Raw genomic sequence first — 72,089 nt, 5'->3', positions numbered from 1 at the left:
GTAGTAGCAGAACATGTGAAAAATCATAATCTAATCAAACAGAATCAGCATGAAAGGGAAATTGTATTTGATTGATTTTTTAGAGTTTTTCAAGGAAGTCTTAACCAGAGTAGTTAGAGAGGAATCAGTACATATGTTGTATTTGGAGTTTCAGAAGGCATCGACAAGGTACTGTACAAATGGTCATAAAATTAAAACACACAATGTTGAAGGTAATACAGTAGCATAGATAGAGAATGGGTTCATAGACAGGAAACAGGAGTGGGGATAATGGGATCTTTTTCAGGTTGGCTACCTGTGAAAATTGGGGTATACCGGGATCAGTGCTGGGTCTGCAACTTTTATAATATATATTAATGACTTGGAGGAAGGAAGTGAAGAAACTGTGGCCAAATTTGTGGAGAAAACAAAAACAGGTAAAAAGGCAGGCTCTGAGAGGAATGCAAACAGTTTACAAAGAGAAGTTGATAGTTTAAGTAAGTGGACAAAAGTTGCCAATGTTGGAAAGTGCAAAGGTGTTCATTTTGGAAAGGAAACAAAAGAATGGAATATTATTTAAATTAACAAAAACTGCAGAAATCTGCAACGTGAAGGGAGTAGGGGGTACTTGTGCCCAAAGCAAAGAAAATTAGCACACATTGGGAAGGTTAATAAAATATTGGCCTTATTTCAAAGGCTTAGAGTACAAGAGTAGGGAAAGCTTACTGTAACTGAACAAGGTGAGACCTCATCTGGAGTAATGTGAGACGTTTTGGTCCCCTACCTACGGGAATCTTCCAAACTGCTGCACATGATGTATGTATCAAATTCAGCTTCTCAACCTGAGAGAATACCCAAAGATAGGCAGGGCCATTTCCTTAAAAATATTTCTGCTTGGTCCCAAAGCTTCTCCAGCTTGGTACCTGATGAGGCGTAGAGTCATAGAGTCATAGAGATGTACAGCATGGGAACAGACCCATCGGTCTAACCCATCCATAGGGACCAGATATCCCAACCCAATTGAGTCCTACCTGCCAGCACCCGGCCCATATCCCTCCAAACCCTTCCTATTCATATACCCATTCAAATGCCTCTTAAATGTTGCAATTGTACCAGCCTCTATCACTTCCTCTGGCAGCTCATTCCATACACGTACCACCCTCTGTGTGAAAAAATTGCTCCTTAGGTCTCTTTTATATCTTTTCCCTCTCACCCTAAACCTACGCCCTCTAGTTCTGGACTATCCAACCCCAGAGAAAAGACTGTGCCTATTTACCCTATCCATGCCCCTCATAATTTTGTAAACATCTCTAAGGTCGCCACTCAGCCTCCAACACTCAAGGGAAAATAGCCCCAGCCTGTTCAGCCTCTCCCTATAGATCAAACCCTCCAACCCTGGCAACATCCTTGTACATCTTTTCTGAACCATTTCAAGTTTCACAACATCTTTCCAATAGGAAGGAGACCAGAATTGCATGCAATATTCCAACAGTGGCCGAACCAATGTCCTGTACAGCTGCAACATGACCTCCCAACTCCTGTACTCAATACTCTGACCAATAAAGGAAAGCATACCAAACGCTTTCTTCACTATCCTATCTAACTGTGATTTCACTTTCAAATAGCTATGAACCTGCACTCCAAAGTATCTTTGTTCAGCAACACTCCCTAGGACCTTACCATTATGTATGTAAGTCTTGCTAAGATTTGCTTTCCCAAAATGCAGCACCTTGCATTTATCTGAATTAAACTCCATCTGCCACTTCTCAGCCCATTGGCCCATCTGGTCAAGATCCTGTTGTAATCTGAGATAACCCTCTTTGCTGTCCACTACACCTCCAATTTTGGTGTCATCTGCAAACTTACTAACTGTACCTCTTTTGCTCGCACCCAAATCATTTCTGTAAATGACAAAAAGTAGAGGACCCAGCACCAATCCTTGTGGCACTCCACTGGTCACAGGCCTCCAGTCTGAAAAACAACCCTCCACCAGCACCCTCTGTCTTCTATCTTTGAGCCAGTTCTGTATCCAAATGGCTAGTTCTCCCTGTACTCCATGAGATCTAACCTTGCTAATCGGTCTCCCATGGGGAACCTTGTTGAACGCCTTACTGGAGTCCATATAGATCATGTCCATCACACTGCCCTCATTAATTCTCTTTGTTACTTCCTCAAAAAACTCAGTCAAGTTTATGAGACATGATTTCTCACGCATAAAACCATGTTGACTATCCCTAATCAGTCCTTGCCTTTCCAAATACATGTACATCCTGTCCCTCAGGATTCTCTCCAACAACTTGCCCATGACCGACGTCAGGCTCACTGGTCTATAGTTCCCTGGTTTGTTATTACCATCCTTCTTAAACAGTGGCACCACGTTAGCCAACCTCCAATCTTCCGGCACCTCACTTGTGACTATCGACGATACAAAATCTCAGCAAGAGGCCCAACAATCACTTCTCTAGCTTCCCACAGAGTTCTCGGGTACATCTGATCAGGTCCTGGGGATTTATCCACCTTTACCCATTTCAAGACATCCAGCACTTTCTACTCTGTAATTTGGATGTTTTGCAAGATGTCACCATCTATTTCCCTACAGTCTATATCTTCCATATCCTTTTCCACAGTAAATACTGTTGCAAAATACTCATTTAGTATCTCTTCCAGTTTCTGCGGCTCCACACCAATGCCGCCTTGCTGATCTTTGAGGGGCCCTCTTCTCTCCCTAGTTACCCTTTTGTCCTTAATGTATTTGTAAAAACTCTTTGGATTCTTCTTAAATCTATTTGTCAAAGCTATCTCATGTCCCCTTTTTGCCCTCCTGATTTCCCTCTTAAGTATATTCCTACTTCCTTTATACTCTTCTAAGGATTCACTCGATCTATCTTGTCTATGCCTTACATATGCTTCCTTCTTTTTCTTAACCAAACCTTCAATTTCTTTAGACATCCAGCATTCCCTATACCTAGCAGCCTTCCCTTTCACCCTGACAGGAATATGCTTTCTCTGGATTCTTGTTACCTCATTTCTGAAGGCTTCCCATTTTCCAGCCGTCCCTTTACCTGCGAATATCTGCTCCCAATGAGCTTTCAAAAGTTCTCTCCTAATACCGTCAAAATTGGCCTTTCTCCAATTTAGAACTTCAACTTTTAGATCTGGTCTATCCTTGTCTATCACTATTTAAAATCTATTAGAATTATGTTTGCTGGCCCCAAAGTGCTCCCCCACTGACACCTCAGTCACCTGCCCTGCCTTATTTCCCAAGAGTAAGTAAAGTTTTGCACCTTCTCTTGTAGGTACATCCACGTACTGAATCGGAAAATTTTCTTGTACACACTTAACAAATTCATCCATCTAAACCCTTCACACTATGGCAGTCCCAGTCTATGTTTGGAAAGTTAAAATCCCCTCCTGTAACCACCCTATTATTCTTACAGATAATTTGTTGTGATTTTGTATGATAGCTTGCTGGTAATGCTACTGGGACATCACTGAAACTTTATATTCTCAGAACAACTCGAGGACAGCAGAAACATAACAATAAAAGAACATTTTCAGGTGATCCAGGTCTCTGAATCTGGTTTGGAAATGCTAGGGAATCCTTAGTCACTGGGTAAATTCTGGGATTGAGTTTGCTGAAAGCGAAGCAAATGAAATTCACAGATATTCCAACAAGGACAGCAAATCCACCAGCCCTGCTACTTTTTAAAACACATTCTTCAATGAAGTACAGTGAATTTCTGTTTATTCAAGGACTCTTGGAAATATACGTGAAGACCTTCAGAACAATTTGTCATTTTGAGTGAAAACCATTAAGTTAATGAAGAGGAAAATCAGGCAAGTATATATAATATGTATCTGATTTATAACCACCCATTTTCCAATGTCACGATGATGAAATCTCAAATATTTCCAGGTCCATCTGATTTACTGTTTTAACCATGTGTTTTTAACCCACTATATTCCCACATCGCATTCATGATTTTGGGTTTGCTCATCTATTTGTACACCTTGTACACTTTCCACTTGATGAAGGAGCAGTGCTCTGAAAGCTTGTGATTTCAAGTAAACCAGTTGGATTATCATCTGGTGTCATGTGACTTCTAACCTTGTCCTCCCCAATCCAACACTGGCACCCCCACATCACTACACCTTGGGTGAGTCCTAAACGAATACTTTCTGTCGGTCTTCACTGAAGAGCAGGAACAGGTGGAGGATGATCTCAGGGAAGGGCGTCTTGAGTTTCTAAGACATATTGCTACTAAAAAGGAAGAGATGTTTTCTTAAAAAGAGTATTAAGGTAGATAAGTCTTTGGGTCCTAATGGCTTCAATCCCAGCATATTGAGGGAGGCAGGAGAACAAATTGCTGGAGCATTGACAGACATCTTTGTATCATCTTTGGCCATAGGTGAGGTCCCAGAGGACTAGAGGATAGCCAATATTGTCCCATTGTTTAAGCTGAGTCACAAGGATAATCCTGGAAATTACAGGCCTGTGAGCCTCATGTCGGCGATAGGGAAATTATTGGAAAAGATTCTCAGGTACAAACTTTATATGCATTTAAAAGGAATAGGACTTAACAGTAATAGACAGCCTGATTTTGTACGGGGAAGGTCATGCCTCAATAACTTGATTAAGTTTTTTGAAGAGGTGACGAAGATGATTGATGAGGGAAAAGTGGGTGATACTGTCTACATGGACTTCAGTAAAGCCTTTGACAGGGTCCTTCATGGCAGACTGGTACAAAAGATGAATTTACATGGTATCAGGATTGAGCTGGCAAGATGGATACAGATCTGGTCTAGTCATGAGAAACAGAGGGTATTAGTGGAAGGATGCTTTTCAGAATGGAGGACTCTGACTTGTGGTATTCTACAGGGATCAGTGCGGTGACCTCTACTGTTTGTGATCTACATAAATGGTTTGGAAGAAAATGTGGCTGGTCTAATATGTATCTTTGCAATGATACAAAGTTTGGTGGAGTTATGGATAGTGAGAAAATTGTTAGAAGATACAGCAGAATATAGATCAGTTGGAGGCATGGACAGAAAAGTGGCAGATGGTGATTAATCCTGATAACTGTGAGATGATACATTTTGAAAGGTCAAGTAGGGGTGGCAATTATACAGTGAATGGCAAAAACCTTAGGTGTATTGATATGTGGAGAGATCTTGGTGTCCAGGACCACAGATTACTGATGGTGGCAACGCAGGTAGATAAAGTGGTTAAAATTCCTGATGGCATGCTTGGCTTCATTGGAAGGGGCATTGAGTATAAGCATGTTATGCTGCAGCTTTACAGAAGTTTAGTTAGGCCACACTTTGAATATTGCATACAGTCTTGTCACTACTCTACCAGAATGATGTGGATGCTTTGGAAAGGGAACAGATAAGGCTTACCAGGATGTTGCCTGCTATGGGGGATTTTAGCTATGAAGAAAGTTTGGATGGACTGCGTTTGTTTTCACTGGAATACAGGAGGTTGAGGGGTGACCTGATAGAAGTATATAAGATTGTAAATGGTATGTATTAAGTGGAAAGTATGAGGAACTAACCCAGGGTGGAGTTACTAGGGCCACAGGTCAAGGTGGGGGGGTTGGGGGGGGGAGATGTTTAAAAGAGATACATGAGGTGAGTTTCATACAAAGATTGGTGAATGCCTGGAATGCATTGCCAGAAGAGGTGGTGGACGTAGACACGACATCAGCATTCAAGAAGCAACTGGACAAATACATGAAAAGAGAAGGAAGAGAGGGATATGGATCTGTAAGTGAGGTGAGTTTTAGTATGGAAGGGCAAAATGTGTTGGCACAGGCTTGGAGGGCTGAAGGGCCTGTTCCTGTGCTGTTCTTTGTGTTCAGGAACCAGCTTAATATTTTAACTTGTTATTTGGTGAAGATAAGATCAAGTACCCTTTTTCTCTCTAAAGTGAATTGAAAGTGTGCCCTGGCACTACTGAATGATGAGAAGTCAATTGTTTTACCCCTTGTCACGATAATAAGAAAACCAGTTATGATTATTCAATCAGGTCATTATCACAATTGCTGTTTGTGGGAGTTTCTCTCTGTGAATTGGCTGTTGTATCGCATTGTATCTTATACATTTCAAATATCGTTAATTGGCTGTAAAGTGCTTTTTGATATCTTCCAGACATAAACAATACATAAACGTAAATGCATATTTTCTTTATTTATTCTTTTGGTGTATGCATGCTCAAAATCTCTGTATATTGGTCTACAATTGTCATATAATAACAGCATAAAGAACTATAGAATTTTTAAAAAAAGATAAAATGGCAGTTTTGGTTAATCATGTCTGACAGAGATTTTAACAAAATCAATTATGAAGGAGTACAGGTTTATTACATTGGGGATCTCATCAAAGACTCAGTATGGTGTTTATAACACTAAATTTGAGCAATGTGTTTACATAAATTGTGAATTAATATTGCACTCTGGAACAGTTATTTATCTATTAGACGGAATGATATTTTTCAGGAATTTTTAACAACTACCCAGGGAGCACCTCTGTTACTATGACATATGTGTTTAAGAATACAAGCATAAGTTAAAAGGTTATACACTTCAGAATATAGTTTGAATAAGTTTGTAGTAAAACCAAAAGAATTGTGGACACTGGAAATCAGAAACGAAAACTCAGCAGGTCCAACAGCATCTGTGGAGAGAAATCAGAGTTAATGTTTCAGGTTGAGTGGCCCATTCTTTAGAACTAATGGTAGCTAGAAAAATGTTGGTTTTAATGCAGAGGGTAAGGTGGGGGAGGGGATAAGAAGTAAATAACAGGTGGAAATGGAGCCCAAAGAGAGAGAAAAACAGTTGGACAGGCAGAGGAGTGGATAACGGTCAACCTCGGAGAATGAATAGCTGCTCTGCTCTAGAACAGTGGGATCAAATAAAGTCAGTCATCCATGACTCCTGTGCTTAGACCATTGAGTTTGAAAATCATTGTCACCAGACTGATTTGATGAAAACCATTTGGAATATGTGATCTGCAATAAATGTCATTGGTTGCGAATCTTATCAGATCGAATGAATCATTTGGAGTGACAGTTAGAGGCAATCAGGAATTTACAAGGGCAGGGGGTGTGTTGGATGGCAGTTATAGGAAGGGAGAAAAGTCACAGATACAGTCACACAGATGGGTTATCTCCAGGAAAGGTAGGAGGGGAGACAGGGGGCATAGGAGTCTTCTGTGGCTATCCCCATTTCAAATATGTCTGCTTTTTTGGAAAATGTAAGGGGTGATGGACTCTCAGGGGAACGTAGCACGAACTGCCAAGTTTCTGATATCAAGACAGGCTTTAATGTAATGAGGGGTACGTTGGGTTCCAAGTGATCAATTGTGTTAAGGGACTTCCTAGTCAGAGGCACAGACAGATGTTTCTGTGGCCAGCAGCGAAAAAACAGAATGGTGTGTTGCCTCCCTGGTGCCAGGATCAAGGATGTCTCAGAGAGGGTGCAGAATGTTCTCAAAGGGGAGAGGGACCAGCAGGAGGTTATTGTACACATTGGAACCAATGACATAGGAAGGGGGAAGGATGAGATTCTAAAGGAAGAATAAAGAAAATTAGGCAGGATTACTCCTGGTGCTAAGAGCTAGTGAGGGTAGGAATTGGAGGATAGAGCAGATGAATGCGTGGCTGAGGAGCTGGTATATGGGAGAAGGATTCACATTTTTGGATCATTGGAATCTCTTTTGGGATAGACGTGACCTGTACAAGAAAGATGGATTGCACCTGAATTGGAAGGGGACTAACAGATTGGCAGGGTGATTTGCTAGAGCTGCTCAGGAGGATTTAAACTAGTAAGGTGGGACCCAGGGAGAAAGTGAGGAAAAGAGATCAATCTGAAAATAATTGATTCAAACAGTCAGAGCAGGTAGGGCTGCATAAACTGCATTTATTTCAATGCAAGAAGTCTAACAGGGAAGGCAGATGAAGTCAGGACATGGTTAGGAACATGGGACTTGGATATCATAGCAATTACAGAAACATGGCTCAGGGATGGGCAGCTTAATGTTCAAGGATACAAATGCTGCAGGAAGGATAGAAAGGGAGGCAAGAGAGGAGGGGGAGTGGCATTTTTGATAAAGGATAGCGTTACAGCTGTACTGAGGAAGGCTATTCCTGGAAATACATCCCGGGATGTTATTTGGGTGGAACTGAGAAATAAGAAAGGCATGATCACCTTATTGAGATTGTATTATAGACCTCCTGATAGTCAGTGGGAAATTGAGAAACAAATTTTTCGGGAGATTTACAATGCAATTTCTTGGTGAGCTCCAAAGCGCAATATTGAAGGGTTGAAATGCATTGTTAGTTATTCTGAAATGTGCCATGATAATATGTGAGATTGGTGCTTTGCTGATGCCAACCTCTGAATTTGCAGGGTGCATGTGGTTGCTGCCCATGGAGCATATCCTGAGATATTAGAGAACCAAGATAAATATGGGGAGAGTTTTCCAGCGAGCTGCTGTCACCAGGTTACAGTGTTGATTTTTAGGTCAGGTGTTGGCACTATCAACTTATCACTGGTAATTGGGAAAATAGCAAACTGCATATAAATGAGGTTAGACTAAGTAATAATGAGACAATAATGCATAGAAATAGATCACTCATTATTCACTAGCAAGAATTTTATCTAGCCATTGAACATCAAAAAGAAAATCAGACTTCTTATTTTCAAAGTTGAGAATCTCATTTTCTTTCATTTCCTCCATTTTTTTCTCCAACTGTCTCGACATTGTCCATTTCACCCAGAGGATGAGGATGTTCTGTTCATTGTTAAAGTGGTTATTCACCTCATCAATGATCAACTGTCTTTTGGTGTCAGTATTAACTATTACCGGAATGGAAGATTCTTTAATCTTATTCACATCCATGCCAAAACGTAACTGACTATCACGTTTGGTAATGACTGCAGTGCTCACCTACTCCAGATTTACAAGCTAATTTCCTGCAGACATTCAACTTTTCCTGTGCTTGAATGCTGCCAAAACAAAGTGTATATTTTCCCCAACCTTTTGGTCAGCTAAATATTCCACCTTCCATATACATTGAATGACAGTTTCTGGAATACACTGTACTCTTATTATACCTTGAAAGCAAGTTACAACAAATGTCCACCATTGATGAAGAGAACCAATACTGGCTCAGCTATGCTAGCTCAGCCTTCTACAATAGCATCAAATGTTTTACAACAGACTTCCACAAGTCAATTAAAGTCATTATGTGTAAGCACACTTCTGCAGTGCAGTGAAACCTGAACCCATCAGTGACACATCGGGATGGAAGAGAAAAATTTCATCAGCAACGTTTTCACCACTTCCTGTGGGTCAAATTGGAGCACTATTGAGCAAGCACTCATGGCATCCTTCACGAGCATTCTGACAAACTCCTGCACTGTCAATGTCACTGAACTCTAATGTATTGTTTTCTCGACCCTCAAATGACCGTGTTCCAGGAAAAGGAAAATGCTTCAAATTTCCTCTGAATTTTTCCTTGAAGTGCAACAGCATTGGCACTTGTGCCTGCCAGGATCTTGCTACCAATTGTCCAAAATATGACAACTTATTCATCAAACTCCATTATGCCTTCACTCCAAATGCCTTAATGCTGAGGCAGATCAGGAAAAGAAAGAGCAGGAAGCAAATCCTACTCTTTGTATCCCACCCCCTTGTTTGCCATGCTTCTCTGTGGGCCCAAAGATCTCTGAGTTGGGAATAGGTCTGTTCAGCCCCGTAAAGACCCCAATGACAGAAAAGTAAAACACTGAATAGACATTGTCATTAAATTGAGGGACAGCTGATGAAGCAAGTCAAATGAGAGTGAAAGGAAAGACAAGAAAGAGGAACTTGGAACATTTTAAATTAAAGAGAATTGATATCAAGGCAGACATTTGAAGGTAACTACTTCTAGAGGATGGGGAAGAAGCAAGACAAGAAGCAGATCAGATTGAGTTCAAGCAAAGATGATGGCGCATGGAAAGATTTGAAATGATAAGCAGTACATTAAAATTGATTCTCATGGATAGCCAGTGGAGAGTGATAAAGGACAAGGGTGACAACACTGGAGATTTAGACAAGTTGGGTCATAGGCTGTGTCAACTTGTGACATGATTAAGGCATAAAACATATTACAACATGTGTATAAATGTAACTAAATATTCTTAAGCAGTAACATGTCATTTTTGAGAAATCTATTCTGTTTGGAAACTTGTGAATGCACAAAAACTTGAACATTGAGTTCATGCAAGTTTGAAGATGCATCTCTGTCAGCTGGAGAAGTAAAGCAGGACGCATAAGCCATAGCCATTAGCATGCATCAGTGTCTAAAGTGTTTCGAGTTTACTTTATGATATTTCACAGCACTTGCTGTGAGTACACCATTCCTCTCCAACTGAAGCTTAACAAAGAATGGAAATGCCAAAGAAAACCATTAGCATCTGTGTTGTTCCTTGTAAAGTAACTGGAGTCTGATTTTTCCTTTAGACCATTGAACAAATTAAGAATAAATTCTTCAATTTAAGATGAAATAAAAGTGTAAGAAACATTTGCTGATCTCCTGCAATGACAACCAGTTAGTATTGTAAAAACAAAGGTGAACATAGGTACAAATGATGAGAATGCTGAATAATTGGGTAATGTACAATTGAGCTTGATATTTTGTAATGCATTCTAAATTGGTTTGGCAGCTGCATTATGTTTATAAGCAGATATCAAAGATAACATTATTCATGTATTAGAATTTCTGAAAAAAAAACTCTATAGTTCTGTTAATCGGGTTTGGAAGGAGGCTCTGAATAAAAGCTGTACAAGACGTTGGTAAGGCCACATTTGGAGTACTATGTACAGTTCTGGTCATCCTGCCATAGGAATGATGCTACTAAACTGAAAAGAGTACAAAAAAGATTTATAAGGATGTTACAGAGACTGGAAGCTTTGAGTTCTAAAGAAAGGTTGCAATGGGCTGGGACCTTTTACCCCCTGGAGCAATGGAGGATAAGGTGACCTTTTTGAGGTTTATTAAATCATGAGGAGTGTAGATAAGGTGAATAGCTGAGTTTTTTTCCATATAGTAGAGGAATCCAAAACCAGAGGCCATATATTTAAGATGAGAGAGGAAAGATTTAAAAGAGACCTGAGGGTCAATATTTTCACACAGAAGATGGTGCATCTATGGAATAAACTGCCAGAGAAGTAGAGACAGGTACCATTACAAAATTTAAAAGACATTTGGACAAGTACATGGATAAGAAACGTTTAGAAGGAAATAGGCCAAATGCAGGCAAACAGGACTAGTTCAGCTTAGGAAACCTGGTCAGCATGAACAAGTTGGCCTGAAGAGTTTTCCATGCTGTATGACTCAATAACTCTATAAAAAGTCATACATTTGTGCTATTTCATTAATATGAAGATGAGAATATTAACACAGATTGAAGGGCTCTGTTTCAGTGAAAATGGTGGTGGTAGCCTGAATCCAATGTCTTGCTCCCAGATTTGGCTCTTCCATTTTTGCAAAGTGTCAATGGTGGTGAGTTCTAGCTTGCACATTTGTAGCTCAGAGAAGCAAGAGCACATGTTAATGTTCAAATATTTTTGGCTGACCTGTGATTTAGAAGTAGGATATTCAAAACATGAATATGCACTTTGGAAAAAAGAATACAAGCATGGACTACTTTCTAAACGGTGAGAAATTCATAAAGCCAAAGTACAGAGGGATCTGGGAGTGCTAGTCGAGGATTCTCTAAAGGTAAAATCGACGTTTCGAGCAAAAGCCCTTCATCAGGAATCCTACAGTATCTAAAGTTGTAGGTTGAGAAACCTCTGAAGGGGAAAAGTACACTTTTGAGAAAGGTCCTGGGACATCTTTTGGGAGGCCAGGTGCCTTTTGTGAAAGGTAAGATGCCCTTTGGACTTGTTAAAGGACACATAATTGTGCATAAAAATGTATAGACTCTTGGGAACTATTAAAAAGAGCTGTCAACAGGAACTGTAAAATGCTACTGTCAAAAGACGTTGTCATAAGTCTCATGGTCACACATCATAACCCTAGATTACCTTATAACATATTGAACTTTTAATTGCAACCTGTATTTGTATTTTTTAAGAAAAATATATAGTCAAAATATGTCTGTGGATGTAATATTATTGGCCGTTTGGGGAGAAATCGTGGAATAACACATCTGAAGGTGCCAGGCTTGATTCAAAGGGAAAAATGCACAATTAATTGAACTGTAATTTCCTGCAATTACCTCAGACTGTGCTCATGCCAGAAGAATTGTCTGGGTGAGATACATATTTGCATTTTCCCCTTTCACAAATAAACAGGGATACAGGTTAAAAGTAAGTTTCAGCCCTCGACAGTCTGTGGTACTTGTGTGCAGCCAAATCTTGATCACTAATGCACTGTGGAAATCACAGTCTAGGAATCACTCATAGGTCCCTCCTACATTGCAGCTAAAGGATTTTCTTGTTCAAAATGCTGTAGCCTAGCCAGCAATCTCGTCCAAAAGGAAACAGGACTAAAGAATTACAGTTAATCTGCAAAACCAAGAATCTCAAAATCTACTACTCAATTATTAATGTTCCACAGTCCACCCTTCACAAATGATCCAGAGATTATCTGTATATATTCTAACGTTATCATTTCTCATTTATTTTTCATTTCTATCCTGTATGTCTACCTTTTATGTTATTATTTTTTTCTAGCACTTAGTAACGAATAATATACTCTTTGTTAGCTCAAGAAGAAGAAATTAAAACCTAATTTCTGGGAAAAATATATCCATAGAGACAGAGATTCATTTTTATTAACCTTGTTATGATCAAACAAGGGCCATGTGAATAAAGAAGTGAAAAGGTTTACTTCTCCTCACCTGGGAACTTATGTAAATTGAGGAGTCTCCCTGGGGATAAACGTAAAAATCGAATTGTCAGGTTGAGGGGGCATTTCAGACTCCTTCACTTTAAATATTTGAAAAAAATCTCTGTGGTGTTAAAAAACATTCTTACTATATCACTGTCTGTTGACATAAGGCTGAATATTCTCAATCAAGAATTACTGCTGCATGACTGATTTTGTGTCCCTTCATTATCATAATGTAATATTTCTTAGTTTGCAGTTTGATTGACTGATTCAAATGCATATAAACTCTTAAGTGGGATTAAAAATTCAAATGTATGTTTTTCTAAGAGATTAAAGGAACTTGAATATATGGAATATGTTTTTACCCATTAGTATTTTCTTTCCAAATAAAAAGTTCATCAGTAGACACCTAAGAATATTATTTAAATTTAAAGTCTTGACAGTGGTACAGTAACACAACGTTTAACACTGCTGCCTCACAGCGCCAAGAACAGGCATTTGATTCCACCCTTTGGTGACTGTCTGTGTGGAGTTTGCACATTGTCCCTGTGTCTGCATGGGTTTCCACCAAAATGTTGGAAAGTGTTATCCACAGTGCTATCAAATAGCAATAATACTGTAATGATCTGCTCCCTCATATTCAGTTAATATTTCGTCAGCCAATGGAGCTCCTGATTTAGTTATAGCTTTGGTGCAAACATGGGCAAAAGAACTGAACTTCAGATGTGAGGTAAGAGTGAGTGCCGTTAGCATCAAGGTAGCTTTCAACCAAGTACAGCATCAAGGAGCATCTCAAACACTGAAGTCAATAGGAATCAGGAGAAACCTCTCTAATGTCCAACGATGTGCAGGTTAAGTGGATTGGCTATGCTAAATTGCCCATAAGGATGTGTAGGTTAGTTAGATTAACCTTGGGGAATGCAGTGTTACAGGGATAGGTTGGAGTGGGGGAGGGGAAGATCTGGGTGGGATGCTCTTCGGAGGGTCAGTGTGGACTCGATGGGCTGAATGGCTTGCTTCCACACTGTAGGGATTCTATGATTTTATGTTTGGAGTAATACCCAGCATAATGTTACAGGTAAAACATCTCAATTCATGGGGCGGCACGGTGGCTCAGTGGTTAGCACTGCCACCTCATAGCGCCAGGGACCCGGGTTCAATTCCCACCTCGGGCAACTGTCTGTGTGGAGTTTGTACATTCTCCCCGTGAATGCATGCGTTTCCTCCAGGTGCTCCGGTTTCCTCCCACAGTCCAAAGATATGCAGGTCAGGTGAATTAGCCATGCTAAATTTAACATGGTGTTAGGTGCAGGGGTAAATATAGGGGAATGGGTCTGGGTGGGTTGCCCTTTGGAGGGTCGGTGTGGACTTGTTGGGCCGAAGGGCCTGTTTCCACACTGTAGGTAATCTAATCTAAAACTAACTGCAACAGCTCCTCTGACTGAAGACCAACCATCTTCAGTTGCTACATCAATGGTTTTTCCTCATCTGAGTGATTGAGATGTTCACTGATGATTGCCCCTCTCAACTCTGCAGATACTGAAGTAGTTCATGTCCATATACATCAAGAATTGAATAACATTCATGGAGTGACAAGTAACAAATAATATTTGCTAAGCAATAACCATCTCCAGAATCTAACCATCATCCCTTGAGATTCAATGATATTACAATTGCTGAATCCCTTCTGTCAACACTGTAGAGGTTACTATTGACATTTCTTCCATCATCTTCAACTTCCACTTTCTACATCACTGACACATAGAGTGCTAGCAACTACTTCAACAGCATCTTTCAAACCCATAGCCTCTACCATTTAAAAAGATAAGAGCAAAAGATGAATGAGAACAACTGCAAGTTTGTCTACAAGCTACAGTGCATCCAGCCTTAGATCATATTGCCAATCCTTCATTGTCATTGCGTCAAAATAACAGAACCTCCTCTTTAACCAGATTACCTTCATAAGGGCAATTAGAGATTGTCAACAAAAATGTCCACACCCCACTCATAAACTTGTTTTCTTTAACCAAATGAGGCAATTGATATGCAATTCAATATTGAAAAATCATTATACTTGTATAATTATAAAAGTCAGTGATAAAGTAAAACAGAATATCATTCACTCTGAGGCTGTTTCACATTATAAACCTGCTCTGTGATCTTATTACATGCTTCTGGAGTCAGTGGGATTTGAACCCAAACATCCTGATTCAGAGTTAGTGACACTACCACTGCACCACAAGTGCTACCCCTGAGGATATTGCACATTACTGCTATGCATAAGTCTCACTTGCCATGAGTTTTCTGGTCATAAAACAACCACACCTACATATTGTATCGTAAAGGAATAGAGATGAGATTACAATGTTTTGCAAAATCATGGGTTGTACTAAATCATTTACACTCCAGACCATGAGCTTTTAGGGTTATCCTGGACAGCAAATTGGTGAAATAAAATGTGTTAAGTGGATATCAGAATATTCTCCATTGCAATTGAAAGAAGTTGAAATTTAAGTTCTAAAGAAGGGTCACCCGATCTGAAATCTTAACTCTGCTTTCTCTCCACAGATGCTGGCAGACCTGATGAATTTCTAAATCAATTTCTGTTTTTGTTCCAGATTTCCAGCATCTGCAGCTTTTTAAAATTTAAGTTGATCTGTATTGCTTCCTCACAATGGCATTGATCTAGAATCTTTCTTTTTAAATTTGAAGAACAGAATACTGCAGAAAATTGCTGAAATCTAATGCAAAATAATTTGTTGCTCAAAACACCTGATAAACCCTTGGTCCAATTTCTAAATTAATCTAGTTGCCATTTAAGAGGTGATAATGGCCTCAAAATGAGACCAATAGGCTGGCCATTCCATTAATACCTGACTCTCCAAATGCAAGAAATTTTAAAAGGCCTTTACTACTAAGCAGTCAAATAAACCACCCCTTTCAGATGGTAATGCATTTCATGTTTTGGCTGGATTTTTGTTCTGTGGGGAACAAAAGCCTACGAGCTTAGTGAGCTTTACTGGTGGTGTGGTTGAACAACAGCCCCAAAGTATTTTTTAACTTTGTGGAACAAAAATGGGATTTTCTCCACTCCCACTGAATTGTCACACACCCAGTAGCATATCCCATTCCCAAAATGTGACTGCCACCTCCCACCTCCCCCATGACCCCAGGATTTACCTTGATGCCAGCTGGATATTTGCTGGGCCTAACTATAATTCTTTGACACGGATCAGTTTAGCTACATTAACATCTTTCCTTGGACAGCAAGTTCAGGGCCTTGAAATGACCCCTGACCTCTCTTTGCTGAGCATGGTCTGTCAGTCAGTCACCTAATAGTTAAAACTTACTTTGTCAAAATATCTGTCGTAAAAGGAAATAATCTTGTGTTGAACTAACTGATATGTCTTAAATCATAAAGGCAACAGATAAGGCTATAGTCCTGACTTCTGTCATCAATCTTTTCCAGAGTCCATAAGCCCCATGCAGTCTTACTGCTTTTGTAATGCAATATAGCAATGGGAATAGACAATATTCACAAATTAAAGAGACTATTTGCATTAATGTAGCTATAACATTATTAAAATATCTTTTTTTAAGCATTTGCAGTTGCTGTTGTGCTTCCTCATGCACCCCCCAAAGCAGAAATCATGAGATATTTTCCCCAGCATGTCATACTAAAACAAGACATTGACATTGTCTCTATGATTCTGAATGTGTATCTAATTCTATGGTAGAATATTCAGCATTTGAAAATTGCACGTTGCGATTTTTACAGCTGTTACGCACCATAGGATAGATGGAGAAGGTGGAAATGATTTCCTGTATGCAAAATGGTTACTATCAAATTTCATTTTGGAGAAAAAGAGTCTGATTTCTTTTTAATGTAAATGACTGGAATCTGGACTTTATTTTTATCTTTTCATAATGCAATTCCCAATTTTCAGCATTTTCTTTTTCTTTTACTGGCAAGGAACATCAATTCATTGAATAATTGCACTAATCCAACCAAATGTATTATTTAGGATTTTTTTTAAAAGAAGAAGCCAGTTCAGAACACCTGTTTCCCATCAATTTTTCATATTAACTGTGGTAATAGCTGATTTTTTTCTGGCTCAGAAAGAAGATGTTGGTCAAAAAAAAGTCTCCCTCCCCCAAAAGAAATTGCAGACATTTATTGATGCTGCACACAGCCTTTTTGAAACAGTTAGATTAAAGTGACAGTCCCACACTAGTAACATAGCTCACTAGTGCATTAAGAAATTCACATTCTGTCATCAGAAAAGCCCTGACTAAAGCTGAATTTGTGTGAAAGAGGACACAACCCCAGTGACCCCAAGCTAGCAGAGAGGTCTCCAGTGATCACTGAAGGAAAAGCAGTGAAATAGTAAAGCACACAAGCTGCCAATGTGTGCAAGAAGCCATCTCAAGAGGGTGCCATTCATTTCTCTCATGTTCCTCAATGGCTGTCAATTGTTGCACCATTCTGAACTTGAACTGCCTCTTGCCTGCCTCTGTCTCTATCTAATTTAGAAGACTCACATAAAACAAAATGTCGGAATCGAGTAAAAAGATTTTTTTTAGCTTTTAGATATGATTTTTGAAGTTGAAACTGAACAACAGACCAGAACACATAAAATACATTTTAATTCATTTTGAAAATTGTATGCAATAATAATATACATTTCTTCCATGCCACTACACACTATTATGCTTTGAAAATGAACAATCATTCACTTAGATGGTAGCAAAATGTAGAGAAATGTCTTTTCAACATTGAAATCATATTAAGATGTTAAATATTTATTGTTAACAAATGGCCATAGTATAATAATTATTGCATCAAACATACTTGCTGCGTCTATGCATTAGGTATTACTTGATGTGTCCATGGTCATATCTTTTCTTCAGAACTGTATCTGGATATGATGCTGTGTAATGTGAGAAGACTTCTTTTTTAAAAATTCTAGGTCAAATTCTGCAATTGGTCAAATATTTCATGTTCATAAAATTAAAGTAAAAGGCCAGAGGAGAATAAAATCATGCATTAAAAAGTCATAAAATCATCAAATACAATTTGTATTAGTTAACTGAAAGTATTAATAAGTAAAAATAATTGATACCGTATGGTTTTACTTATGTTGTTAATAAGATACTTTCTGTTGAGATGCATATACCTGGCAATGATATCAGCTCAACAGCTGGCCAACTTTGTTCTATCAATGTCAAACCTACTTTTTATTGGGATTATTTAATTTCCTGTTGTTTGGAGAAGGGTGGCTTTTTAATCCACTTCAATGTACATAGGTTGATGAGTACATTTTGTTGAATAATTTAACCAGCCTTACAATGATAATCTGGAGAAAAGATCCAACAGCAGCAGAGTTGTGATATAAGATGTGTGCAGATCCACAGTTCATTTGTTATTATAGCTGTATTACTCATGTTTTGGAAATAATTACACAACCAATGCTAACATCATTGCTTCCTGTGCTGCAGAGCCATCTCCTGCTTCTCTATTAGTTGTATCACTTTTAGCTTTCCCGACTTTTATGGCTTTTTAAAATCAGTACTTTGCATCTATGTCATTGCCCTATTACTAAGACAGTGATCAAATGAGCCTCGAATTATTAATGCATAGGAAGAAACAAGGCAGGTTTTTGTGTTTGAGCCAAAGCCATTTGAAATTATGTTTTATTAAGGGTCACAGAATGCATTATATGCCCATGCTTTTTGTGCTTCATATTGCTGGCTTTTTTTTTATGTATGGGCAGGATAAAGCAACTGAAATAACTATAAAACAAGCAAAACTTCGATATTAAAGAAATGAAAAGTGGGAGATTTTCTCGGGTATTTGTCTGTCATAGAATATCAGAATGTTACGGAGCCCAGACAGTAATAGGTTTATTTAATATATTGTCACTTGTACCTAGGTACAGTGAAAAGTGGATAATGTCGCTGCATGTCACCATATTTAAGACTGAGATAAATAGGTTCTTGAGTATCAAGGGGATCAAGGGTTACAGGGAGAAAGACAATGGTGTTGAGAAACATATCAGCCATGAACGAATGATGGAGCAGACTCGATGGGCTGAATGGCCTAATTTCTTCTCCTATGTTTTATGGTCTTCTGGCACCACCTTGGATTAGAGAATAAACTATTGGATAAGTTGTATAAATGTAAAGTACTGAATAAATTAATATTAAATTGATATTACTAAATCTGAAAAACCTTCAGACGTTCATCTTTCCTTCTCCTTGGACTTGACCGTCTCTGCTTCTCCAGTCACCCGCGTTTGACATCATCCATGGGATGCTGGAAATGTGCGCTCTTCTGCCACCACAGGCACCATTATTTCTGCATCTGCCGCCTCCGAGCTGGACATGGTCACATTATACGGGGCCCCGTACCTCTTCCGGCACTGGACATCGATAGGTGGGTCCTGCCTCCAAGTCAACTGAGGGGGTTCTGGCTCATCTTCCAATGCTGCCACCCAAGATGAAGGGGGATAGAGATACATGGGGCCTTGGCCTCCCACAGGAAGACATCAGGAGGAAGCCCCAGGGCAACCAAAAAAAAACATTACTGAGCTGGAATGACAATGATGAAGCTGCATGGATGTGGTGGAACATGTTGCATGAGACATGAACAGCTATGTGCTATGCTCAGGAAACAAACGCTGCTGACCTCACCATGGCCATCTTGGACATAGGTGACAAAAAGAACCTTCCTAACTTTTATTCCAGGTAAGGCAGTAGCAGATGGTGCCAACCTGCCTGATTTTCAAATATTCCCTATCAGTCTGGTGTTCCTGGACAATAATTCATGAAAGTATTATCACTAATTGCAATAACTCATAATAAAACAGGAAATTTTGGCCAAGTGCAATATGTTCCAGAGTGAAAGTAAACGTGTGTGTTTTAAATAGTGATGTCTCTTCGATAGGGAGTTTGTGAAAAGTTTTATTCTCCATGCTCCTCCCACATTATAACAGTGACAATGCCTTAAAAGTAATTTTGGGACAGCTTGTTGTTATGACAGGAATGGTATGAATGTAATTCTTTCTTCCTCTGTTATGTTAGACACTGTTAAGACTTTTCCTTGGATTCCTTAGATACAAAATTGAAGCAAATTTCACCATCACTAGCACTGCAATACTCTATTCATTAGAAATCATGTTCGACAAACTTGTTGGAGTCTTTTGAGGGTGTTATTAACAAAACTGATAAAGGGAAGCTAAAGCACATGGTATACTTGGAACTTCCAAAGCTGTTTGAAGAAATCCCCCAAAGGAAATTAGTTGGCAAAATTAAAGCACGTAGAGTGGGTAGTAGTATACCTAGCATAGATTAAAGATTGGCCAACAGGCAAAAAACAGAGAGTAGGAATACAACAGGTTTTTCTCACTTTGAAAGGCTGTGACTAATGGGGGATAATAAGGTTTAGTGGTTGAGTCCCAGCTATTGGCAGTATACCTATCAATGATTTCAAGATGAGGACCAAAAGTAACATTTCCAAATTTGCAGATGATACAGAGCTAAAGGAAATGCATGCTGTAAGGAAGATGTAAAACAGGGACAGAAAGATTTGTACAGACTTAGTGACTGGGCAAGAATGTGGCAGATGCAATATAATGTGAAAAAACGAGAGGTTATTCAATTTGGTAGGAAAAACAGATATGCAGATTTTTCTCTTAAGTGATAAGAAATTGGATAGTATAGATATGAAGAAAAGAGATCTAGGTCAAAAAGACACTGAATGCTGACATGCAGGTGCAGCAATCTACTTCAGAAGGCTAATAGTTTGTTCGCCTTTATCCAAAGAAAATTTGAATACTGGAGTAGTGAAGTCTTTCTTCAAATGTATCGAAGCTTGGTTGGCCAGTACCTGAAGCACTCAGTTTTGATCTTCTTACATTAGGAAAGATGCTATTGCCATTGAGGGAGTATGATGAAGGTTTACTAGATATGTACCCAAAATAGTGTCACTATCCTGTGAAAAACAGCTGAACAATCTGGCAAGGAATATAATCTGATTGCAACCTACAAAACTCTTAAAGGAATAATCAGGATAGATGCCATTTGCTCCTGGTTGATAGTTTAGAACCAGGGGCACAATTTAAAAGCAATGTGTATGCCACTTTCGACTGAGACATAGAGAAATGTTTTTACTCGACGGGTAGTGATTTCTTGTCTTGGTTATAGAGAAGTTTTCATGATATTTTGAAATGAGGAAAATTCCGTAGAAGCCACAAGGAGATTTAGAATAATTTGCGAGTGCAAGGTGCCAGTACATAAAATCGTTGGAAGTTCTTTAAGAATCAAAAGTGTAATAGGGTCTGAAAGTGATATTTTCACACTTATAAACAATTTGTATTGATGGTGCTGTGAAATATCAGTGTGGATATTAACAGAGCAACATTTTAAGGTTAACAAGAAAAAAGATAAAATATTACATTAGTATTATGAAGTACAAGCTTTTGGAGCGCTGTTCCTTCATCAGGTAGCTCTTCCCACAGTATCCTGCTCACCCACTATCCACGTGCTCACTGATTCTCACAGCCTCTGGCTGAATCAACCCCTGTGATATTCAATTCTTATTGTGTTTACAAATCATGGCACACTCCCCTCCCTACCTCTGTAACCTCCTTCAGCCCTTACAACCCTCCCTATCACTGTTACCTCCACCAATTCTAGCCTCGTGACTATTCCCCTCTTTGTCCTGATGAAGGGCTTTTGCCCGAAACATCGATGTTATTGCTCCTTGGATGCTGCCTGAACTGCTGTGCTCTTCCAGCACCACTAATCCAGAATCTGGTTCCAGCATCTGCAGTCATTATTTTTACCCTCTTTGTCCACCCCAGTCTGACACCTGCACCTCCACATCATACATTGGTATTGTTCTTGGCATTGGTATTGGAATTGGTATTGGTGTTTGAAATAGTATGGAAACCAGGTATCAGCTGGAATGAAAAAGTACAACCTCCTCAGACTTTGTTGGTTAAACCTGACCAAACCAGGATTTTACTGTTTCAGTTTCAATTGAATTATGGTTTCTTTGTGAACTGGTATCTATAGTGTGGTTATATGGATTTCAAAAAGGTGTTTTTTAATGGGTCATATTACAGACTTATTAGATATGCTAAAATGCATGGAGTAAAAGGGACAATAGCAGCAGAGAGATGAAGCTGGCTGAGTGATAGGAAACAAATGGTAGTGGGAAACACTGTTATTCAGACTTCAGTATGTTACATAGTGGCCCCAGGAGTCGCAACTCAGGCCAATGCTTTAATGTGTTAGTGACCTAGATTTGGGAATGCAGATATGATTTCCAAACGTGCAGATGGCACAAAACACGGTATTGTATACTGTGAAGAGGGATGTGATAGACACCAAGAGGATCCATCAAGAGGTTAGTGGAATGGGCAGATATCTGACAGATAAAATCTAATGCATACAAGGGCAATGGAGATCAGGTGAGTTGCCTTGCAGAGATCTTGCCTTTCAAATGTGAGGTATAATTAGCAATAATGCTAACAAATACTAATGACACAATATATCCACACAAATGTTTGCAAACATGAATTCCAGCATGAAATAACTTCAAGGCAAAATGTAAGTACAATCAAGCATCAAGCCACAATTTTGGTAAAAACAAGCTCTGGTTAAATTTAAGAGAAATGCAAAATAACTGATCGAATATAAAAGCTGCAATGTCTACTTGAGAGGCATGATACCATAACATTTGTTCCTACACAAAAGATGATGGAAGACTTTTAATCATTGATAAAGCAGCTATAAATGGAAAGATGGCAATAAGCACTTCATTAAGCTCTTGTCCTTCCATTGAAAAGGAAACCACAGCATCTGTCTGAGACAGCTTTCCAGCATTGCAAGTCTAATAGTACAGAATTTGTTTGCACACTTCAAGAGTAACAAACATCAAACCTTCTAGTGTATCTGGGATCAGAAACAAGCTCCATAATGGTGTCAACACAGTCATCATCTGGAAGTAGAAAGAATTCATAATTGTTTATTGTAGCTATTGAGGAATAAGTCTTTTATCAATCACAGTAAAGATCCTTACAAGAGTCCCATTCAACAAAGTAGCCTCATAGGTGATGCCATTCCAGAATCAGAATATGATTTTAGAGATAATTGTGGGACAGCAGATATGGTTCAGGCATCCTGATAACTATAACAAAAGTTCAGAGACCAACTTAAAATTGTTCTATGTTGTTCATCGACATGACAAACACTTTTGACAATGTGAGTCTTTGGCATTTGCTCTCCAAGTGAGGATCACTGAACATGTTTGTCAAATTCCTTGCATCAATTGTACAGTGGCATGGATGAACAAGTTTATATCTGTCTCCAGATATCTAATGCCTTGCGATTACCAGTGGCATAAAACAAGAAAGCAGACTGGCTTCCGTATCACGTCTCGACATAGAGTATTTATAAGATATTATACTTTTACAGAGTAGGTTTTTATTCTGCTGGTCATCTAATCCAAAGTCGACCTCTTTTTTCACTAGTGAAGATTAGTATTGTCTTGTAGTCACATGTGCTTCGAAAAATCAAACATAATTATGTAATACTAAAAAGCTAAATTTATAGTGAAGAATAGATGTGTTCACCTTGCCATTCCACTTGTCTTTGACTGTGGCAGTAACTCAAACAATGATTGGCTTTGCCTGCAGATCCAATCCCTCATGTGTAATATGTATTGAGGATAGTACACACTTTTTAAGATGACAGTATAAGGCAGAGCCTGAATTTTTGACCTGCAAAATCGCAAGTGCGGACATCAAAACCAATAAAGAAAACAAAAAGTCAAACCTTTGAACATTAGACCATAAGACCATAAGACATAGGAGTGGAAGTAAGGCCATTCGGCCCATCGATTCCACTCCACCATTCAATCATGGCTGATGGGCATTTTGTAAGTTTCTGTACATTTTGTAAGTTTTTGTACATTCATAATGTACAAAACACCTTTGTCTCTGTAAGATACCAACTGACTGACTGTGTTATTTTAGACATTAATAATTGAGGACACAGGCACAAATTTAACATCACTTTTGTCACATAAAGTAAATGCAAAATACTGCAGCTGCTGGAGATCTGAAATATAAACAAAAAGTGCTGGAGAAAAGTAACAGGTCTGGCAGCAGAGGAGATGGAAACAAGGTTAACATTTCATGTCCAATGATTCTTCCATTTTTGTCACCTCTGCACACTGTAAAATGAAACCACATGCCCGAGTGCTCTTCTTTCTTTTTGAATTATTTTAAAATATGATTGATGTCTTCTTTCTGACATGTGATTGCAAATGCTGATAAAGTCAGTCTGACTGTCAGGGTGGAGTCAGTCTCCCATCACATTGAAAAGGTGCTTGAGCATTTGAAACAACTGCCTGGATTTCGAGATTGTGTTGTGTCCATTTAAACTGACTTCTAAACATAGGCATAACCTTTCTTTATAAGGAAGCAATCAGTATCAAACTGATGAAAACTTGTAATTTGTCACCATGGAATCAGTTCAAAGTGCAAAAAGCGAGAGACTCCTCTGTGTAAACAGTAGCCAGACACTCTGGAATCCATCATTACTAGTTTACCTCAGAGAGCTGAGAATAAGCTTATTTTTCATACATTTCTTTTCCCACAAACAGAGCTGCTGGAGAATTCCACCCATCAATAAACATGAGTTTGGGTCATTATTCAATTTTACTTCATGCAAAAAGTGTTTCAACTTACTGACTGCAAGGACAATAAACAATTTGTGTTATCTCCACGAACAAAGCTGAACACTTTGCTATGATATAATTACATGCGGTCAGTGGGTTTTTTTGAAAAATAAACCTATGACCAAATCCACTTGCTCAACAGGAAATGATCCTCGGGATTTATTTTGTTCTCATGCAGGGCTTTAGCTGTTGGTCTGATAAGGACCAGGTGTGTCTCACAGAACAAGATGTGTTTAGTCTGCTACAAAACCAAACATTGCTTTTGAAACTGAACCAGAGATAGACTATAAAACTTAAAAAGTCATTATCTTTCCTCTTTTGATGAGATGCATTTGCATTCCTGGCATGTTTATTAACTCCTTCATTATCTGAGGCAATACATTATCATACGCCATTCACTACTGCAGGAAATATGAGATGGGATTTGGATTTCAGGCAAATTGTTTAGCTACCTGAATGACTTGACCGATTGAAGTATGTTAGCATTTCGCTTTTTCAGACCATATACTTAAAGTTCCTCAGTTCATAGTTTAAAAATCAAGTCCATGAAAACTATTAAAATTCCACTCAAATCCTCAGTGCCTGCTCATTTGCTATTATTTTGACTGAAATATAATTCAGAAGATAATTGTTTTACCCCTTATACATTGTGTCAGCTGTAGCTCAATTGGCAGTAGTCTTGCCCCTGAGTTAGGAAGTAATGAATTCAATACTCACTCATTGAAAGATCTGAGTGGAAAAACAAACATGGTTGGTGCTCCACTGTAGTATTGGTGAAGTGCTGTACTGTTGAAGCTGGGCACCATTTTTGACACGAGATGGCCATCTGAGGCCTATGTCAGCTTTCCAAGTTAAATATAAAAGATCTGTGGCACTAGTTTGAAGAAAAGTAGGGAAATTCTTACTGCCAATAATTATCCGCATTGGTTGCTGTGTTGCATACGTTATGACAATACGTATAGTACTTCATTAGGCATAAAGTGTAGGACATCATGTGGAGATAAGACAAGTAACATAAATGTAAGCCTTTCATTCTTTGTTATCACTGACACATTACATTACTTCTATATACCTTTGCTTGCTTTTGGCAGGATTTTTCATACAGTGTTGTTTCTGGCCCCACTGCCTGATAAGCCAGCACAGAATGCTCTGAGAAGCATTCATTAGCTGGAGATGAAACTTCCACTCCTCATTGGGTGGACATCACACTGCAGAGGGTTGCTAGTTAATCTGTTTGGCAGGCAGCTTTCCAGTCCTAACTATACCAGCAGCCAACAGTGCCGAGACTGGGACCGAAAACTCCCCAGATTCTAAGGTCCAGAGTCCAGGGCCAGGTAATTCAAGGGGTCTTCACTGGAACACAGAGGGGAGGATATGGATGGGGTCTGTTGGGACTTTGATGAAGCAGCTACAGCAGAAAGGGAATGTGGGGGTGGGAAGGACTTCACCAAATATAGAAAGGGGCATTTGAGGCCCAAGCAGGCTGACCTGCTGATCTTCCCTCCCCCTACATCCCTGAACACTACCCATCAGTCTCAGAATCAAGGTTGAGTGAGGGGCAATTGGCCAGTCATTGGGTGGCGTTTCACCCTCTCACTACTATGGACAAGTTGGGGGTGGCAGATACGAAGGCCACCCAGGCAATTTCACAGCTCCCCATGCAACCCCTCCCCCTCGTGCCCCCGCCCACAGCCTACAAACACACCAACGAGCAACTGTAAAATTTTGTCCGTGGTGTTTTTCTACACCATCATTCACATGTTATCTCTAACAGTAATAAATATCATGTTGACTCCAAATAGAAATCACGGCAAAGTTTCAGGCTGTGTTTTACAATTAAAAAATGGTAGGCTGTTAATAAATCAAAACAAATTTAAAAAGTTTGCTTGTCTTATTTATCTCTTGAAATCTCACCCGTATTAGCATCCAGTGAATGTCATGCTGGGACAGAGATTAATGATATTTGTGCACCTTGGCAGTGAAATGATTTCTAAGAAAACTGAACTATGTAAAAAGGGTTTATAATCATCCAATACTCAGACATTTCCAATTGGTTGAACCACTTTCAAACCACAATGAGTTGCCAGAAGCACTAACCTGGTTTTAGTCAGTACACCATAGTCTTAACTGTTGAAATTCAAATTTATCAATACATTTCCTTGAGTTTAATGCATCAGATTTTATGCGAAAGTTCAGTAAAAATCGAAATAAACAAAGTGGTGCAGTCCTCATAATAGGTAAATGAGAATAAAGTAGAATCTATAAACATAGGGACATGGAAATAGGTGTAGGCCATTCAGCCCATTGACCCTACTCCACCATTCAGTTAGATTGTGTCCATCATCTATTTCACTGCTGCTTTCCTTGCACGATCTTAATATCCATTGATGTTACTAGTCTCCAGAAAGTGGTTAATTTCTATCCTGAGCATGTTTGAATCTTCCATTGCCAACTGGGTTGGAGAATTCCAAATCTTCACGCCATGACGTCGAACAATTCTTTCATCGCCTCCGCCTCCTAGTTTACTTTCACAATCAGGACTCCCGCCCACTTTCCGAGGACCCCTTCGCCCACCTCCAACACACTGCATCCACCTGGATACCCCGCGCTGGCCTATTACCTGCCCTCGACCTCTTCATTTCCAACTGCCGCCGGGACATTAACCGCCTCAACCTGTCTACCTCCCTCCCCCACTCCAACCTCTCACCCTCACAACGCACAGCCCTCCAATCCCTCTGCTCCAATCCCAACCTCACCATCAAGCCAGTGGATAAAGGGGGCGCAGTGGTAGTCTGGCGCACTGACCTCTACACCGCTGAAGCCAAACTTCCTACTGTCCCCTCGACCATGACCCCACCCCCCCATCACCAAACCATCATCGCCCAGACCATACAGAACCTCATCAGCTCAGGAGATCTCCCACCCACAGCTTCCAACCTCATAGTCTGGGAACCCCGCACTGCCCGGTTCTACCTTCTTCCCAAGATCCACAAGCCTGACAACCCTGGCCGACCCATTGTCTCACCATGCTCCTGCTCCACTGAACTTACCTCTACCTACCTCAACACTGTCCTATTCCCCCTAGTCCAGGAACTACCCACATACATTCCAGACACCACCCACGCCCTCCACCTCCTCCAAGACTTCCGTTTCTCCGGCCCCCAACGCCTCATCATCACCATGGACATCCAATCCCTCTACACCTCCATCCGCCATGACCAGGGCCTCCAAGCCCTCCGTTTTTTCCTCTCCAGATGTCCCCAACAGTACCCTTCCACCGACACTCTCATTTGTTTGGCCGAACTGGTCCTCACCCTTAACAATTTCTCCTTTGAATCCTCCCACTTCCTCCAGACCAAAGGGGTAGCCATGGGCACACGGATGGGCCCCAGCTATGCCTGTCTCTTTGTTGGCTGTACAGCAGTTGATCTTCCGTAATTACACCGGCACCACTCCCCACCTCTTCCTCCGCTACATTGATGACTGCATTGGCGCTACCTCGTGCTCCCACAAGGAGGTTGAGCAATTCATCAACTTCAGCAACACATTCCACCCTGAGCTTAAATTTACCTGAACCATCTCTGACACCTCCCTCCCCTTCCTGGACCTCTCCATCTCCATTAATGATGACCGACTTGACACTGACATTTTTTACAAACCCACAGCTATCTGGATTACACCTCCTCCCACCCTACCTCTTGCAAAAATGCCATCCTGTATTCCCAATTCCTCCGCCTCCGCCGGATCTGCTCCCAGGAGGACCAGTTCCACCACAGAACACACCAGATGGCCTCCTTCTTTAGAGACCACAATTTCCCTTCCCACGTGGTTAAAGATGTCCTCCAACGCATCTCGTCTACATTCCACACCTCCGCCCTCAGACCCCACCCCCCCAACCGTAACAAGGACAGAACGCCCCTGGTGCTCACCTTCCACCCTACCAACCTACGCATAAACCAAATCATCCGCCACCTCCAAACAGACCCCACCACCAGGGTTATATTTCCCTCCCCACCCCTTTCCGCCTTCCGCAAAGACCGTTCCGTCCGACACTACCTGGTCAGGTCCACGCCCCCCTACAACTCACCCTCTCATCCTGGCACTTTCCCCTGCCACCTCAAGAACTGTAAAACCTGCGCCCACACCTCCTCCCTCACCTCCCTCCAAGGCCCTAAAGGAGCCTTCCACATCCATCAAAGTTTTACCTGCATATCCACCAATATCATTTATTGTATTCGTTGCTCCCGATGCGGTCTCCTCTACATTGGGGAGACTGGGCGCCTCCTAGCAGAGCGCTTTAGGGAACATCTCCGGGACATCCGCACCAATCACCACACCACCCTGTGGCCCAACATTTCAACTCCCCCTCCCACTCTGCCGAGGACATGGACGTCCTGGGCCTCCTTCACCGCTGCTCCCTCACCACCAGACGCCTGGAGGAAGAACGCCTCATCTTCCGCCTCGGAACACTTCAACCCCAGAGCATCAATGTGGACTTCAACAGTTTCCTCATTTCCCCTTCCCCCACCTCACCTTAGTTCTAAACTTCCAGCTCAGCACTGTCCCCATGACTTGTCCGGACTTGTCCGACCTGCCTATCTCCTTTACCACCTATCCACTCCACCCTCTCCTCCCTGACCTATCACCTTCATCTCCTCCCCCACTCACCCATTGTACTCTATGCTACTTTCTCCCCACCCCCACCCTCCTCTATCTTATCTCTCCACGCTTCAGGCTCACTGCCTTTATTCCTGATGAAGGGCTTTTGCCCGAAATGTCCATTTCGAAACTCCTTGGATGCTGCCTGAACTGCTGTGCTCTTCCAGCACCACTAATCCAGATTCTAACTAACCTTGTCAGTACAGCATTATGTTCCTCTTTTCTTATTTTTTTTATTTAGATTTCCCTTAAGTGTATCTGTAATATTTATTTAAACTACTCCTGGTTGTGCTGACCTCCATATTACGACTGTTTTATCAGTACGAATGATTCTCCTGAAGTCTCTGTTGAATTTATTAAAGACTATCTTAAGTTTATGCTCTGAGCTTTGGTCTCCCTCTCAAATGGAATTCTTTTAATTATCAATTAATTAAATTATATTGCAGCACTTGCCTTCACTCTATAAGGCTTTAGGCAAATCAGCTTGTTTTATTGAATGTTTTACCATACGGGGTTCTCATAAAGAAAAGTTATAAACAGTGTATTGTGTAGGCTATTTGGCTCCTCAAACCTACTCCACCATTCAATAAGATTATGGTTGAACTTCAACCTCAACTCTACTTATCTGTCCTATCCTCATATCCCTTAATTTTATTTTTTAAATTAGAAGATCTGTTGAACTCTGGCTTGAATATGTTTAAAAGCTGAACTCTCTGCAGTGGAGAACTCCAAAAGTCTCAACCTTGCTGAAGAAATTTCTCCTCAACGCAAACATAAAAGGCTAAACCTTAATCTAAGACTGAATCCTAGAGTTCTAGACAGCCCAGCCAAGAAATGCATTCTTGCAGCATTTATTCTGCCAGGTCCTTTTCATACATTTTAATGAGATCATCTCTGAGTCTTCCAAACTCGAGGGAATATAGGCTGGGTTTATTCATTTTCTCCTCATAAGACTATCATTTTTTTTCTTGGGAATCTGAGGAGTCGTAGAGGCATGAAACATACTGCCTGCAACAGTAGTAGACTCATCAAATTTAAGGGCATTTAAAAGGTCATTGGATAAACATAGGGATGAAAATGGAATAGCGTAGAATAGATAGGCTTCAGATTGATTCCACAGGTCTGCGCAACATCAATGTCTGAAGGGCCTATACAGTTGTGTAATGTTCTATTTTCTATGTTCTAACCTCTTTTGATTAGATTCTCTCTAAGACAAGTATATTCCCTCTTAGCGATACTCAGACACAGCCCTCTAAGTGTGCTTCCACCCTTTCAAATGCTTCTGTGTAAAGGATAATGTATTCAACTTGAAAGGTTCTTGTAGATACTTCTCAAAAGAATACAAGACTATTTGCACTGAAAGAAATATATGTTAACACTATGAAGAAGTAGAAATTACATGTTACAAAGTTAAGCATGCTAATGAAAGAGGAATTATTGAGAAATTGTTTCAGTAGTGGTTTTACAGAATGCAATCAGGTAACTCAGAGTGCAGGTTCATAACTCCTTGAAAGTGGAGTCGCAGGTAGATGGGATAGTGAAGAAGGTGTTTGGTATGCTTTCCTTTATCAGTCAGAGTACTGAGTACAGGAATTGGGAGGTCATGCTGTGACTGTACAGGACATTGGTTAGACCACTGTTGGAATATTGTGTGCAATTCTGGTCTCCTTCCTATCAGAAAGATGTTGTGAAACTTGAAAGGGTTCAGAAAAACTTTACAAGGATGTTGCCAGGATTGGAGGATTTGAGCTATGGGGAGAGGCTGAACAGGCTGGGGCTGTTTTCCCTGGACCAGCGGAGGCTGTGGGGTGACCTTATAGAGGTTTACAAAATTATAAGGGGCAAAGATAAATAGACAGTCTTTTCCCTGGGGTGGGAGAGTCCAGAACTAGAGGGTACAGGTTTAGGGTGAGAGGGGAAAGATATAAAAGAGACCTCATGGGCAACGTTTTCACACAGAGGGTGGTACGGGTATGGAATGAGTTACCAGAGGAAGTGGTAGAAGCTGGCACAATTGCAACATTTAAAAGGCATTTGGATGGGTATATGAATAGGAAGTGTTTGGAGGGATATGACCTTGGTGTTGGCAGGTGGGACTAGATTGGGTTGGGATATCTGGTCAGCATGGACGGGTTGGACCGGAAGGGGCTGTTTCCGTGCATCTCTATGACTCTATGACTCTATAACTCTACTTGGTCTCCAATGGCCCCTTACCAACTTCTTCAAATCTGAGAGAAAACAAGTCCTATCTTGGCAATTGGTGGAATTTGTGTTCACTTAATAAATTTGTAATACAAAGTCAGTCTCAGTAATGTTGAGTGTGGAATTATTATTTTCCTGTAGAATCTGATCTGGTTCACTAATGGTCTTCAAAAAAGGGAAGCTCCCTGTCCCGACCTGAATGTGACCCGAAATGTGAATGACTCTTAACTGCCCTAGGACAACCTTAGATGACTACTTAGTTGAAGGGCAATATGAGTTGGGCAACAAACGCTGTCCATTCCAGCAACATCCAAATTTCATGAGAAAATGAATAAAAGAATCCAACAAATTCTATTTAGATGTTCATTTACCTAAAGTAGTTATCACTTTAAAGAAATGAAAGCAAAATTAGATGGATGTCTGAACTCTGAAAGAAAAGAAAACACAGGAGAAACCCAGTAGATCTAGTAGCTTATGTAGAGCAATATGATTCTTCTTTGGCAGTAATAGCTTGTTACTTTACTGGCCGAGTTCTGAACGTGCTAACAACTTTAAGCAAATGAGCACCTGGCTAAGAATTTGTTGATTTCCTTTCTTTATTTTTTCATGAGATGTGAGTATTGCTCAGCAGCATTGAGCAGTCATGATAGTACATTGTACTGCCATTTAATAGTAGATATTTTTAACAGCTGGCTAATATTTACTGCTACTCCATTGTAAAGCTCTTGATTATAGTGTCATCACCTCTGTACCAACTTGAGTCCCTACCATTCTAATAGAATGTTTTATATCACATTATAAGATGGTTACATTAGATCACATCTCATGACTTTGCTTCAGAGCACTATGTTGTTATGTTATTTAGTTATACAACCTTCTAAAAAACTGTCACATTCTACAAAAAGACAATGAAAATAAACAAAAATTACGTCTAGCAAATATCTGACTGATGATGATACAAAAGTTGAGACCCTTCCAGATTTGTTTGCAAATGAAGATAACAATGAATTGATACACACTAGCTCATGGGGTTTATTATCCTCTGGTAGAGCACTGGTTAATGGGTTGACATTTCTTTTTGTGCTGTTTCAAAGCACGCATTAACTTGTTTCTCAGCACACAGCATAATTTTACGCAAACAGATTAATGAATGCATGACTACAGAAGATTAAACCCTCTTGAAGTGTACTAGAAGTCTGGGGGTCTGATAAAGATATCGTGTTTATGTTTGTTTGTTTTTAATAGATTTCAAATTTAGCTGGACAGCATAATTAAAAAACAAAATCCCAGTTTGTCCCTGCATTGATGTGAAGCCCACATTCTCTCGTTCAAATCAACATCCCTTTTCGAATAGAAGAGTGAGAAATTATCTGCTCGACAAAAGCACTTGAGTATCAGGTAGAAAAGGAGACTATCTCTGATTCAAAATCAAATTAAGTTCAAGCTTAATTGAAATCCATTAGCTTTGAAGCCAGTTTAAACCATTTTCTAAGGATGAACTATGATTTTTTTGTAACTCTGAATATAACAGTCAGCTGAATGCAGCTCCATATCCCTGCCAACCTTAAGTAAAACAAAACCCAGAATAAATGTCTATTTATATTAAATTTAAATCTGTAATTTGCAATTTGAAAAATTGCAGTGTAATTGATTTTACAATGCAAGAAATAAAATCTCTAGCATTGCAAATGAACGTAATCTGTGGCATTGAGCGTTTGTTGATTTTAAACATTTTAGGTGAGAGAGGGTTAAAGTGGCATCAGAAGGCTAGCCAGCAATGGAGTAAATTAACTTTAACTTGGTCTGTTTATGCTGTGTGCTTAAATTCAAAACAGCTGTAAATTCTGGAACAAATCAAAATTTACAGCTGGAGTGTAAACAGAGCTTAAGATGCTTTAAACGTACATATTAGTTTTCAATACCATATTCTAACTTTTGCTTGAAACAGCACATCAGACATCTGTATGCCATTCTGTGAATGCAGAGCGTATTTCCATGAGCATATAAATGTAATGTTCCAACTAAATTGTTAAAAACGATCAATTAAACAGTACGTTAAAGCTAACTTTTAAATTGCCTTTTGACCTTTCACACATGTTTACACACAGCTCTGAACAAATGACACCTTTGTCAGCAGTACCGTGTTTCACTTCGCACTGTTTTTTCTTTAATTCTCCTTTTTTATGCAGTCAATAAATTGCCAGATCTCCATGTCGTTCTGCTAAGGAAATGTGTATAAAACAGCTGCAACTGAAAAGGAATTTTAACAAAGTGATAAAATAATTCTCATCAGTTGATAGACTAAACAAAAGGAGCCAAATGATTGGTTGAGGCAGAGGGACATTAATGAATGATAGAAGCCCACAGTCCTCAAATGACCATTCTGTGTGATGGTAGTAATGAATGTTCCAGCATTTTTATAGAACAGCTTGAGCTGATTAAAGTGCTTTATTTCATGCTTAGATGGCATCTTTTTTTCCTTATTCTAGCATAAAACATGCCGCAATGATCGTTATTACCATAGTAATGAATAGAAACACAACAGCAGTCAGAGATAGCCAAACAGCAGCAGAAAGTCACAATACAACAACAGTCTCTGCAGATTCCTCACTGACCAATGAAAGGGAATAACTAGTGTTGCCCTTTGCCAGGTACAGGGCACTTTCTTTGTCCCAGTAAACCTGGGAAAGGTATTTTGTTTTGTAAAGATGCTGCTGCCAACCTCAGGAGTAGTTAAGAATGGGTTAAGGATGCCGGATGGAAATGGCTGCTGCAGAAACAGTATGATGACATTCTAGTCAGCCTGGGATTTACCAGGGTAAACAGAACATGGATTAACTGCCCAATGCATTGGATAATTTACAGAAACCAAATGAGAAGTTCCTCAGCATAATCCAGATAACATAATAGCTCCTGCTCTGTTTACAGTAGAGTTAGTGAGTTTATTATCTGGAGTGCTTCATTATATACAAAAAGATCCCAATGATGGTTCTTTAGTCAAAATAAACAGGCATAAAGTGCTCTGCACATACTGTTTTCGGTGAGTGTTTGTGCTATTTATTTAATAATTGACTGTAAACTGAGTCATAAAGTATAGAGGAGAAAAACAGCTCGCTAAGGGATTTTTGAAAGATTGATAAATATTAGGGAATCTCAATTAAGCTTTACAAGAAATGCAGATATTAAAAATTTGGTCAAGAATCTAATTAGCTCTAGGTAATTAAACAGTCTCGCGCAGGGTCATTAATCTTCCCTTGGACCTTTGATGTTTTTGCATACTGTCTTCTAGTCATTAATAAAATTCATGCTCATTCCCTTTGTGGTGTTTTTATCATTACACTCTTCTGTAGAGCACAGTGCAAGTGTCATTGTGTCACAAGAGCCCCTCATCTGCTAATTCGTTCTTTGCTTATTCATTTTAACCCTGTCAATACTAAAAAGAACTCTAGTGTGGGCAGGGATGTGAAGAACAGAGCTGTAGTTTCAAAGGTCTTCTTAAATGACTGTGCAGTTAATGTTACTAATCTTATCTGGTGCAGTTCCTCTGCTTCAAATACTTCAGGTCCCATGATATTATCCTGTCTCCTTGTAATTTAGCAGGACTCAAATTACTACTCAGTTTTTATAACCCCTTGTAGAATCCATGCATGTACAGTGTTGTATTGGACTGAAAAGACTCGGGATTTTTTTTGTCAAATGCTGCTTAGCTGCATACAGATAGAATTCCTGGAGAATGTTCTGAAGAAGCATTTGTTTGGTAGGATTTCATTGGGGAATTGTTCAACATTGTCGACATTTTCTTAACAAGTACAGAAAACATTTCTCGAGGATAACCGTCCAAATCTGTGTTTCTTGACAATAAGCAGGGAGGGTTGACAGAAAATGACACACATGCAACCCGACATCTCTCAATGTACGATATCATTCAAATGGGGAGGGAGTGAAGCAGGAAAAAGTGCACTGTGCAAATTCTTGTAAAAATCTTAAAAATATTTAATGACTTCCCTGCTTGAAAGGAGCTGTTAAAAAGATGCTGTGACATCAAGCTGCTTCAGACTCATACCAGTTTTTCATAACATATTCTTGATTTTTTTTCCCCCTTTATTTTGTACTTTGTCTTTCTCAAGCAGGTTTATGCTTTTAAAAATGTTAGTTCAAAATATAATCATTTCATTTCTCTATGTATAATCTTAATGGTCCTATTAAGAATTCCATGTTTACTTGGTGGCTTTGAAATCAACTTTCCCAGTTTGTTTTTTTACTGTACAGGAACTGTTCTTTAAAATAAAAGTTCAAATGTATAAATCTTTTAAGGTTCATGCCACCTCATCGTTTCCCTGTAAATTGTAAGGTCATACATGGAGCAGATGGGCATGGGAGAAATGCACAATTCTGGAAACATTATATCATTTCCTGTTCTGTTTCCTGTCAAGCGCACCGGCCAAAAATTGCTATTAATGGGCAATTTCCACAGGGCAAAGGAGAAGAGGAGCGGGAGTGACTTGTAATAGTTTGCACTGGGGTGCACTCTTATCAAATGGACTGAAGAGGGCAGAATATGCACTATGTAAACGGCAGTCAATTGAACCCGCTCTCTAATACAATCAGTGTCTTTTTTAAGCATTTAACCGATTTGCTAGGAGGATCTGCATGTTTGCCAGAAATTTATTCTCAACAGGACTTAGCACTGATTAAATTGTGTAGCACCTTTTTTATGGCACATATATATAGTTACCCCCCCATTCCCACCTTGTCCCCGGCCACCCCATTCTCCACCCAACCAACATCTTCTCACTCCAAGTGAGTTCAGATACTTTTTCCCCTCCCCAAGGACAGCAAATTGCCTCTAAAGAGGCATCTTTTCTTTTTGTTGCCGGAAGTTCAGAGCAATGCAAATGCACACTTTAAGTTAGTAATCACTAGTTTAACAGCAGTTCAGAAAAGTTATATTTTATTATTTTAATACTGATTACATGGTGTCATGCCAATCCATTTACCCTCAGAACTGTGACCAAAGTCTAAGTTTCAACCAGGATTTTGGCCATGAATTGCCAGTTTCCACCACATCCACTGAATATTTTGCTAGGTGGTGAAAAGAAAATATCTTGTTTCTAATCAGGTGAGTGTATACCAGTATTGTTCACCAGTCTGTTTACAGTAACTTTACAACAGACGATGGATATAATTTTAACTCATACACAACTCACCCACTTGTACAAAGTTAAAATCGGCTTGCTTGGATCTATAAAACCCACCCTGGTCATATTGCAGCCAGCTCATGTTGCAGAAGATTAAAATAAAAGCAGAAGTGCTCAAAAAGAGAGAGCAACAACATGGGTTTCTGAAGAAATTATCATTATTGCAGAGTAAAACCTTACATAAAGCATAGCTAATATGAAACTCCTTTAACGGTGTAAGATTTCTTATTGAAATTTCTATGTAACTGTGGTCTCCCAATACAATAAAAATCATTTTTTAATGAAATGTCATTATTGCAAACACGAGTTCATTATACAAGGGTTCCACTGAATTGGATTTTGGTATAAAAATCAAATATTGAAATACAGGGAACAGATGTACAGGAAATGGTGCAGAACTTTGTGTGTGTAATCTTGGCTGTAAGCATGGTTTAGTACAAAACCAGGTTATAAACCTGCTGTATCTCTTTTTAATGGGTCACACAGGACAATTAAAGAACCATTAACATGTAATTCTTTCCTTCTCCCCACCCAACAAGCACCAGGCAAATTATCATACAACTAATTCCACCTTAAAAGATCCATTTTGTTCCCTGTTGTACAGAATTGACATTTCACTTGAAAATATGAATGGAACCCATTCTTTGTCAGAACATTGTAAATGTGATTTTTTTTAAACCAGCAAACCTTCAGTCTTAAATGGAATTTGCAAAGTTTATAAGTAACTGCAATGTCATAGGTATGGTCCTCAATTCTAACGAAGGAAAATGAATACCAGATAAAATGTGGACGATGCAGCTTTAAGTAAAATCAGCTGCAATAAATCTTTCCAGTTCTACTACAGTGACAGAAACATCTCTCTCAATATTACTTAGCTAATGAAAGAATAGATCCTTTGAAAAGTTCCTAAGAGGCTCATTTCCCTGAGTACAGATAGTAAAAGTTAGCTGATGAATGACTGCAACAGCTTAATATGTTTCTACTTATAACTTCCGTGCAGTAAGGCGTATCCAGGAGAGCATTGGAGGAGCGATCCTCAGGAGGCCCAAGTGTCCTTGTAGGTTGTCAGAGTCAATGAGCCAGGTTTATTTTAAACCTCTTTTAAAATGAAAATTTATTTTGATGAGTAACACATTTTTGATTAACAGCATAGTTTTTTCTTACTAATTTACTTTCTAAAACGGGCCAATAAAGCACTCATTTAAAAAGTAATTAAAAGCATGTTATCATTAGCAGTTTAGCCTGAATAAAATTGGCAATAAGACCATAAAGACTGAAAGAAAGTTAGCATCCTGTGATAGTCTAAGCTCCGCAGTGAATAATAAAACCTTCAGAGTGAGGACCTCCAATTGAATTTGATTGGTGATACCTTCCAGGTCTGCAGGGGCAAGGCCATTTCTTGTTTCCCCTTAGGATTCCTGACTGCCAGCATATAATGCCAGTTTGTTCTTCCTGCAGGAAGAGAGGCAAAGTTTTAAAAATAATATTAAGCTTTGACACTGGGTTTAATTTACTAACAAGCAAAACTGTAACTCTTCTGAGAAAACACCAATATCTTTCGAAGCAGGCAAAGATAAGGCTAGATGAAGTAAGGTGGGATAAGACCTGTGTGGAGCATTAGCGCCAGCAAATACAGGTTATGTTGAATGAGCTGTTTCTGTGACTTAAAGCATAAGTAACTCTATGTAAGATCAAAGATCATTGTTAAGTTCCTTCAATTTGGATAGATATCCATTACATGTATACATTTGAGCAACAATGTAGCTAAAGGTAGAAATGATAAAAGACCTCATTTATATCTACTCCATTTCTAAAATTTTTGAATTCCTGCCATCAGTACACATATTTCACTCCAAATCTATTCGGAGGTATTTATTTACATTTTATTCAGATTGACAAAAACTGCCTACTCTTTCAAAGGAAGAATAATGCTCTTGAATGAGGCAAACTTCCTCAAAACGAGAAACAATAAAAATCGAAACTATGAGCCAAAGGCATTGTTGACCCCTTCCTTGTATAATTAGATAGACTTAATATAAAGCAAAGCAAAGGAGTCCTTAGCTAAACTAGGTATCTCATCCTCCTGCACATTTATAATCAGGCTCATTTCTGAACTCAGAATATTCTTGAGTTAAGGACTGGATTTGCAACTGAAAATGCTCATTCCATTTGAAACTGTTATTAACTGTCAAACAATTATCTGGATGTAAAGCCACAGAATTTTGTGCATAAATGGGTATTGAAGTTGAACAAGCTGTACATCTTTTAGAATAGCAGCCTCAAAGGTCATCCATTGATAATTGAGTAAATATATTAATTGAGTGCCACTTTGCTTATGAATGTGATGTTTATTATAAAAGTTGATTATCAGTATCAGTAAATTTATATTAAATGAGGAGCACGGGGACTGGATTATGACCCAGTTATGCTGACTCAGGCAAACTTTGCATGGAGACAATAAGCAGCATGTCACTTCCCATGTGCATTGCTACTTATTTCATGTGTCACATGCTATTTGTTTCACATGCACCGCATCCTTGTTACCAGGCTCTCAGTGGCCTCTCACAGATGCAAGTGCAAATTGGCTCCTGAGATATGAAAACAATTCAAGCCATGAGAGGAGGGGGAAGGAAGAAATGAGAATAAAGAAACAATCTGATGATGTGAACAACCTGCTGCTCCTCTTGTGACAGTTTAGTTTGCAGCTCAGATATTTACTGTGAGAATCTAACACTCACATATGTTTCAGAGTGACTACAGGCAAACCATCAACCAACTTTCAATTGTATCCATCCTTCTATAATCTGGGGAAGATCTGATCGATATTAATAAGTGGGAGTCAAATAATGGCAAAACCTGAATAGGAAATCATAAACGGTCAATCATTTGGAAGACAGAAGTCAGTTACTTGGCTCTCACTCTCACTGGTTTCAGTATCCTAAATGTTAGTATGTGAAAAAAAGACAGGATTTGCACTTGCACTTGTCAAGTCTTCCATTTAAATGGTGGACTTACAATAAGAAAAAAAATATGGGAATACTGCAATCAAGCTCCATATGAAATAATTTATTTGATATAATCCTCTTTCACACCTAAAAAAAATGTTCCGCATTTTAGCATTAATTCAGGGAAAGACAAGTCAACCTCGGAACCTTTTTAGTGTCAAACTAATTTTATACAGGAAGCATTCATTTTATCATTATCATTTCCCTTTTCTTCTTGTTTGTTTTTGTATTTTAGCTTTTTTAAAAAAAAATCTAGTTTTTGTATCTTAGATGGTTGTATTGGTTTTCGTTTCTAAGGGATTTATTTTTTAAATTTGGGGTTTTATATCTAAGATGGCACCAGTGAATGGCAACTTTGTACATTTTTCACTGTACTCCTGTATTTGACAATAAAACATAATTTTAATTCTAATGATATAAAGAATGTAACATGAAGTTCCTCACTGTGACTAATGTCACTGCACACAGAAATTAGGTGGGATTGTGAGTTGCTATCAGGCCATTGTAATCTCTTGCAGCTTGAGTTGAATTTTGTTGTGCATTGTCTAAAATTTTTTTTAAAAAACATCCCCCCTCAATGTTTCTAAAATAGATATTGTGACTGCTGGTGAGGATGATCTTTGGCAGTCATGATGCTTAATTGTATTAACCATTAGGATGATTCTAATCCTATCCATCTGTTTTACATGTGTAGGTATCAGAAAGGTGATCCACTACACTTTCTCTATATTTCATGCCAGAAGTTTATGTGAATGTGTTTAAAAGGAATTCCTCAGGTAGTTGTACGTAACAGGATCTAATGTTCATTTAATTGGTTCTATAATTATGTGAAAATATTTTTAGAATAAAATAAGAAATAAATAAATAATATAAATGGATAATGATATAGATATTGAACTCTGTGGTTTGATATTGCAGTGTAGAAAAACAAATAGGACAAAAAGAAGTGCCATGCTATATGGATGGCTCAGTGGTTAGTACTACTGCCTTATGGTACCAGGGACCAGGGTTCAATTCCAACCCTGGGTACTGTCTGTGTGGAGTTTGCACTGGATGCTCCAGTTTCCTCCTACAGTCCAATGATGTGCAGGTTATGTGGACTGGCTGTGCTAAATTGCCCTGTGCTATCCAGCTCAGGTGGGTTAGCAATGGTAAATGCAGGTATTGAGTAAGGGCTGGATCTAGGTTGGATGCTCTTCTGAAGGATACAGCAGACTGGATGGGCCAAATGGCCTGTTTCTACAGTGTAGGGATTCAAACCTGCTGCTCCTCTTGTGACAGTTTAGTTTGCAGCTCAGATATTTACTGTGAGAATCTAAAACTCACATATGTTTCAGAGTGACTACAGGCAAACCATCAACCAACTTTCAATTGTATCCATCCTTCTATAATCTGGGGAAGATCTGATCGATATTAATAAGTGGGAGTCAAATAATGGCAAAACCTGAATAGGAAATCATAAACGGTCAATCATTTGGAAGACAGAAGTCAGTTACTTGGCTCTCACTCTCACTGGTTTCAGTATCCTAAATGTTAGTATGTGAAAAAAAGACAGGATTTGCACTTGCACTTGTCAAGTCTTCCATTTAAATGGTGGACTTACAATAAGAAAAAAAATATGGGAATACTGCAATCAAGCTCCATATGAAATAATTTACTTGATATAATCCTCTTTCACACCTATTGATGCAAGAGGATGAGTTGAATGACTTGTAAGATTACGAATACTGGCTGCAGACATTCACGGAGGTTTTGCCACAAGACCCTCTCCTGTAACTGTTCCACTCAGGCAATTATTTTCTTCACTTCCTCCTATGTTCTTATCATTAATAAATCAAAGGGAGATTTCTGGCCTGAAAGTGAAAGCATATGCTAAATCCGTCCATTGTTAATAAGACTTTTCAGGTTTAGTATTTGAGTCCTGGTCAAACTCAGTTTTTGTATATGGGCATTACCCACCCACTTTGATTGAAGGTGTACAGTGAGCTGATGGGCACATTCAGACAGCAGTATATTGCAAAACAGCCATGGACTGAGGGTGAGAGTACACAGGTTCTGCAGATCCAGAGGGTAAAGAATACCAAGTACTCACAGCAGGAAAGTATATCACCTCAACCTTTTCCATCTCTCTTCTGGAGCAGAGCTGATGCTGCTCTCCCTGGATGCCTGCTCTTCTATCCTTGGTTCGGCCTAAGGGGAGATACTCATGATCAAACACTACCCATTCTCCTCATAAATCCTAAACGATGCCTAATAAGGTAGAGTAACATAGCATTACACTAACTCTTATTAGGTAAGTCACTCTAAAATGTTTGCAATAAGTGATGATTGTGTGTTGAAATCCTGGAAAAGTGTTATAGAAAATCTCTTCATGTGATTCACAGGTCCTCCTCACAGTTATAGAGGAAAATGAACATGAAGTGGTGTGTAACTCTTTAAGTAGCAACTGAAGTCCACTTCAACATGATGTTAATGCCCAAGCTGCAGATTTCTTTTAGGAGAGGCCAGGAGAGCAAACCCATCAAAAAATAAGCTATGCAATGTTTCAAATACGTATTGGCATAGGTTCTACTTGACAATCACCTCCTAATGAGCTGTTCCAGGTATTTATCATCAGTTTACCATGATAGCGTCTTATGCCTAATGCAGGGTAAAACAAACCTGTCAGTTGGAGATCCCAGCGTAGCTACCTTATTAAGCAGTGTGGACATCTTCAGCGGTACCATCAGTGAAACCCCTCAGAATGTATTCTGGCTGAGGAGTTGATTTGGTAAACAGACTAAACATCTATGCAGTGTGGGAAATCTCCCTGAAAGAACCTTCCTGTTAAACCTGTCTATGATACTTCTTCTGAAATTGCCCTGGCTGTTTATAGGAGGTCAACACGTCATTTCTAGAGACTCAGGACAATCTCTACCAACCATGAAGGATGTAGCAGTGAAGTGACCAGAACCATTCCTCAGTTTGGAGTTGAATTAAATAGAAATATTTGAAAAGTGGGACTCATACATCTTGGTGCATTTGGACCAGCAATCTATAGGCTGTCTGGCCAAGAATGAGGTTGAGATGGGTGTCACCGTGAATAGAATAGAATAGAATAGAATAGAAATTTATTGTCAGGTGTACTTTTACATGAAAAATACAGTGAAATGTTTTATAAGTCACCCCACCATAGCACCTACATAATGACAGAAGCACACGTGGAGGAACTTATGAGCTGTTCAGAATAGCAGTAGCACAGGTTATCATTTTTTGGTCCAAAGTATCGTGAGAAGGCACATGTCTGCAAAAATAATCTAAAACTCACCTTAATGGACATCTTCAGCAGTACCATCAGTGAAACCCCTCAGAATGTACTCTGGCTGAGGAGCTGATTTGGTAAACAGACTAAACATCTATGTTGATAAATAAACAATGGAGAATATTTAAACAAAAAGTTAAAAATGTTCAACAAAAAAATACATTTCCTTAAAGGGAAATTAAGGATAGTATTTAAAAGAAGGCTCTTGAAATCATACATGCAGCAAGTTAAAATATAGGCAGAACTTTAAGCCTTTGCAGGGTAAAATGAGGGACCTAGCCAGGAATGCATTGAAATAGTCAAGACTAAGAGGCAATGAAGGTGAGAACAAAGACTTCAGCAGTAGGTGAAGCAAGGACAATGTGAAGTCAAACAATATTATGTATTGTTGGAAATTGATGATTACAGTGTAAATGCAGTTAGAAGCTCATCTCAGAACCAAATGTCTTCCAAACACATTTATTTAATGTCAGACTTGATGCCACTAGGGCAAGGAATGCAGTTAGTAATTAAGGAATGGAGTTTAAAGCAAAACAGAAAACAGTAGATTCGGTCTTCCTGACATTTAATTGGAGGAAACCTTTTCTCATCCATGTCGGATGAGCTGTTTGATGAGCTGTGAAGAGTTGAGAGAGGTGATGGTGGGTAGAGCTAAGTATTGCAGTGTACTTGTAAAAACTTATGCTGTGACTTTATATAATGTTGCCAAGACATAGCATGTAGACAAGAAATAAGCATGGTCACTGATTGCAAAATCATTCAAGAGTATGAAGAGGCTTGATAAATAGATGCTGAGAGTTTGTTTCCAATGCTGAGGAATCTAGAAAATGGGGACACAGCCTTAACTTTGGAGAATTGATTACTGGGTCAGAGATATACAGAAGATTTTCACTTAAATAGTTGTAAATCTTTGGACAGGATTGTAAAAGCTCTCCTGCTAGGATAGTCAAATGATTGATCACTCAGGGAATAAGGGAATCTGATGGGAAAATGGAGTTGCGATAGTATCTCAGTGATTGAATGAAAGAGCTGGCTTGAAGACCCATATGGTCTACTCCTGCTCCAATTTTGATATTCTTACACAATATAAGGGGAAAAGACTTTATATGACAATGCATCCCAATACTGTAGGTCATTGCACTTGACTCTGTTTCTGTCTCCACAGATGCCAAGCTTCTTCGATAACTTCTGCTTCCATTTAGTAACAAACATTGATGATGATTTTTTTTTCTCCTGAAGATCCTTGAAGAATTAGGTACATCAGAATGTGGATCTTACCTTTCTAAGTTTCTCTTTAGACAGCAACAGAAAGTTTAGGAAACAAGCAATGATATTGGAAGATTTGTGTCAAGTACTGCATATGTAAAATGGGAGAATATTCCAATATATTCAAAACTTCAGTAAAATACTGATGGATGCGGGGAATGCAGAGAGTTTAGCTTGAACTAAAATGAAATATTTTATCCAACAGTATTTCATTAGTGAGAAGGTGAGGTGAAAAGGCAAAACCCACAGTGCAGGATACTATCAATGTTGAGAAGAACAGGGAAGAAGATATACTACATCAATAAATTATAATTAACTACCATTCTAGCTTGTGTTTGAAATCTGTATAAATTCTAGGAGGATGAAAAATAAAAGTTATAGTTATTCAGTGTCTTTCGCAACTGCTGGACATCACAAAATGCCTTACAACCAATGAAATATTTTTCAAGGACAGTTAGTGTTGTGGAAAGTACAGGAGCCAATTTACACAAAATTTTGGGTCTGGCTAATTTGCCAATTGCCACTGAAACTGCTCCTGTTTGGGAGTTAACAACAAGACTATTTTTCTCTCTTATATATAAAATTTAGGAGATTAATAAAATTCAGTGAGACTCCAACAGAATCTTAAACATATGTAAGTGAATAATTGAACATCAGCATTGCTGCCAATAATTAATTCTGGGTGTTACTGCCGACCATTAAGTATAATTTCACTTCCTTTCATTATCATCTTTGACTGTAACATGTGTGAAACAAAATAATATAAGATATAGTGAGAATAAAATTTCACAGCATTCAACAACGACCTAAATTTCCCCAAGTAGGTGCCATCAATGCAGAATTTTATTTCTCAATCATTCTCAATGCCACCAATGGTTATCATACTTGGGCATGCTGGTTCAGAGTTTCAACATATGGTAGTGGTAGGCAAAGCTCACTTCTGAGCATCTGTGCTTCAAAAATGATGCCTACTTTCTTGACAGAGCTACCTTAGGAACATTGTAACCACTGGTCCTGTTGTGTTAATGATATCTTCCAATACATGAACTATGTTGAAGCTGTTTACGCCATTAGCTTGGGCAAAATGCAAAAAACAACCATTCCTAAGCTGAGTGAGTTGAAGGTTGTTAGACACTCAGTCTATTTTGGACTCACTCCATGGCCAAAGGTACTCTATGCAAGGATCTAATGCATAAAAGAACATTAGTAAGTACCAGCATCTCACTCACTTCAATTCCTCCTTAAAGCGAAGGGCAAAGGCAATACAAATGTGAAAGAGTATGATATAGGTTAGCTGTGGAACTGATACAACTCTCCACAGGGAAAAAAAGACTTTTCACAGACACCATACAGTGCAGAGGTAATACAAAGGATGCATCAGCAGCAAGTACAGAGGTATTGAAGAGATGATTGATAGATCCTCAATTTTGAGATAAAATGCCATGCAAACAGGAATAATATATTTGGACAACACTTGCATTTCTTATGAATGTCTAACACAAAGCCAGAAACAGATAAATTAAAACGTTAATAGCTGCGAGCTAAGATATAAGAAGCTAAAGACATCATTTCAAGCAACGACATATCCTTTTTCTCTGGCTAGGTTGGATTCGTACCACCCTCCAATCTCAATATTCAGAAACCAATCAAATGTTTCACAGTTTTTGCAGCCCCTCAAGAGAATTCCTGCTTTATAACTTTCTCTCACTCATATTCTATCATCCATTAGTCTTTTCCAGATATGATCTTGCCGTTTCAGCTCTGGCACCTTGTGAATCTCTGATTTGTGGTACTGCACCAGTGCGGCTACCAATGTTCCATGCTTTAGAATTTGCTCCCTAAATCTCTCTGCCCCTCTACCTCTTTTTCTTACTTTCAGATGTCCTTTAAAATATAACTATTTGGCCAAACTTTTGATAATCTGACCTAATAACTTCTTATGCGTTTGGTGTCAATTTTGTTTGATTATATTCCTGTGTAATCCCCGGGACATTCCACTACATCAATGGTGTTGCAGTAGTGAAAGTAGTTGTTGGTGTTGAAATAAGGATGCAATTTGTTTTTAAAAAGACTTAATTTCTATGAATGTTTTTTTGTACTGCCTCAGAATCTACAATCCCATGACATTTCTGAGCTTATTCTATCTAATAATATTGTATCACAAGAAATGCAGTTACAATTCTGATAAACACATGATCTATTCTAGCAGCTGTAGTGCGTGAAATAGAGTTAGAATGACATGAAAGGTGGCATGGTGGCTCAGTGGTTAGCACTGCTGTCTGACAGTGCTAGGAACCCAGGTTTGATTCCAGCCTGGGTGTCTGTCAATATGGAGTTTGCACATTCTCCTCATGTCTGTGGGTTTCCTCCGGGTGCTCTGTTTTCCTTTAACAGAGAAAAAATGTGTAGATTAGGTGGATTGGTCATGCTAAGTTACCCATAGTGTCCAGGGATGTGCAGGCTAGGTGGATTAGCCCCATAGGGCTCTGTAAAATGTGGAATTATAGAGATATGAGGATGGCTCTTGGTGCGATGTTCTTTGGAGGGTTGGTGCAAGCTTGATTGCCTGAATGGCCTCTTTCTGTATGACCGGGAGTCTACAATTCTAGTGCATAAAACAGTGTTAGAATGCAATGAATCAATATTTAATAGTTATGAGCATTAATAAATTAACGCAAAGATTAGTTCTCATCATTGAATCAGCTTACATCAATGTATCATTGATCAGTACACTAAACACCATATAATTGTTATAATGTTTAGAGACTTGCTTTTCATTTAAACTACTAAACAATATAACAATGAGATTAATCAATGAGCCACTTCAAATGATTGAGATCATAAATCTATGTTTACAAACTATTTGTGTTAAGTTTTTTTTCCTATTTCTTTTCACTTCCATCTATGGATTCCCCAGACTAATATTGTCCTACAAAATACTGTTTGGCAGATGGAGATCATATAAGTTACAGCCATAGATGTCTTGCTGTACTGTTATCGAGTTATAGAGATGTACATAGAGACCCTTCTGTCCAACCCGTCCATGCCGAACAGATATCCCAACCCAAATTACTCCCAGCTGCCAGCACCCGGCCCATATCCCTCCAAACTCTTCCTATTCATATACCCATCCAAAAGCCTCTCAAATGTTGCAATTGTACCAGCCTCCACCACTTTCTCTGGCAGTTCATTCCATACACTTACCAACCTCTGAATGAAAATGTTGTCCCTTAGGTCTCTTTTATATCTTTCCCCCTCACCTAAACCTATGCCCTCTAGTTCTGGACTCCCCGACCCCAGGGAAAAGACTTTACTTGTTTCCCCTATCCATGCCCCTCATAATTTTGTAAACCTCTATAAGGTCACCCCTCAGCCTCCGATGCTCCAGGGAAAACAGCTCCAGCCTGTTCAGCCTTTCCCTGTAGCTCAGATCCTTCAACCCTGGCAACATCCTTGTAAATCTTTTCTGAACCCTTTCAAGTTTCACAACTTTCTGATAGGAAGGAGACCAGAATTGCATGCAATATTCCAACAGTGGCCTAACGAATGTCCTGTACAGCCGCAACATGACCTCCCAATTCCTGTACTCAATACTCTGACCAATAAAGGTAAGCATACCAAACACCTTCTTCACTATCCTATCTATCTGTGACTCCACTTTCAAAGAGCTATGAACCTGCACTCCAAGGTCTCCTTGTTTAGCAACACTCCTGAGGACCTTACAATTAAGTGTATATGTCCTGCTAAGATTTGCTTTCCCAAAATGCAGCAACTCGCATTTATCTGAATTAAACTCCATCTGCCACTTCTCAACCCATTGGCCCATCTGGTCAAGATCCTGTTGTAATCTGAGGTAACCCTCTTCACTGTCCAATACACCTCCAATTTTAGTGTCATCTGCAAACTTACTAACTGTACCTCTTATGCTCACATCCAAATCATTTTTGAAAATGATAAAAAGTAGAGGACCCAGCACTGTTCACAGGTCACTGGTCCACTGGTCACAGGTCTCCAGTCTGAAAAACAACCCTCCACCACCATCCTCTGTCTTCTACCTTTGAGCCAGTTAGGATCCAAATGGCTAGTTCTCCCTGTATTCTGTGAGATCTAACCTTGTTAAGAGACCTTTGCTTTTTGAAGCATTGTATTGTTTAACCTTGCTGTAGAATGCATATTGTTTTCCCAAAGGCAGTGTCTGTATATACATAGTACCTTATCATGTCCTTTATGTTCCATGCCAAATTAATTATCTTCACTATTTTCATGAAGCATTTTAGTGCATCTAAATTATGCATAGAAAGAGACCAAAAGCAACAAATTGAACAAACGACAGTTAATTTCTTCATGGTGGTATTCTGGCCTCAGAAGGCTTAAGGATGCTGAGTCTGATCTGCCAGGATTTCACCAGAAAATAATGGAAAATTCAGTTTGTGAGACTTACCACCACTTCTTCTCTGCCTACTGTGTGCTAATATTGGCATTGAAGACAGATTGCAGGTACCCACAATGTGAGACATTTAATACACTTGTCTCCATTGGAGTTTAGAAAAATGAGAGATGATCTTATTGAAGCATGTAAGATCCCAAGGAGATTTGTAGGTGGGATGCTGCTGTTCCCCTTATGGGAGAGACTGAAATCAGTAGCGCTAATTAAAAAACATAAAGGATCTCACAGTTAAGATAGAGATTAGAAGATTTTTTTTCTCTCAGAGGGCAGTTGACCTATGGAATTCTTATTCCAGGCAAAGTCATTGAATGTTTTTAGTCAGACAGATTCTTAATTGACAAGGGGGTCAAAGAGTGAAGAGTTCGGTAGAAAGATGGAACTAAAATCATAACGGAATCAACAGTGATTTTATGAAATGGAGGAGCAAGCTGAAGAGGCTGAAAGACCAACTCCCGTTCCTATTTTACATTTTACTTATATCATATAAAAGAGGAAAATGCAGACTCCAACCTCACCACAACACCATGATTGGGAGGAGAACTCTGGACCAAAATCCTTGCCAAATTTATTCTGTGCTAAAACTAATTACAGATAATTCTACACAAAAATAAGGTTTAATCAAATTGGGTCATGTACATTTTCTTCTTGAGCACTGGAATTTTATCTAACAGAAACAATTTCATAACCAATGATGAAGCATTGCAGACAGAATATTGACACAAATACAGAGGCATACAAACTAACTGCATATTGGCTTCTGGCTTTTAATCGATGAGTCAAGTTTTCCTACTCTAATGTAGATTGTGATTGAGTAGTTGTAGCATATTCCTCAATATCACACTGTGAAGGTAGATTCTATTTTAATTTTGAAAGTTAAATACTAATTACCTGGAGGCTAATTCATAGTTTGACACAACAATTTACTGTGGTTTTGTACAAAATTAAATGTCTGGTTTGTATTAAAGATGAGGTCTTTTAAAAACAGCACATTCATTCAAACCTTGCTTATAACATACCTAAGATACCTAAGCATATTGTTTAATTGTATATTCCTCCAGAACAGTGAATTTCTTGAAAGTAGTTAGCTTGGGTTCAGATCCACATCTCGCTAGTCAAATCCAAATGTTAAGAATTGACCTGCTATTAAAAGCACATTCACATTTATAAGGAGGAATGAGAATTTGTCTTAATCATGATGTTGAACTTTGATAATCTAAGTGCAAATGCAAAGCACCTCAAAAAAAATAAATTTACTTCTTGGATAACAAATAAATGTTGAAAACTTGCTGGGATTGCAAAATAATTTGATGCACTCCAATTCCCTTTTCATCGCCTAACCAAAGAAGCTTGGTTACAATGCACGTGGAGAACAGTGCAATTGTGGTTCCTTATCTCAGGAAGGATATTATTATCAGAAAGGGAGTGCAATAAAGGTTCACCAGACTTGTTCCTGGGGTAGCAGGATTGCCTTGTGAAGAGAGCTTGGGAAAATTAGTCCTATATTTTCCAGAGTTTCAAAGATTGAGCAGCAATCTTATTAAAACCTACAAAATACTAAAAGGGATAGATAGGGTGTGTATAGGTAATCATGGGTGGCACCGTGGCTCCGTGGTTAGCACTACTGCCTCCTTACACCAGGGATCTGAGTTCAATTTCACTCTCAGGCAACTGTCTATTTGGAGTTTGCACATCTTCCCCAGGTTTGCATCGGTTTTCTCCCATAGTCCAAAGATGTGCAGGTTAGATGGATTGGCCATGCTAAATTGCCTATAGTGTGCAGGGATCTGTAGGTTAGGTAGATTAGCCTTGGGAATTGCAGGATTTGAGGAGAGAGTAGGAGGATGGGTGGGATGCTCTTTGGAGGGTCAGTGTAGATTCCACACTGTAGGGATTACATGCTAAGACCATAACATATAGGACCAGAGTTAGACTATTTCACCCATTGAGTCTGCTCTGTTGTTTGATTACAGCTGATACATTTCTCAACCCCATTCTCCTGTTTTCTGTCCATAATCCTTGATCCCCTTACCAATCATGAACCTATCTATTTTTGCCTCAAATACACTCAATGACTCAGCTTCCTCAAACCTCTGCAGCAATGATTAACTACTATGGCTGAAGAAATTCATCCTCCTCTCATACCTTAAGGGCTGTCCCTTCACTCTGAGGCTGCGCCCTTGAGGCCTAGTTTCTCCAACTAGTGGATCTTCTCTGTATCCACTCAATCCAGGCCTCTCAGCATTGTGTACATTTCAATCAGATCCCACCTGGGCCCATATCTAAGAAAGGATGTGTTGGCTTTGGAATGGATCCAGAGAAGTTTTGCAAGAATGACCCCAGGGATGAAGGGCTTGTCATACAACTAAAAAATAAGAGTATGCCATTTAAGACTGTGATCAGGAAAACTATTTTTACTCAGTAATTTATGAATCTTCAGAGTTCTCTACCCTAGAGGGCTAAGGAAGATCAATCTCTGGATGTGTAAAATTGAGAAAACAGTAAGGCAAATAGATAGAAATGACGCCCAGAGAGAGAGAGAGAAAGGAGAAGCTAACAAAGGGATGGCTGATGATAAGCCAGGAGGGAGATAAATACTGAATGGAAAATGTGAATAGTTGAAAATGGATTGGTTGTGCTGGGACCAACCCATAAAGAACAAAAACTTGTGGTGTAGGAGTAGGAAACAAACAGGCAAAAGGCAGCAAATACCTGATTTATGCAGGTATCCGGGGCTCCTGCCAATCTTCTGTTGAAGTTATGGCATCCAATTGGAATGTCAAGAGCAATGTCAGGAGCACAGTCCCATATTTTCCAGTCTATATTTTTAATGCAAAGTGTTACTGAAATTGGGATCAGAAATATTTGATTTGAAAAGTGACAGGCTGTAGCTTTTCGACCACGTTTTTGCATTTCACGGCATGTCACAGTGTGAATGAGCATTGGAAGATCCAGCAATCAAAGGGTTAGCAGAGGAGAAAAGCTTATAGCAGCAGGGAAAAGCAGCTGAGAAGGTTATTCCTGCAAAACTAACTTTATTTCTTGTTTAAAAGTAGCCTTTTGGTGTCGGACAATTTACATAGTTGCCCTTTCAGATTTTATTTTCCTAACTTTGAACATTGTGACAAGAAATGTGTTTATCGAAGTGAATATGACAAGCACCATATCCTGCCAAAGTTAAGCTGAAGCTTTTTTTAAATATTGAGATATCAATGATCACATAATATTTAACCATTTGAATGCCAAATTTCCATTAGGATCCTAAATACAGGAATGGATTTTGAAACACAACAGAAATTGCTGAAGAAATTAAGCAGGTCTGGCAGCATTTGTAATGTGAAAGCAGAGGGTTTTTTAAAATTAATTTTTAGAATGAAGGCATCACTGGCTCACCCATCATTTATTACCCCATCCCTAATTGCAGTTGAGAGTCGACTGTGGGTTGGGTCTGGAATCACATGTAGACCAGTCCAGGTAAGGACGGCAATTTCCATCCCTAAAGAATATTTGTGAACTAGATGGGTTTTTCTGACAATTGGGAATGTATTTTTAGTCATCATTGGACTCTTAATTCAAGCTTTTTTAAAAAAGTGAATTCAAATGCTATCACCTGTCATGGGGGTCTCGATCCCAGGTCCCCAAAACATTATTTGGATCTTTGGATTAACAGTCTGGTAATAATGCCATTGCCTTACAAATCTTTGGGTCCAGTTAATGTCCAGTGACCCTCCTTCAGATCTTTGAAAATTGTGAACATGAAATTTAACTCTGTTTTCTCCTTGCAGGTGCTGCCAGACCTTTTGTATTTCTCGAGCAATTTCTGGATTTGTTTGATTCAAATCTCAAGAGTGTGCAGTTTTTTGGTTCTATTTGAGTTAAGGTGTGCAGAATGTACTGATCATCTTATATCTGCTCCTGCTATGCGAAGTTTTGGTTTAGGATCTATGTATTCACAAAATCTAGTCCAATTAGCTATACAATATTTCCAAAATTAAAAGAGCAGGAAATATCAATGCCTCAGCTAGATAATGAAAGGTCAGACATATTTGTTCAAATTATGCTAGGGGATCAATAATAATCATCTCAACTATCAAAAGTGGCAATTTACTTCAGTCTTGTCTTGGGCTTATTGGATGTGTGTCCAACTTGTGTTTGTACAATGAGTTGTATTTCCATAATGGTTCTCTGTTTAAATTTTTATGTCATTTGATGTGGCAGGTTAACAGTAATTGGTCATCACTAATCACCTTGAGAAGCTATTGGATCTTCTTTAAGAAGCATTGCAGTTCATGGGATGGAGCTGACAACTGAGTACTCAAGTGTCTTTTGAATTTTGTCCAAAAGTACTTTGCTGGAACACCTCTATGAGTAAGTAAGAGTTGTGTGAGACTGATACATAACTCAGTCTCACCAGATTGGAACAACCAAGTGGCTTCCCTGAAGGAGCCTATTATTTGGGTTTTTACAACAAGAAATCAGTTCCATAGTCACTTTTACTGATGCCTGATTTTTTTTTCTATTTTAAAACTTTTAAAAATTTCATGATAATTTCTCAAGTGATTGTAGAGGGATTTGAAGTCACATGATCAGGACTGTGGTTTTAAAGCAAAGTGACATGCACATAATTGCACTTTTTTGATTGTTGGGTCATGATAATCTTCTCTCCCCATCATTGTGACTATCAGTGCCCTCAACACCATTTGTTTTCCCAATGGAACACTTCTTCTTGATGTGTTTGTTTGAGCAGACAGCCGAAAGAGGGTAGCACAGATCATGCTAAGTTGTGTGCCTGTGTGCTAATACCACACATCCACATCTTTGGAAACGAACACACTTTTGTTTAATGGATAAATAATGTCACTTGAGCCTTCTCCATCCAAAGGAAACAGAGAAAATAGCTCCAACATTTATGGCTAAGGTATGTAACTCCAAAAGTAAAAACAATGACTGCAGATGCTGGAAACCAGATTCTGGATTAGTGGTGCTGGAAGAGCACAGCAGTTCAGGCAGCATCCGAGGAGCAATAAAATCAACGTTTCGGGCAAAAGCCCTTCATCAGGAATACAGGCAGAGAGCCTGAAGCGTGGAGAGATAAGTGAGAGGAAGGTGGGGTTGGGGAGAAAGTAGCATAGAGTACAATGGGTGAGTGTGGGAGGGGATGAAGGTGATAGGTCGGGGGGGAGGGTGGAGTGAATAGATGGAAAAAAAGATAGGCAGGTAGGACAAGTCATGGGGACAGTGCTGAGCTGTAAGTTGGGAACTGCAGTGAGGTGGGGGAAGGGGAAATGAGGAAACTATTGAAGTTCACATTGATGCCCTGGGGTTGAAGTGTTCCGAGGCGGAAGATGAGGTGTTCTTCCTCCAGGCGTCTGGTGGTGAGGAAGTGGTGGTGAAAGAGGCCCAGGACCTCCATGTCCTCAGCAGAGTGGGAGGGAGAGTTAAAATGTTGGGCCACAGGGCGGTGTGGTTGATTGGTGCGGGTGTCCCAGAGATGTTCCCTAAAGCGCTCTGCTAGGAGGCGCCCAGTCTCCCCAATGTAGAGGAGACCGCATCGGGAGCAACGGATACAATAAATGATATTGGTGGATGTGCAGGTAAAACTTTGATGGATGTGGAAGGCTCCTTTAGGGCCTTGAATGGAGGTGAGGAAGGAGGTGTGGGCACAGGTTTTGAAATTCCTGCGGTGGCAGGGAAAGGTGCCAGGATGGGAGGGTGGGTTGAAGGGGGGGCGTGGACCTGACCAGATAGTCACGGAGGGAACGGTCTTTGCGGATGGCGGAAAGGGGTGGGGAGGGGAGGTGGTGGGGTCTGTTTGGAGGTGGCAGAAATGTTGGCGGATGATTTGGTTTATGCAAAGGTTGGTAGGGTGGAAGGTGAGGACCAGGGGCGTTCTGTCCTTGTTACGGTTGGAGGGGTGGGGTCTGAGGGCAGAGGTCCGGGATGTGGACAAGATGCATTGGAGGGCATCTTTAACCATGTGGGAAGGGAAATTGCGTTCTCTAAAGAAGGAGGCCATCTGGTATGTAACTCCAAAGCACACCAATCACTATATAGTGACACCGCATAAAACAAAGCATGCCAAGGTGATTAAAGGTAGTGTTTTCTGACTTGATTCAGCTGCCAAGATTTCATCAACTATTCTCTGCAGGCCTTGGCAACCTATTAAACAATGACTGTGAAGAACCATCTTTTCCGACTCTTCCCAGTTCCAGTATGCCATCTGCTGCAAGGACAGCATATGTTTTGCATAGTTACTAACAGTAATGGTCAGCTGTGGCCTGAAATTTGGCTTCAGCTTCTTGTAGACATCTTGGCAATGAGCACTAATGAAGTGGTGTCATGACGTGGCACTGAGACTATTGTATCTTGCCAGCAATTCAGATAGCACTACTTAATTTTATCAACTGTCAGAGAAGGGCTCAGATACTGTTCCGCTGTTTCCCTTGCTCATGTCTCCTTGTTTTCATTTTTATTCAATCGACCTTTTTTTTTAAAGGTCTTCCTTTTTTTTCTTAGCACAGGTTGCTAATGGGTCAAGAGGCTTTTCAAATTTTTTACTTATTTATTTAATGTATTCACTCAGAGAATATGAGCAACACTGGCTAGGCCAGCATTTATTGCCCATTGTATCTGCCCTGGAGAAGAGAGTGGTGAGCTGTTTTCTTGAACTGCTGCAATCCATTTGGTGTCAGTAGATACACCAGCTTTCGAGAGTGAATCCCAGGATGTTGAGCCAGCAACAATGAAGGAACAAAGAAATATTTCAGAATGGTGAGTGGCTAGATTCTAGATTCCCATGTTCGAACAACAGAAGCACACATGATGGATGCAGATGATTTGGAGATGCTGGTATTGGACTGGGGTGTACAAAGTTAAAAAATAAGACAACGCCAGGTTATAGTCCAACAGGTTTATTTGGAAGCACTAGCTTTTGGAGCGTTGATGATAAAGGCACAGCACACCGAAAGCTAGTGCTTCCAAGTAGACCTGTTGGACTATAACCTTGTGTTGTGTGATTTTTAACTGGATACAGTTGAATGTGTGAGGTGTAAATTGGAAGTGCAAGTGCACAGACTATGAAGGATCAAAAGCACGAAACAAATAGCAAAGATGAAATAATAATAAGCCAATATGTTATTTTCTTTCCAGTGAATTAAATGCCAGTTATCAAACATTGATTTGCATTCCACTGCCACTTAACCATGTACATCATAGCACCTAAGGGCACTGTAACAAGAAGTTGGACTGAAAATGAAGTTTAACTAATTTGATGAAATTAAAAATAATCAACAAATTCCACACAGTATTAACTTGTTCAGATAAAATGACAAAATCAATTGTTACCAAATGAAGTGATACCTGCAATAAACTCTTAGATTGAAGAAAATTCTTGACTTTCAAAACAACTTACAAAAAAAAACTTATAACTTACACAAAACAACTTACCTTGCGGATTCATTTGTGGGAAGTGCACCCAACTCCAGTTCCTCGGGAACTCCAGCTCCTGTTAGAGAACTGGAGCTGGAGCTGAAAGAACATCGGATCATTCAGGAAGTGGAGGGGGTGATTGAGAGGAGTTACAAGGAGGTAGTTACTCCACAACCACGGGAAGAAGGTAGTGGGGGTTACCATCAGGGGTAGGAAAGAGGACCAGCAGGCAGTGCAGGGATCTCCTTTGGTTGTTCCCTTAAAAACAACAAGTCTATAATTTTGGATACTGTTGGAGGAGACGATTTACCAGGGGTAAGTAATGTGGCACAGATCTCTGGTGCAGAGTCTATCCCTGCTGCTCAGATGGGAAGAGGGAAGAGGAGAGGAGCTTTAGTCATTGGGGACTCCATAGTCAGGGGGACAGATAGGAGGTTCTCTGGGAAAGAGAGAGGTTCACTGTTGGTGTATTGCCTGTATGTAAATCCTGGGCCTCCTCCACCACCAAATAAAAGCCACCCTTGAACAGGAGGAAGAATGTCTCATCTTCTGCCTGGAGACCCTACAACCACATGACATCAACATTGATTTCACCAGTTTCCAATCTCCCCTCCCCCCACCTCATCCCAGATTCAACCTTCCAACTTGGCACCGCTCTCTTGACCTGTCTTATCTGTCCATCTTCCTTCCAACCTATCCTCTCCACCCTCCCCACTGACCTATCATAATTACCCCCTACCTGCATCCACCTACGACAATCCACTACTTTTCACCCTCCACATTCCTGATGAAGGGCTTATTAAAGGATTGGACACTCTGGAGGCAGGAAACATGTTTCCGCTGATGGGTGAGTCCCGAACCAGAGGACGCAGCTTAAAAATAAGGGGTAGGCCATTTAGGACAGAGATGAGGAGAAACTTCTTCACCAGAGAGTGGTGGGTGCCAAAGCTTGTGATGGCTCTGATTGTGTTTTTGGGATCCTTGAGGGGAAGGGGAGCAGCCCCAAGTCATAGTCCACATAGGCACCAACGACATAGGTAGGAAGAAAGGTGTAAATCTAAGGCAGAAATTCAGGGAGCTAGTGTGGAAGCTTAAAGCTAGAAAAAAACAGAGTTGTTATCTCTGGTTTGTCGCCCGTGTCATGTGGTAGTGAAGCGAGGAACAGGGGAGAGAACAGAGCTGAACATGTGGCTGCAGTGGTGGTGCAAGAGGGAGGGTTTTGGATTCTTGGATAATTGGAGCTCTTTCTGGGGAAGGTGGGACCTCTACACACAGGATGGTCTTCACCTGAACCAGAGGGGAACTAATATCCTGGGCAGGGGCGGGAGTAATTACTAATGTTCTTTGGGGGAGGTCTAAACTAATGCAGCAGGGAGATGGAAACCTGAATTGTAGTTCCAGTGTACATGGGGTTGAGGGTAGTAAGGTCAGGGATAGGTTTACAAGGTTACAAGAGGGGACCAGCAACCAGGATGTTGGTTTGAAATGTATGTACTTCAATGCCAGGTGCATCTGGGATAAGGTGGGTGAATTTGCAGCATGAGTTGGTACCTGGGATTACGATGTTGTGGCCATTTCAGAGACATGGCTAGAGGAGGGATAGATTCGAGGATTTAGATGTTTCAGCATTAACAGAGAAGATGGTAAAAGAAGTGGGGGTGTGGTATTGTTAATCAAACATAGTATTACAGCAGCTGAGAGAACATTTGAGGACTCATCCACTAGGATAGCTTGGGCTGAGGTTAGAAACAGGAAAGGAGAGATCGCCTTGTTGGGAGTTTTCTATAGGCCTCAGAATTGTTCCAGGGATGTTGAAGAAAGGATAGGAAAGGTGATTCTTCATAGGAGCGAGAATAACAGTGTAGTTGTTATGGGGGACTTTAACTTCCCCAACATTAACTGGGAATATTATAGGAGAAAGTGAGGACTGCAGATGCTGGAGATCAGAGCTGAAAAATGTGTTGCTGGAAAAGCGCAGCAGGTCAGGCAGCATCAGAGGAGCAGGAGAATCGATGTTTCGGGCATAGTTCAAGTAGTTTAAATGGATCAGTTTTTGTTCAATGTCAGGATTTTCTGACACAGTATGTAGATAGGCCAAGAAGGGGTGATGCCATATTGGATTTGGTACTGGGGAATGAACCTGGCCAGGTATTAGATTTGGAGGTAGGTGAAAATTTTGGCAATAGTGACCATAATTTGGTTATGTTTACAATAGCAATGGGCAGGATAAGTGTATACCACAGGGAAAGAGGTGTAACTGGGGGAAAAGGCAATTACAATGCAATTAGGCAAGATTTAGGATGCATAGAATGGGAAGGAAACACAAGGGATGGACACTCTTGAAAGATGGAGCTTATGCAAGGAGTAGCTACTGTGGGCCCTTGATAAGTATGTACCTATTAGGCAGGGAGGTAGTTGTCAAGAGAGGGAGCCAAGGTTTACTGAAGAAGTTGAAGCTCTTGTCAAGAGGAAGAAGAAGGCTTATGTGAGGATGAGGCATGAAGGCTCAGTTAGGGTGCTTAAGAGTTATAAGTTAGCCAGAAAAGATCTAAAAAGAGTGCTAAGAAGTACTGGGCTAATGGTAACATTCTTGGCAGTGTAGATGAACAGAGAGATCTCGGTGTCCAGGTGCATAAATCTCTGAAATTTGCCATCCAGGGTTGTTAATAAGGCATATGGCGTTTATTGGTAGGGAGATTGAGTTTCAGAGCCACAAGGTCATGCTTCAGCTGTATAAGACACTGGTGAGGCTGTACCTAGAGTATTGCGTGCAGTTTTGGTTACCACATTATAAGAAGGATGTGAAAGCTTTGGAAAGTGTTCAGAGGAGATTTACTAGGATGTTGCCTGGTATGGAAGGAAGGTCTTACGATGAAAGGCTGAGGGAACTGAGGCTGTTTTCATTGGAATGAAGAAGATTGAGAGATGACTTAATCGAGACGTATAAAATAATCAGAGAGTTAGATAAGGTGGACAGTGAGAGCCTTTTTCCTTGGATGGTGAAGGAGAACACAAAGGGACATAGCTTTAAATTGAGGGGTGATTATTTAGGACAGATATAAGGGGTAGTTTCTTTACTCAGAGAGTAGTAGGGAGTGGAACAGCCGGCCTGCAACAGTAGTAGACTCACCGACATTAAGGGCATTTAAACGGGCATTGGACATACATATGGATAATACTGGAGGAGTGTAGGTTAGGTGGGCATCAGATTAATTTCACAGGTCGGTGCAACATCGAGGGCTGAAGGGCCTATACTGCGCTGTAATGTTCTATGTTCTGTTATTTGGTTGTGATCCTGTATGGCTTTCCTGTCACCACACACATTGTGACCATTAACACTACCATTCAATATTTTCATAAATGCTGTGTCAAATGCTAAATCTTAGATGATGGATTTCACAGGCAATAAAATGTCCCTTTTTTTGAAAAATACTTTGAATAGATTGATGCTGACTAAACTTTTGACATCAGTGCATGAAGCTTAAAAATGTGTTGCTGGAAAAGCGCAGCAGGTCAGGCAGCATCAAAGGAGCAGGAGAATCGACGTTTCGAGCATAAGCCCTTCTTCAGGGTTTATGCCCGAAACATCGATTCTCCTGCTCCTTTGATGTTGCCTGACCTGCTGTGCTTTTCCAGTAACACATTTTTAAACTCTGATCTCCAGCATCTGCAGTCCTCACTTTCTCCTCATCAGTGCGTGAAGGACAAGATTAAAATTGTCGCACCTATTTTAATTTGGATAATTTGGATGCATGCATGTTATACAGCATTTTGAAGAAGAGTCATACTGGACTCAAACCTTTAACTCTGTTTCTCTCTGTACCAATGCAGTTGAGTTTATCTCGCACTTTCAGCTTCCATTTTCCACTTTGCGCTGAGAAAACTTCCTGTAAATCCCAACCCCTGTTTTCTGTTTTCTCACTCTGCTAAAATCCATTTCCCTCTCTGGTCCCTTCATGCACCTCTTATGTGGCACCTTATCTGTAACTTTCTGGTTATGTATGTATTCCACCAATCTCATTAACATTACCTATTACATGAATACATTGTGGTTGATTAAATATGATCGCTATTTAGAAATCAATGTTGATTCGCTTATACACATCATCTCCTGATTATTTGTTATCAAATCTTTTAGCAAAGCTTCCAAGCCTGGTGTTAAGGTGACTGGTCTCTAGATCCCTAGAGTAGTCTACATATATTTTTGGACATAAGCATTATATTTACTGTTTGACAGTTCTCTGGCTCATATTATATATTCCTCAGTAAGATTGCTACATATGGTTATTTGTACCTCTGCTATTTCCTCCTGAGTTTCTTTTAAACACCTCTGAGTCATAGAATCTCGACAGTGACTGAAAGAGGATATTCAGCCCATCAAGTCTGCAGCAACCCTCTAAACAACATCCCACCATATCCCAACATTTACCATGGCTAATCTACCTAGCCTGCATATCCCTTGATACTACAGATGATTTAGCATGGCCAATCCACCAGACCTACACATCCTTGGACTGTGGGAGGAAACTGGAGCACCCAGAAGAATCTCACGCAGACACAGCGAGAATGTACAAATTCCACACAATGACCCAAGTGTGGAATCAAACCCGAGTCTCTGTTGTTGTGAAGCAGCAGTGCTAACCACTGAGCCACCATGCCCCCCTTCACTGAGCCACCATACTGACCTGTAAGTATAATCCACAAAGATGCAGGCTGTAGTTCTCCTTAGAGTTTGCAAATTTGTTCATTTTATTGTACATGACAATCTTTATAATGTGGATATTTTAATATTACATTTCATCGTTAATATCCTAATTATTTTGTTAACAACTTTCTTCAACTTAACATAGTCTTCTTCGGCTTCCTATCTTTTATTCCTTGTACACTTTGTACTTTTGTTTTTCTTCAAATTCAGATTGATTCTTACTTCTTTACTGATTTACTAAATATTTAAAGGCATCAATTCAATTTAGAAACAATAATTCCTCTAAAAATCAAAATAAAACTAATTAAGGATGAAGTTAATACTGATTTTTAGTAGAATATATTGCTCCAGAATTAAATTAGTCACTTTAAATATTACTCTATTTTTGATTCATTATCTCTATATTTTTCCCATTGACCTTCCTGAGCTTCATTCTAATTTATACTTTGTGCTTTGAACTAACTATACCTATTAATCATTATCCTAAATCATTCTCTAACGTGAACACATTTCTCCAATACTTCCTTCTTTTATATTTGGGTTTCTGACATATTTTAGCCAGGGATGCCCTTTCCCTTGTTCTGCCAATTTATTTGCAGTCAATGAAACTCCTCAATATTATGATGAGATTTTTAATCTATTCCAAACACAAGCTGAAAAAATTCTCCCTCCATTTCCTTTCTCACTACAGTGTATTTGTTTCTCAGTTCAATACATTAAATATTGTGATCCCTCCCTTCCTATCCTTCAGCTCAGTCATACGCAGCACTTTCATCTGTAACGTTTTGTTAATTTTAGCTTTCTTATTACTGTCACTATATTGTTTCTGCTGAAGTATTTTTTTCAGTTGTTTATACTGCATCAATTTTGTCAACGGGTTGCTTTAAAATGGCTATAAGACTTTAATTTTTGGATAGCCAAGTGGTGATGCAATCTAATTATATGCCTGCTACTGTTTTAAAAATACATAATTCAGTCAAGTGGAATAGGATGGAAGCTGCTGCTGGTTATGTTTTTGGTTGACTTGGGAAAAAAATGAATTTTGGAATATTTTAATTGATTGACATCCAGTTTGAAGTTTAACCAAATTTCCACTCACCAGGACTGTCTGAAACAGGGTTCAGGACCTGCATCTTCTGATTCAGAAACAGGAATGCTGTTATTTTGCCAAGGGCTCACTCCAGTGGACTATGTGATCAAGTTTGTTTATGTACAAATACATTACCCCATACAGTAATAAAAAATGAATTCGCAGCTGTGATTCCTCATCTATTTTCTGCAATTTCTGCCAGGCCATATTGGAGATGGAACGAGTTGAGGTAAAGTCCTTTGCCAGTTTAAAGGAGGAGGGTGAAATACAGTATAAATCGGACAACAAATCAAGCTGTGCATTCCTTCCATGCTCTCCAAAAGGGCAACTTACCAAAAGCGTCATTAACCTCGCTTTCAAATTCAACCAATCAATGCATTGCTAAAAATATACACTGATGGTAGAAATTCATGGAACCAGACTAAGCAACTGATGTTGAAGATATTTTATAAAAATCCAAAAGGAGAATGAAATTTTTCACATGTGAACTAATCAGGATTAAAAGTGAAAGTAATCTTTTTTTCTTCATAGGAATTGTAGCAATGAAATATACAGCCACAAAACTCAGAGCTGTTTATTTTCAGATTGGGTCCCAGTCTGCACAACGTCCAAAAAACCCATCCATTGAAAGGGATACTCAGTGATTCCAAAACTCACAAAGTGAAGCTTTCAAAGTTTGAAATATTTTCTCATCGATGAAATGATTCCACAGCAATTCACAGCAACACTACATATGCAGTTATTTTCAGAAATATTTTACAATTGAGAATTATGATGATTAATAGTTGCTTTTAACATAGCATTTATTGCCCATCCCTAGTAACCCTCGAGAAGTCAACTAATTCACAATAAATTGAAACAAAAAGTGGGAAGAAAAGAGGATAACCAAGTGTGTCCGCTTATTAACATATAATAACTTATCACTCGTTATTACCAGTATACAATTCAACCAGACTTCATGTTGCCTAAATAAAAACTTCTTACTGTAGCTCCAATAAAGAAAACTGTTCCCAATTCAAGATCAAACAAAACTTTAGCACTAGCAGGCAGTTTCTTATTATAAACAGATTAACAAACCTATTTGTAATTGATATCAGTTCTGTTATTGTTCAGGACCCAGGTACTCAAGCAACATTTTACTTACAGGGGGCATAAAATACTAGTGCCATTCATATGTACTACACTTCTTAGAAGAACTATTGAAACATGATCTTTCAGTGGATTGCAATGAATGAAACAAGAAGAACCAAACATTTAGATGATTGGAATGGAAAATCTATTCACCTCATACCTGCTTCCCTTGTTGTCACATCAATTAGGTTTGTAGTATACTCATCTATAAAGATTCATTTGAAGCTTTTGAAAGCTTTTAAGCTCTTTCCCTGAAGAATTAAAAAGTTATTCAGATAGCACATTAAAGAAGCCTTAACATTATAGTAATCACGTAAAATATTAACATTGATCGTTACTCAAATATACTAAACAAAAAGATCTAGTCTTGTCAGAATATTACAGGTTCTTATGAAGAAAGAACACAGAGGCCTACTTTCTGACAGTGAATAATCATGTTAACAGTGCCAGGTTAGAAATATCAGTCATGACATGAAAGCACACTTTGAAGTGACACACTTTGTTGTGGGCTTAACTCAACAGTAAATGTTTACCTCTGGTGAATAGAAAACATCTTTGATCACATTATTTGGAACAGAGATGAACAAATTAAATTGATCCCATCCTTTGATATTTAAAACAAATGCTATAAACCATATTTTGACCAATTTTGGACATACCTTCAGAAATTTACTATCTCTTGAATACTATATGTCCAGTGAATGATAAAATCATCTGTAATACTGCTGAATGTAAGAACATTGTTTGTTTGTGTGATAATTGCCATAAACTAGTTTGATTTTTTTTCAATGTTAGAAGTATTCTGAGGTCTTGAGCATCTGTGGATGGGCGCTGTCAAGTGGTTGGGTGAAGAGTGAGTGTGTTGCTCTGTAGACAAGAACAGAGTCCATGTGAATCCGCACAAAAAAAAGTTTAGTTCCCTGTCATTCATGAAATTCTCTCCTGAATGTGCTCCTCATTGACTTGCCTAAGTAATGATCAGGTCATCTGGTATACAAGCAGGGAGTTATCTTGCTGCAGGCAACTCGTCACATCCGTGCTAATGGGGATCAACTGAATTGCCACAATGGGTAGCTCTCCTCATTGTGAACTGAAGGATCAAATGAGATACTATGCCTGTGTTGAAGTGGGACAGCAATGGTTGCATAAAATGCTGCTTCTGCCGGATGTAACATTACGTCTATTTCCAACTTGGTTTTTCACTTGAAAAGCATTTTCCACTGTTATACCTCCCTTGTCAAAAATGTCAAACTACCTGATGTTCACATTTGCCTAACAGATATTAAATATCTGTTGTCCTGGCTATACAATGGTTTGGTTTTACAGTCCCTTAATGGACATGCCTTTGGTGGTTGGTGGCAAAGTCAGGTCATAAAATATGTTGGGGGGGCTAGCTCACCACCTTCCTGCACATTCTGAACCCCTTTCCCATAAAATACTAAGCATGTGGGCACTGAAATCAGAAGATCACTTGTCAATTTTAAAAAGAAGATAGCACGCAATTAAACTTAATGACAAGCAAATTGATTTATGTATTTCACCACCCATGCCACAGTACAGTTGGCATGAGCAGGTGGATGGGAGCTGGATGCTATTTTCTTTAACCAATCTGGTAGAAGGAGGAACGGAAAGGGGAGAGTCCATACGTCAGGGAGCACTCTGCTCATATTGAAAGTACCCCTTCTCAAGATGTTACCTTCACTTTGTCACTTCCTGCTTAGCCAAAACAACTCATCCTCCCATTCCCTTTGCTTGCCTCTTGGCTTCCCAAAACCTCCCAGACAAAAAGGCTAGTGTTGTCCACCTTGGAGTGGACAACATTAATGTTCTCCATGCATCTCCCTGAAGTTCTGGCAGCACCCACTACTAATTTCATGTAAAGCTGCCAGCTAATTAGCAGTTCTTAGGGTCAGGACTTGTTACAAGTAAGACGCAATATTCTGATCCTTGTCTCCTTATCTCAAATCCTGACTCCCTGTCATGTTCAGTCCTATATGTTTACCTGTGGAATGTGAATTTGAAACCAGCTGGACAAATGCAATTGAATTTCCTACAAATTATTGACTGCAATACTTCATAAAAGATGAAACTGAAGATTTACATCAATCTTCAGCCAGAAGTAGCAGTAGTGTATAATATTGGATAAGATGTGCCGCAGAAATTCACCAAGGCTCCTTAGCCAGCAGCCTTCAAATATTGTTGGCGGCACGGTGGCACAGTGGTTAGCACTGTTGCCTCACAGCGTCAGAGACCCGGGTTCAATTCCCACCTCAGGCGACTGACTGTGTGGAGTTTGCACGTTCTCCCCGTGTCTGCGTGGGTTTCCTCCGGGTGCTCTGGTTTCCTCTCACAGTCCAAAGAAGTGCAGGTCAGGTGAATTGGCCATGCTAAATTGCCCGTAGTGTTAGGTAAGGGGTAAATGTAGAGGTATGGGTGGGTTGCACTTCGGCGGGTCGGTGTGGACTTGTTGGGCCGAAGGGCCTGTTTCCATGCTGTAAGTAATCTAAACAACCACTTCCCTCTCAAAGGCTATGGACAGCAGATGCATTAGAACACCATCACCTGCAAGTTCCCATCCAAGCCAATCACCATCCTGACTTAGCAATATCTTGCAGTTCCTTCAGTGTTGTGGAGTCCAAATATTGGAATGGCTTTATGAATCTATTTATAGTACATGGATTGCAGCAATTTATAGTACATGGATTGCAGCAATTCAGGATGGGAGCTCACAACCACTTTCTCATGGGCATTGGGGATGGGCAATAAATGCTTGTTCAGCCAATGATGCCCACATCACATGAGTGAATTAACCAAAATGTTTGAACAAACTTATACTACATCGTTACTGATATCAATGTTAGCTTTGCACTCAGTATTAAGTTTCTTCTTCTTTTAAGCAACTGCTTTTGTAGGATATAGTTAAGCACTTTGCTAAATTGAAAAAGCTTTAACTTGATGCAGAGTTCAACAACATAGAATCCCTACAGTGTGAAAGCAGATCATTCAGCCAATCAAGTCAACACCAACCCTCCAAAGAGCATCCCACCTGATCCCTGTAACTCCACATTTCCTAAGACTAGCCTGTACACTATGGGCAACTTAGCACAGTCAATCTGCTAACCTGCACATCTTAAGACTGTAGGAGGAAACCCAGGCAGACACAGGGAGGATGTGTAAACTCTACACAGACAGTCATCCAAGGGTGGACTCGAATCCAGGTTCCTGACACTGTGAGGAAGCAGTGCTAACCACTGAACCACTGTGTCACAACATAGCCATTATGATGCAAAAATATGTGGACAAAGTTTATCCGAACAAAAATGATGAGAGCTATTCTTTACTTGCCATCAATTATGTTAGTTCAAATGACTATGTTGATAAGAATTGCCAATTAATTGTCAGATTTCGACCTGGTGCCCTGGTCCTAAACTGATGATAGACTACAAATAGTACATATAACCGTTGGTACTGTGTTGCCATTATTCTGTGACAAATGTTACAATCTATAAGTCAGTGTAAGAGCAGCAGGGGTACAACAGTGTGGCTAGTGACATGCTTTTAAGTTTATTATTGTTGTTTTAGACAAATTTGAAAACATCTCACAAAATCATATGAGAGATAACATTATTTGATGAATTGTGTGTATATTAGGTTGCATTTCATTTTAGAAATATAAATACATTGTCACTCAATAAAGAACACATACTTTTTAGTAATTTATTTCCTGTTAGTCAGTAAACCTTCCTCTTAGTTTCCAATTAAGTCTTCACGTTTAGTAATCTTATAATCTTGTATCTGATTCTCAGTGATCAGAATTGAGTCACAATTTATATATTCATGAATCCAACACAGCTCAGTTCTGACCAAATTGAAGCTACATTAAGCTGAAAACCAAACTGTGCTCTTGTATTTTAATTCATACAGATTATACTTTGTAATTATACTCAATATACACAAAAGATCAAGAATAGTGTGAATTAACCCTCATTTGTCCCTATCTCTCAATCTACATCATCCTTACCTATCACACAATAAGAAAATTACTCCAATAAAATGTTCAATGTTATTACTTAAGAAAAAGCTGATGGTGGCTGGTACAATGGGTAACACTCTTTCTTCTGAACCAGAATATTATGCATTTAAGTTCCTTAAACACAAAGAATTAGGTTGATAATCCCATGTGGTACTTGAGGGAGTGCTGCATTGCCAGGAGTGCTTCCTTTTGCATGAGATGTTGAACTGAGGCCCCATCTGTCCATTTGGGAGGTCAGCAAGAAATTACCTGACAATATTTCAAACAGCTGGAGAACCAATCTTAATGTCATTGTCAAAAAGTTGTCGCTCAGTGACCATCACAGGAAACGGATGATCTGTCATCATATTGCTTTTTGTGAGAGTTTGCTGTTCGAACAACCAAAAACAAACAGAAGTTAGGGCAATGTTCATTTTAGGTGTAGAACATATTCTAAGAAATTTGACTTAAAAATGATAAACAAAGTGTTATCAAAAGTTGGTGATTATGTAATTTTAAACCATACTGCAGCATAACTGAGGAAATCTGTCTCAAACATGTACGCCTTATTCATGTTTGTCTGCTGTTTATCTGATACCAGTGTAACTCATATACCAGAAAATTGAAATGGCATTAAATGGTTATTACTGATTTTAAAAGCATCAAGAAAGCCCCAGTTAAAAAAGGTGAATTAGATTTTGTTTTATGCTAAATTATGTGAAAAGTATTTTTAATTGCATTTTCTCATTTTTGTATTACCCAGTGTCTGCCCGTAGGATTTGGAGAACATGCTTGAAAGAAAACACTGAAAAGTGCCAAGAGTTAAGATGCTGTAGGAATACAGTTTAGCTTGAAAAGTTCCTAACCTTTGCCAGGAAATCATTAGAAGAATTTATGATGATATAGGTCCTTATGTCAACCAGTAATAAATAATCCATAGATTGAGTATGCTTTAAACATCCTTACTTTAAAAACACAAACATTCTTTGATGAGATGAAACGTTCCTTTCACCTTTTCATTATTTGTTCAAAGTTAAAACAGGAAATGGATCAAACTTAGATAATATTTCATTCATTAATTTTTAATCAGATAAAAAGTCTCCCTGTTCTTTTGTATGGAGTTGATGTCTTAAGTTCAGGCTGCATGTAAAAGGGTCCACAGCTCACAGAATGTATAACTTTGAACTGGATTTTGTTGTATATAGAATTCACAGTATGAAATTCAGAGATATTATTGCTATAGGTTTGTAAGTGACAATTTAAAGAATCTAATAAAATATTTATATTGGAGTAGCATACAAATTTCCTGGTGTATTTTAAACATTGATAAACTGTGGAATTTTGTTTTCATAACTCAGGCAACTGAGCATTGACCACATGTTGAAATATCTCACCATGGTTAAGGTTCTCCAGCCAAAGCCACTGAGGAATCTTCACTTTACAGGTTCCATTCTGCATTTTGCTTTCTAGCTGGCAGCCTATTCCTGTGTATTTAAGACATTGCAATCTTGAGACCTTGATCTAGTTTGCATTTTTCAGATGAGATGTGGAGTGCCAAGCAGATGTTCTGATATAGCTCTACTGAGGGCTCCCAATGAAGGACAGTGGAGTTCTCAATGCACTAGATGTATTCTGCATGAGGGAGAGCAGTTGCCTTTGGTTTGTCTGTGAACTTGCTTAGAACCTGCACAGCACTGGTCCCAACTATAAATACCAGTTGCGATCTATTTACCTTGCATGTTCATATTATAAGGGGAATATTGCAAGAAATATAGAGCACGGACTCACAATGGTAGCTGGCAGTACCATGAGTCCGAATTCCTTGAAGGCTATTACCTTCCTGCTCATGCACGGCAAAACTGATAAAAATCCTAAATCCCTGCTGATTTTTAAGATTCATTCATATGATGTAGATGTAGTTGTCCATCCCTAAATGCCTTGGACAATTTATTTATATTTCTCCAATTAAATGCAATGTAATACAGACATAAATTCATTGCATAGTGTTTCTCTCATACTATTTTGATATTGTTTTCAGATTTGTCCAAAACAACAATAATAAACTTAAAAGCATTTTACTATCACATTGTTGTACTCCTGTTGCTTTTACACTGATTTATAGACCGTAACATTTGTTGGCAAGCTCCCTTTTCTTTTAGCAATTGCAATCAATTTTGTATACATAGACCCACAATGTGATTAGGGAGGGAGTTCCATAATTTTGACCCACTGACACTCACAAGGAATAGAGATTCTTTCCAAGTCAGGATAGTGAGTGACTTGGAGGGGAACTTGCAGGTGGTGGTGTTCCCATGTAACTGCTGCCCTTGTCCTTCCAGATGGTAATGCTCATGAGTTTAGAAAGTTCTGTCTAAGCAGCCTTAGTAATTTCAACAGTCTATCTTGTATTCTGCTGCTTCTGAGCATCGTGTTGAGATCATGAATGCTCTTGGGTGTGATGCCAATAAAACTGGTTGCTTTGTCTTGAATTGGGTCAAGTTTCTTGAGTGTTGTTAGAAATGCACTCATACAGCAGCACACCATCACACTCTTATTTTGTGAGTGTAGATGATAGACAGACTTTGGGTAGTCACAAGATGAGTCACTCTCAGCTGCATTCTTAGCCTCTGACCTGCTCTTGTAGCCATTGTATTTATATGGCTGGTCTAGTTTAGTGTCATAATAGGATTACATCTTAAGAGATGACACTGTGATTTTCTCTGTTCGATGTGGCCGATGTCTGGACTTGTGTGACATAAATGTTACTTGTCACATTTTAACCCAAACCTGCATATAGCCCAGGTCTTCCTGCTTTTGGCCTTGGGCTGCTTCAATATCTGAGGAGATGTGAATGGCTTTGAAGATTGTACTGACCTAATAATGGAAGGAAGGACTTTTGCAAAGCAGCTAAGGATGGATGGTAACATCAGACCTTAGGGAATCTCAAATATGTGCAGAGATAGTAGTGGAGTTTTAATTAGAATTACATGTCCAAAACTCTGGACATGTAATTGCTTATTTATTCAACACTGCCATATTGGTTTGCCCATTGGCTTTTAGCATCAGTTGAAGCTCAGTAGGAATGATCTCAGTCGAGGTACTTAACTTCAGAACTTTGGAGGCTAACTACTCAATCATGAACAATACTGCTCTGAACCAGTCTGACCCAGTCATTGGATTGCAAAATGCACCAGGACCTGATGCCTTGTGATGAACTTCCATCACCAGGTATAATATTGTACAACCTCTTCAATCTCAAATAACCAACCTCTATGCCATCCAAGAAGAATAATCACTGGATGGTCATCCTTAGGCACCAGAATTCAGGAAACCTGTCAAGGCTGTAGCGAGACTGCAGAGGAAGTATCAAGGATGCAGATTTACAGAATGCATTAAGAATCTCAAAAAGCTGAGGTTCTTTCAAGTACAGAAAAGGAAGAATTACTTGAGGTTCTTGAAAATCATGAAAGATTTTGATAGACTAAATAAGGAGCAACTGTTTCCAATGACAGAAGTGGTAGTGTCCGAAGGACATAGAAATAAAATAATTGGCAAAAGAACCCAGCGGTGAGATAAGGAAAATTCTTTTTGCACAAAGTGCATTGTTATGATGTGGAATACATTGCCTGAAAGAATGGTGGAAGCATATTCAATAATAACTTTCAAAGGGGAATTGGATGAATACATGCAGGGACAAAAATGTACAAGGCTATGGGGAAATGATTGGGGAGTGGAACCAATTTGTTTATCTCAGGATTTAGAGATTTTGAATGCCAAAAAAAGTAAAGACTGGAGGGGAAAGATCAGAATGCAATAGAAATAAATTCTGAAAAGCAGTGAAAAATTTTTTAAAACCCTGAGAAGATCAAGAGATACAAAAAAGAGAAAATATTAAAAAATAGTAAATGAAGTGAAATAAAACACTAAGAGAAAATGTTTCATTTATATAATGCTATTGTTTGTTGAAACAAATTCAATATAATTCATAATGAAAATCAATAGGGGAATGTAGTTTCACCATAAATTCTCAGATTTGAGCATCACTGGCAAGGTTGACATTTAATACATTTCTCTAGCTGCCTTAAGAATAAGAGAATGGGTAATCCTAGTAAAGCGATTTGACACTGAATGTATTCCTTTGTAATTTTAAAAATCAATTGCAGGTCAACAACATTAGGGTGGATCTGTAGTTACACTAAGGACAGAGGAGCAACAATGGCAGACTTCTTTCACAAAAACACATGAGTGAACCAGTTGGGTCTTGACAACAATCCAATGATTTCATGCTCACTTTTACTGTCGCTAGTTTTCCTTCAAAGTGAAGAAAATTCTCAAATTACCATGAACAGATTTGAACTCACATTTTATCTTTATTAGTCTAAAACTTTGGATTTCCCCACATTTTTAATATAAGCACTGCATTGCAAATAATGATTAAAGAATAATCAAACAGTTCAGTAAAAGAGATGGTGAAGGTTCATCTTGGAGTACAGTTACTAGCGGTGTTCCGCAAGGATCTGTTTTGGGACCATTGCTGTTTGTCATTTTTATAAATGACCTGGAGGAGGGGCTAGAAGGTCGGGTGAGCAAGTTTGCGGATGATACGAAAGTCAGTGGAGTTGTTGACAGTGAGGAAAGATGTGGCAGGTTACAGCGGGATATAGATAAGCTGCAGAGCTGGGCAGAAAGGTGGCAAATGGAGTTCAATGTGGTAAGTGTGACGTGATTCACTTTGGTATGAGTAACAAAAAGATGGGGTATTGGGCTAATGGTCGGATACTTGGTAGTGTGGATGCGCAGAGGGATCTTGGTGTCCATGTACACAGATCTCTGAAAGTTGCCACCCAGGTAAATAGTGCGGTGAAGAAGGCATATGGTGTACTGGCTTTTACGGGTAGAGGAATTGAGTTCCGGAGTCCTGAGGTCATGTTGCAGTTGTATAAGACTCTGGTGCGGGCAGTAGAGTATTGTGTGTAGTTTTGGTCGCCATACTATAGGAAGGATGTGGAGGCACTGGAACAGGTGCAGAAGAGG

Source organism: Chiloscyllium punctatum, chromosome 10 (assembly GCF_047496795.1).
Source record: "Chiloscyllium punctatum isolate Juve2018m chromosome 10, sChiPun1.3, whole genome shotgun sequence".
Taxonomy (NCBI): domain Eukaryota; kingdom Metazoa; phylum Chordata; class Chondrichthyes; order Orectolobiformes; family Hemiscylliidae; genus Chiloscyllium; species Chiloscyllium punctatum.
This window is presented reverse-complemented; position numbering follows the sequence as displayed.